The sequence below is a fragment of the Camellia sinensis genome, chromosome 10 (genome assembly GCF_055761805.1).
Source record: "Camellia sinensis isolate YWXY chromosome 10, ASM5576180v1, whole genome shotgun sequence".
Taxonomy (NCBI): domain Eukaryota; kingdom Viridiplantae; phylum Streptophyta; class Magnoliopsida; order Ericales; family Theaceae; genus Camellia; species Camellia sinensis.
Window position 1 is genome coordinate 105211464 of NC_138970.1, and position 72089 is coordinate 105283552.

The following is a 72089-nucleotide window of genomic DNA, read 5'->3' on the forward strand; positions in this document are numbered from 1 at the left end:
CTTATGGAGACGAGAACACTTAGATTTTGTTTCACCCCCAGGATTTGGATGATGGAATATTGATTGGGGATTAGTCCTAATTTAATATTTAGTTGTCCAAATTTTGAAGCGTGACACTACGCTTCGCGTTGAGAGGGGAGAAGCTCCATTCCAAACTACGTTTAGTGTAGAAAGGGTGGAGGGTTGTAACCAGCCCTCGGGGGACCTCGCTACAGCTCGGACTCGACTTGTGTCACGGTTCTAAATCTGAACCAAAGAGTCCAAATCCGGCAAATCGTTTTGAGAAAACAGATTTTTGAAAGAAGTACCAAACATGGACTGCTTTGCCAGATACAGAGTCGCCACCTAAATATTTTATTTTGGGAAATTTAGGAAACCCTGACTCGGTGCCAAAAGGCCACGTGTCCGTCATCACCAAAGTTGCCTCGGCTCGGGAACTTGGGTACGATTGGGGAAGGTCACTTCGTGAGCACCCCCGCTCGCCCGATCAAAGATCGGCCTCTACTAACAATGATATCTATTTTTGAAAACATTGTGAGTTCTTATTCCGGTTATTAGCCTAGGTTACTATGTGATGCGCACAGCATACAAGTATAGACTGGATCGCCTGAATTGGAACAAAACATTTCATGTTCGCTTTTTTGAAAATGGTTTGCTACCCGCAGGTAGGCTTGAAACATTTGATGATTTATTCCAATTTAAGTAACCCAACCTTCACCCACAGACATTTAGGCAGTTATATCACATAAGCATATAGCCTCATGGTAAGCATGCTATTCATGGCAGCACTCACACGCATGCAAGGATGCTAAAGCATAAAGCTTACCGAGTACTCCAAGCCAAAACAGAAACTCATTAAAAATCATGCATGAATCCTAAATATACAGAAATGCCTAATGCAACACATGCAAAGATGCAACTATAGCAGGCTAGGCTATTCTAAACATGGCGTATGGAATGCTACAACTAACATGTATTCAATTTGGAATTGAAAGTACAATGCAGTTAGTATGATGCGCCGAGCCCGGTGCATGCAATACAGATGAATGATGCAAACATGCTGTCATACTGTATGCTAATTTAAACATGCCCTAATCTAACCATCAAAAGCGGATAAATAAAAGGGAGAAAGACGTGGGGTTGGAAGACATACAACACACACACGCACACTTATTACAGTTGTGCCCTCGCGCAGAGGGTCCGAATAAATATACAGTCCCGAATGAAAGAATATTACAGTCCAAATATTACAGTCCGAATAATATACAAATTCCTAATTAATTAATGAATTAACTAAGAAAGTAAATAAAACTGGCATGCAAGCTAGGGACTGCCTTGCTTCTGATGGATGATGCATGTCCGGGTTGTCTTACGCGGAAATCCACCAGGATGCCCCAATTAGCCTCTGTTTAGCAGTTATTCTTGAAACCCGTGCCAAGTCCCGAAAAGTTGCTGATTCTTCATTTTGCTGCAACGGAGAGCAGGAAAGGGGCATAGCAATGTATTTTCACAAATATATGCATGCCTCGATCCTCGTGCCACCAATCACGCATACCGAGGCATGATGGCCGAGGAGTCGAATTGCACAACTCAATATAGAATGAATGCACATGAAAACACAACAAGACCTAACTCCATCATGGATGATCCGGTGTGTTGGTGACTGGGGAATTGAGACACATTCCGTCACTCGGAGTACGAAATGTACCTCGTTTCCCGTGCCCGGGCTAACTCCTATTCCGAACACGATGCAATATGCATGACATGCATGAAATGCAACTAAGATACAGCCTAGCATGCACAATGCTATGAAAATGAGATGTCTCGAAATGCGTGCACACGGGCACGCAAACCGAGAAAAATGACTGAATGCGATCTAAGATACAACCTAGTATGCACTATGCTGTAAAAATGAGATGCCTCGAAATACGTGCACACGGGCACGCAAACCGAGAAAATGACATACGCAATGCAAATGACATGGAAATATGATATGGGCTTAAACTAACATGAGAGAGCCTCAGCCACGCTCACATAAGAGGCCGATGGATGAAAACGAAGTGCCTCGAAACGCGTGCACACGGGCACGCAAATCGAGGAAATGGTATACGCAATGCAATATGGCTAAAATGGCATAGAGAATGCAACATGGACTTATACTAACATGAGAGAGCCTCAGCCACACTCTAATAAGAGGCCGATAGATGAAAATGAAGTGCCTCGAAACGCGTGCACACGAGCACGCAAATCGAGGCAATGACATATGCAATGCAATATGGCTAAAATGGCATAGAGAATGCAACATGGACTTATACTAACATGAGAGAGCCTCAGCCACACTCACATAAGAGGCCGATGGATGAAAATGAAGTGCCTCGAAACGCGTGCACACGGGCACGCAAATCGAGGCAATGACATATGCAATGCAATATGGCTAAAATGGCATAGAGAATGCAACATGGACTTATACTAACATGAGAGAGCCTCAGCCACACTCACATAAGAGGCCGATGGATGAAAATGAAGTGCCTCGAAACGCGTGCACACGGGCACGCAAATCGAGGCAATGGCATATGTAATGCAATGGCATAGAAATGGCATATGCAAACATGCTAATGGAATTTAAGCACTGAAATGTGGGGGAAAACAGCCCCGAAACGAGGCGAAAGTTCACCCGATGCATGGAATAGTCCCGAAATATGAATTTTGGCACCCGAAAATGCCTATAGCTATACCAAACATGTACAGAAGCAAGGCAATCCCAAGATAAGCTTTTTTCCAGTTCAAAACATGGCCAAACAGCAAACAAAGATAGGGCAACAATGGCATGCAAAAATGGCCCTAAACAAGAGATTATGAAGCAACTCACAGCTGCTAACTCCAAATAGGTTAGGGCCCTTCAACAACATTGAAGAGGGGCCAAAAATAAGCCACTTTACAGAACTGTAAAAACCCTAAAAACAAACATAGATATGGCTAAGCTCTTATGCGAGAAAAAGGGCCAAAAGGTGGCCAAAGAGGCAAGTGGTATATGCAAAGCCTAAACTGAAAAATTCCCTTCTACAACATTGAAGAGGGACCAAAAATATGACTATTTACAGAACTGTAAAAACCCCAAAACAGTATAAAAACATGCTAGAAATGCAATGTAAAATGAGGCTCAAAAGCGGCTATAACACAAAGTATACAAAATATTCATCAAACAGCCAAAGACCCTTAATGAAACATGTTAAGAATGTCAAAATAAGACTTTTTCTAGTACTGTAAAACGGCCAAAAACCGAAGCATAATAGGCTACCAAAACATGCAAGAAATGGGGACCAAAGAGGGATATAAAGGCAAGTATAGCATGGAGGTCCCAAAAAGTGTTGAGACCTTCTTCAATGTTGAAGAGGGGCTCAAAATAAGCCTATTTTTAGTTCTGTAAAACGCCCAAAAATGGAAGCGTAATGGGCTGCCAAAGCATGCAAGAAAATGGCATTCAAGGGAGATATTGAAGCAAGTGCAAGATGGGGGGGTCAAACAGGGTTGAGCCCTTAATGAGACATGAAAATGAGCTCAAAAAAATGACCTTTTCAGTTTTGGTCGGAGCTCAAAACAGTAAGCATGATGGCTAGAGGAATGGTGCAAAAATGAACTAGAAAAGAGGGAAAATGGACTCACCCTTGAAGATCAATACTTTTGTTGCTTCTTGGACCAAATTTGTTGCCTCTTAGCTGCTGGAATTCCTCCCCTTGCTGCTGGAATGGAGTGGTGGTGGTAGAGCTTGGTGGTGATGAAGAAAATGAGGTGTAGCTTAGGAATTTTCAAGGAAAATGAGAGAGATGGAGTGAGATAAGTGTATCAAGGCGTGAAGCAATTTTTTTCTAACCGCTTAATGTGATATCACCTGCTGGTTATAAGGACAAAAAAGAGGGAGTAAAGGAGGGGCAAAGGTGGGGGAAAATTAGGCAAGTTTTCCCCCACAAAATATCCCCCGGATTGGGATATTTTCTGGGGGAAACAACTATACAGCTGTAAAGTGGATGTTGTAAGGAACATGGCCGGCCCCTTTTTGGAGCTCCAGGTGGCCGGCCGGCCACCTCCCCTAGCCGGCTGGCTAGGGGTCAAAAGGGTCAAGTTGAAATAGTGGCCGGCCACCAATTTTTAGGGTCCTCCCATGTGTGTACAACACAACCCTATGGTTCAAAATTCAAGAAAAAGGGCTTAGGCTGTTCAACATTAGCCCGGAAGGAGGGGGTCAAAAGGGTCAAGTTGAAATACTGGCCGGCCACCACTGTTTAGGGTCCTCCCATGTGTGTACAACACAAATATGTGGTCCAAAGTTCAAGAAAGTGGCCCCACGGTGTTCAACATTAGCCCGGAAGTGTGAAAAACGGGCATCGGAGGGCGTCGGAGGATATATAGCTGGTTGCTGCAACAATTACTGGCCTCCCACCCTTCTACAACCTTCCCAGTGATAAAACAGAGGTACCTGCCAAAAATGAACAAAAACCGTTGCAAAACGAATGTTCGGGGGCCAAAACGCGCAGTTCGGGGTCCCGAAAATGGGCTGTTAAGCACCGAAAGTGGCATTCGGCCACGAAGTGGGTTTCTCAGACCCCAGTGTCCCTCAAAAGGGAGAAAATAAGATGTATGCAAAAAATCAGAGCAAATGGAGATGGTTAAGCGGTCCCAAACCGAGGCACACGGCCAACGGTCCCGAAAAACCGGAAACCGGACTCCGAAATGGGCAAAATGGCCTGCGGCCACAAAATGTAGCCCACGGCCACTGAGAGATGGTCTACTGGACCTCTCCCTTCCCTCAGGAAAAGAAACAGAGAAAACTGAGTCTGGTTCGCAAACCGAGGCAAGGCACAGTAGAGGGTTCGGAAGTCCGGAGGCAGGGCTCGCAGCCGCGACTCTGAGACTTCTGAACAAGCACAACATGCAATATCACCAAGTGCTCAACTGGCGACGTCTGAGTCTTAAGGTCGGTCAAAAATGGGGTGTCTACAGTTGCCCCTCATTGATAGAACTCGAAAGTCACAAGTGACGGGAGTGAATGTCAAAGCCCAGAGACGACCCATTTTTGACAAGGCCGAAGACTTAGACAAACATACAAAGTAAACAGAGACGTGCCCGCAGGCATGCCCGCAGGCAGGAGCAAAATGCAAATGATATGCAAGAAGATTTTGAAGATTGGACTTATACGCTACGCGAGGCCGGTTTTGAAAGTTGAGGATTCATGCAATGCATTGTAATGTAGTGGCTAAAATGCAATGTAATGGCTAAGAGGTAAAGGTACCTCACAGGGGTAATTGGCGTTGACTTACCTCATGCTGCTGGGAATCTTTCGCTTCTTCTTGGTTGAACCACAGGTACTACTTTTCTCCCAGACTACCCGTCGCAGCTTTCCCTATTCTCCAACAGGGTGACAGACTAGGTTGGATCAGTATCCAGAATTGAGGTGCATACAGATGCTATCTCAATCTATGGGGCTGCCATACAGATTTCAAGCCGAGGATATACCCCTGGGTATTTAAACCAGACTTTAATCTCGGAAATCCCGAACCTTTGCGTTCTAGGCATAAGCCATTCGAACTCTAGTTTCCACCGTCTCAGTTGGTCTCCTAGGAACTCACCGCAAACACAGGCAGGTGGCTATACCAGACCACCAGAAGTCGTTCGGGCACGACAAACACCAAAGGAATTGCACCTTTAGAGGATTTAAGGTCTCCTAGACCAGGGGTGAGTACACAGGACAGTGCGATTGAGGTGCGCGAAATAGCGCGAGGAGATGCATGCACAATACAAGGCTTAGCATACAGCTTACGACATAGCATTCCATTCAATTGGCACACAGCTCGCAACACAATACTCTGTTTAATCTGGGCACACAGCTCTTTCGGGCACACAGCTCATTTTCGGGCACACAGCTCGACTCTGAGCGCACAGCTCATTTCGGTTTGCATTTTTGAACACACAACTCAAGCACTTGAATTTCTGAACACGCAGCTCAAACATTGATTTTCTGAACACACAGCCCGAATTGAAGGTGAACACGCAGCCCACTCTGATTGAAAGTTGAACACGCAGCCCAAACTCTGACTTTCCGAGCGCGCAGCTCGAATTAATGGTGAACACGTAGCCCACACTGATTGAACGTTGAACACGCAGTTCAAACTTTTGATTTTCCGAACATGCGGCTCGAATTGAAGGTGAACACGCAGCCCACTCTGATTGAAAGTTGAACACGCAGCCCAAACTTTTGATTTTCCGAACACGCAGCTCGAATTGAAGGTGAACACGCAGCCCACTCTGATTGAAAGTTGAACACGCAGCCCAAACTTTTGATTTTCCGAACACACAGCTCGAATTGAAGGTGAACACGCAGCCCACTCTGATTGAAAGTTGAACACGCAGCCCAAACTTTTGATTTTCCGAACACGCATCTCGAATTGATGGTGAACACGCAGCCCACTCAGATTGAAAGTTGAACACGCAGCCCAAACTTTTGATTTTCCGAACATGCAGCTCGAATTGATGGTGAACACACAGCCTACTCTGATTGAAAGTTGAACACGCAGCCCAAACTTTTGATTTTCCGAACATGCAGCTCGAATTGAAGGTGAACACGCAGCCCACTCTGATTGAAAGTTGAACACGCAACCCAAACTTTTGATTTTCCGAACACGCAGCTCGAATTGATGGTGAACACGCAGCCCACTCTGATTGAAAGTTGAACACGCAGCCCAAACTTTTGAATTTTCTGAACACGCAGCCCAGATTGAAGGGGAACACGCAGCCCACTCTGATTGAAAGTTGAACACGCAGCCCAAACTTTTGATTTTCTGAACACGCAGCTCGAATTGAAGGTGAACACGCAACCCACTCTGATTGAAAGTTGAACACGCAGCCCAAACTTTTGATTTTCTTGAACACGCAGCCCAGATTGATAGGTGAACACGCAGCCCACAATTTGATAGTTGAAAGTTGAACACGCAGCCCAAACTTTAATTTCCTGAACACGCAGCCCAGATTGATAGGTGAACACGCAGCCCACAGTTTGATAGTTGATAGTTGAACATGCAGCCCAAACTTTAATTTCCTGAACACGCAGCCCAGATTGATAGGTGAACACGCAGCCCACATTGATTGAGAGTAGAACACGCAGCCCTAATCTCTGTTGGGGATTAAACTGCATACAGCCCATAACACAGCATTCGGTTCATTCTGCACACAGCAAACTTTAAACAAAATAGCCCAATCTGACAAGACAGAGCTCAAAGACGGAACCGGTTGAAGTTGAAGCATGCTCCAATGTAGAGAATGGCACAGCATTCTGGGTATAAACAATTCTGAAATTGAATGAGGGTTTTTCAAACCGGGGTATCGAGCCTACAACTGAACACAGCGGGAAGGACTCAAACAAAAAGGGTACACGTCCCAAACACAACGAGACACGCTCGGGAAAGACTAAAAAAAAAACAGAAGATGAGACTGTCGAATCAAAGAGACACGACACACAGACGCGTAAATGAAGACGGGGGATTTCTGATCACGAGGAGCCAGTTTCTCTGGGTATTGTTTCCCACCCTTTCTGATTTGTGATCCTCACATCACTCTGGCACTCGAACTCGGTTTTTCTCTCAAAACCCTTTTCCTCACTTTTCTCTCAACTTACACCTCTCTATTCTTCATTCTCTCATTTTTCATCCCTCCTCGAGGGTGATTGATGGAAAAATAGAAAGGTGTGGGTTCATGCTCAACACCGTTAGCTCACGGCTATTTCTTCTAGCGGGTAGAGCGCTCTTCTGGCAAGTACGTTGACAATGGGGAAAAGACAGAACATCTAACTCAATTGTGCCCCTAGTTCATCATTTTGATCATTTTTTTTTTGTTTTGGTTTTAAAACAATTTTGACCAACATGAAAGTTAGATTAACATGCTTTGTTCAATTTTTGATTTGAAATCATGCAAGTCAGGCTATGAGCACTGAAAATTTTCCTTTTTTGGGTCCAAAGAAATGGTCCAGTTTTTGGAAAAGATGGAACAAATTTCGAGAAAATTAGTCAACTTCTGTAAAAATTCTCAAAGACTATTTTCGCAAACGGTCGATGCTTAACAAGCGCGGAACTTACTCTTGAGACGTACAACCTCGGATTCGAAGGAAAATTGCCCCCTTGCTCGAAGAGAGTTGCATGACAACGGAAAGTTGCCCCTTGTTTGAATGGCGCCACGGCGCATTGAATGGCAACGGAAAGTTGCCCCTTGTTTGAATGACATCGCGGTGTATTGAATGGCAACGGAAAGTTGCCCCTTGTTTGGATGACACCGCAGCGCATTGAATGGCGACGGAAAGTTGCCCCTTGTTTGAATGACACCGCGGTGTATTGAATGGCAACGGAAAGTTTCCCCTTGTTTGAATGACACCGCGGTGTATTGAATGGCAACGGAAAGTTGCCCCTTGTTTGGATGACACCGCAGCGCATTGTAGGCAGTCCTCAGAGTGACGAACACAACCCGACTCTCGGATATAGAGAAAGCGAAGATGATCAAAACCGTTACATGGACACAATCGAATTGTTTTATGGCTGGACTTCAAAATGAAGTTGCTTACGTATCCCAAAGATGGGAATCAAGCCTCACGTAGTTCGGGGTTAAGGTACGCTCGGGTATTAACCTCTCCTTTTTAGGCTCTAACTTTTGCCAAGGCGCCCGTCGTGGGTTTTCGACCTTGCGAGCTTTGTTCTTCTTTCTTTTCAATTCTTTTCATTTCTTTTCCTTTTTTTTTTTGTTCTTTTCGTTGCATTTTTCTTCTTTTTTGTTCTTTTCTTTGTATTTTTCTCTTGCTCTAACTTTTGCCTGGGTCGCCCTTCCGGGTTTTCGGCCCAGCGAGCCTCTCAAGGGTAAAAGTTTAGCTTTGTCCATGTCAAATGGTTTTGAGATCTTGAAGTCATCTGAATCCAGGAGAATGGCTGCTGTTCTAGCTTCGTAAGCTTCTTCTGATGAGATCTGATCTTCTTGACCCGACTTCCTTGCCTCTTGTTTGAGGGCTGCTTCAAATCTAGCCACACAGGCCTCACATTGTAGTTGACCGTTGAACGTTCTGAATGGGCCCAAGGTTTGAAAGCAAGGACTCAAGTCTTGAGGCTGAGAGCGATCCTAAGCTGCACAATCTCAAGAGCGATTCCACACAGGTCTTCGCGGGACCGCGCAAAATATTTTGTTTTTGAAAATTTTTAAGAAAAACGACAAATCGCTCGCGCTGAAAATAGTGTGAAACCAGTCTGGATCAAGCCAGGGTTCTTCTCAGTACTCACACTAACACGCATGATTCCATCATTAAGGGCTTAGCATGCCTCTCTTTCTCTCAATTGATCAAAGTTTTGCAAATCCCGAGGAATTCCTTCCTCTTTGTTTTCACCGCGGTGTTTTTTTTTTTTTTTTTTATTAAAAAAAAAAGCTTTGAAAAACTTAGGTCAATGCAATGATTTCGGGGTGCAGAAGAGTAGGCGAAAAGTACTGCCGTTTCATTCAAACTTTCTGGCACAATTGGCACATGGCCGAGGCAAACACAAGAGTGTGAAAAACCACTGCTATTTTATTCAAATCTGTTGGTGTAACTGGCTCCACGGCAGAAACAGACTCAAAACGAAACGAAAAGACAAACATAAAACAAAATGGTGATGCCCGAGGTAACACCCCCCGGAATCACCCGACTCCTATACAACAGGACTGACTCGATACGATAAGACAGACCCGAAACAAAAGAGGCTGACTCAAAACAAAAAGACAGACTCAAAACAAAACAACAAAACTGACCCAATACCCAAGTCAGCATGTACAAAAACCAGCATTCACAAATGCTCAAAACAGTGCGTGCCATACGTCACATCCGAGGTAAACTGCGTGCCGCCCGCAGGTGGTTCAACCCCTGATCACATACTTGCATTACCCTCGAAATCCACCGACCTGGTGGTGACAGATTTTGCCGAGCTTGGGAGGAGGATAACTTCATTATCAATCAAATCCTGCACTTCGTGGCGAAGACGGAAACAATTGTCGGTGCTGTGACCAGTTTGCTGATGGTATGCACAGTACTGGGTACCATCATGCTTAGCTGGAAGAGGACTCGGGAGAGGTCGAGGCTCGAGGGGTTTGAGATGCCCGTTTTTGACGAGGATTTGAAGGGCCTTAGACAAAGGCATATAGAGGGCATGGAAGACTCTGCGACCTCGGGGCGGACAATTCGAGGCTTGCTGACTTTTGCTGGACGCACTCGAAAAAGGGTCAGCAGGTGCTGCCTTGGCTCTCTGATCTCTTCTAGGTACAGGGTTAGGATTGGAGGGAGCTGTCCTGGCACGACGGTCCCCATCTTGATTTTCCCTCTGGCTTAAACTGCTCTCGGCCTGAGTGGGGAAGATGTCATCTACAGTTTTTTCAGCAACAGCGAACACCTGCTGTTTATTCAATCCTCCGGCTTTCAAAGCCTCAACAGCCCACAGGAGTTGTTCGTAGGGATCGGTGTCCACCTTCATCTTGTTCTTACCACTCGCCTCGACTTGGTAGAAGGTTTGAGTTGCTATATCAGAGCGGAGCCCCGTTGTTGTCGACATGCCATTGCCGGAGCTTGGGATGGCTTCAGGTTGACTAAGTTCGATTACAATTCGTCCCAGTAGCGGGGGCTCCTGCGGTATGAAATTTCCAGTATACGATGCATTTGGCGGCGGAACCGACATTCCGCAGGCTAGATCTGCCACGGATCTTTGAAGGTCACCAATCATTCGCATCAACTCGAACGTGGTGGGTTCACGGGTTGGAAATAACTGGGGTTCCCAGATCGGATGTGCGGCAGGTGACCTGGGTGGGTGTGGCACTTTACCATCGGTATAACCTTGCAATGTGATTCCTTGGTCCAATGTGGCTGCCATAACCACAATTTTTTCCGAATTTTGTGCCATCACGAGTTTTGCTGAACTGAACAGAGGTGATGTGACTGGTGACTGACGGATCAGATGGACCGGGTTGGTGACTAATAAATCTGAAGAACTGGTGAGCCTTTTCCTGTCTTGCCTCAGCAAAGGGGAACACTGGTTGCTCTGAACCGAGTCTTTAAACTGAAAGAGAAAATATGCAGCATCTCAGCCCAATCCCACCAATACAAGCATGAATATAACTGAATAACTGTATTCGACCACTGATCACTGTTCCCAAAATTACTGTCCCCAAAACTGAACTTGATACCCGCAGATAACTAATTTCTGAAAATACTGAACTGGTGCCCGAAAGCCTAATACCCAAAATATTGAACTGGCGCCAGCAGGCCTGATGCCCAAACTAAAACACTGATACATGCATTCCTGTAGAGACGCGCTCTAAAGCACATAACAGATAAGTGAGAGCCAAAACACCCCTATGTTGGGGTAGGGTTTCCCTGTCCTATTTTGTCAGGAGCTAGGGTTTCACTACGCACACAGTGGTTTCAAACAACCTATAAACGGGTAAGCAACCTGTCCTAGTTTGGAATGGTCTCTATGGATCCGAATATGCACTAGGTCGAATGGTCAAAGAGGGTGCCCCGGTAAAACCGGGGTTTGTGTTCCCATACTGGCAGAGCCCACAACCGGTCAGCCTTATGGTCATGCCTTGACAAGACAAGCCTCCGGCAAACCGTTCAGGAATAGCAGATGGCAAACACGGTGTCCTAGGCGCACCAATGCAAATGCAATGCAAAGAAACACACAAGTGTAGTCAAAAACAGATATCATGAGTTCGAGTCAAGTTCTCTAAATCCCCAGCAGAGTCGCCAGAAACTGTAACCAGCCCGCGGGGGACCTCGCTACAGCTCGGACTCGACTTGTGTCACGGTTCTAAATCTGAACCAAAGAGTCCAAATCCGGCAAATCGTTTTGAGAAAACAGATTTTTGAAAGAAGTACCAAACATGGACTGCTTTGCCAGATACAGAGTCACCACCTAAATATTTTATTTTGGGAAATTTAGGAAACCCTGACTCGGTGCCAAAAGGCCACGTGTCCGTCATCACCAAAGTTGCCTCGGCTCGGGAACTTGGGTACGATTGGGGAAGGTCACTTCGTGAGCACCCCCGCTCGCCCGATCAAAGATTGACCTCTACTAACCATGATATCTATTTTTGAAAACATTGTGAGTTCTTATTCTGGTTATTAGCCTAGGTTACTATGTGATGCGCACAGCATACAAGTATAGACTGGATCACCTGAATTGGAACAAAACATTTCATGTTCGCTTTTTTGAAAATGGTTTGCTACCCGCATGTAGGCTTGAAACATTTGATGATTTATTCCAATTTAAGTAACCCAACCTTCACCCACAGGCATTTTGGCAGTTATATCACATAAGCATATAGCCTCATGGTAAGCATGCTATTCATGGCAGCACTCACACGCATGCAAGGATGCTAAAGCATAAAGCTTACCGAGTACTCCAAGCCAAAACAGAAACTCATTAAAAATCATGCATGAATCCTAAATATACAGAAATGCCTAATGCAACACATGCAAAGATGCAACTATAGCAGGCTCGGCTATTCTAAACATGGCGTATGGAATGCTACAACTAACATGTATTCAATTTGGAATTGAAAGTACAATGCAGTTAGTATGATGCACTGAGCCCGGTGCATGCAATACAGATGAATGATGCAAACATGCTGTCATACTGTATGCTAATTTAAACATGCCCTAATCTAACCATCAAAAGCGGATAAATAAAAGGGAGAAAGACGTGGGGTTGGAAGACATACAACACACACACGCACACTTATTACAGTTGTGCCCTCGCGCAGAGGGTCCGAATAAATATACAGTCCCGAATGAAAGAATATTACAGTCCAAATATTACAGTCCGAATAATATACAAATTCCTAATTAATTAATGAATTAACTAAGAAAGTAAATAAAACTGGCATGCAAGCCAGGGACTGCCTTGCTTCTGATGGATGACGCATGTTCGGGTTGTCTTGCGCGGAAATCCAGCAGGATGCCCCAATTAGCCTCTGTTTAGCAGTTATTCTTGAAACGCGTGCCAAGTCCCGAAAAGTTGCTGATTCTTCATTTTGCTGCAACGGAGAGCAGGAAAGGGGCATAGCAATGTATTTTCACAAATATATGCATGCCTCGATCCTCGTGCCACCAATCACGCATACCGAGGCATGATGGCAGAGGAGTCGAATTGCACAACTCAATATAGAATGAATGCACATGAAAACACAACAAGACCTAACTCCATCATGGATGATCCGGAGTGTCGGTGACTGGGGAATTGAGACACATTCCGTCACTCGGAGTACGAAATGCACCTCGTTTCCCGTGCCCGGGCTAACTCCTATTCCGAACACGATGCAATATGCATGACATGCATGAAATGCAACTAAGATACAGCCTAGCATGCACAATGCTATGAAAATGAGATGTCTCGAAATACGTGCACACGGGCACGCAAACCGAGAAAAATGACTGAATGCGATCTAAGATACAACCTAGTATGCACTATGCTGTAAAAATGAGATGCCTCAAAATACGTGCACACGGGCACGCAAACCGAGAAAATGACATACGCAATGCAAATGACATGGAAATATGATATGGGCTTAAACTAACATGAGAGAGCCTCAGCCACGCTCACATAAGAGGCCGATGGATGAAAACGAAGTGCCTCGAAACGCGTGCACACGGGCACGCAAATCGAGGCAATGACATACGCAATGCAATATGGCTAAAATGGCATAGAGAATGCAACATGGACTTATACTAACATGAGAGAGCCTCAGCCACACTCTAATAAGAGGCCGATAGATGAAAATGAAGTGCCTCGAAACGCGTGCACACGAGCACGCAAATCGAGGCAATGACATATGCAATGCAATATGGCTAAAATGGCATAGAGAATGCAACATGGACTTATACTAACATGAGAGAGCCTCAGCCACACTCACATAAGAGGCCGATGGATGAAAATGAAGTGCCTCGAAACGCGTGCACACGGGCACGCAAATCGAGGCAATGACATATGCAATGCAATATGGCTAAAATGGCATAGAGAATGCAACATGGACTTATACTAACATGAGAGAGCCTCAGCCACACTCACATAAGAGGCCGATGGATGAAAATGAAGTGCCTCAAAACGCGTGCACACAGGCACGCAAATCGAGACAATGGCATATGTAATGCAATGGCATGGAAATGGCATATGCAAACATGCTAATGGAATTTAAGCACTAAAATGTGGGGGAAAACAGCCCCGAAACGAGGCAAAAGTACACCCGATGCATGGAATAGTCCCGAAATATGAATTTTGGCACCCGAAATGGCCTATAGCTATACCAAACATGTACAGAAGCAAGGCAATCCCAAGATAAGCTTTTTTCCAGTTCAAAACATGGCCAAACATCAAACAAAGATAGGGCAACAATGGCATGCAAAAATGGCCCTGAACAAGAGATTATGAAGCAACTCACAGCTGCTAACTCGAAATAGGTTAGGGCCCTTCAACAACATTGAAGAGGGGCCAAAAATAAGCCACTTTACAGAACTGTAAAAATCCTAAAAACAAACATAGATATGGCTAAGCTCTTATGCAAGAAAAAGGGCCAAAAGGTGGCCAAAGAGGCAAGTGGTATATGCAAAGCCCAAACTGAAAAATTCCCTTCTACAACATTGAAGAGGGACCAAAAATATGACTATTTACAGAACTGTAAAAACCCGAAAACAGTATAAAAACATGCTAGAAATGCAATGCAAAATGAGGCTCAAAAGTGGCTATAACACAAAGTATACAAAATATTCATCAAACAGCCAAAGACCCTTAATGAAACATGTTAAGAAGGTCAAAATAAGACTTTTTATAGTACTGTAAAACGGCCAAAAACCGAAGCATAATAGGCTACCAAAACATGCAAGAAATGGGGACCAAAGAGGGATATAAAGGCAAGTATAGCATGGAGGTCCCAAACAGTGTTGAGCCCTTCTTCAATGTTGAAGAGGGGCTCAAAATAAGCCTATTTTTAGTTCTGTAAAACGCCCAAAAATGGAAGCGTAATGGGCTGCCAAAGCATGCAAGAAAATGGCATTCAAGGGAGATATTGAAGCAAGTGCAAGATGGGGGGGTCAAACAGGGTTGAGCCCTTAATGAGACATGAAAATGAGCTCAAAAAAATGACCTTTTCAGTTTTGGTCGGAGCTCAAAACAGTAAGTATGATGGCTAGAGGAATGGTGCAAAAATGAACTAGAAAAGAGGGAAAATGGACTCACCCTTGAAGATCAATACTTTTGTTGCTTCTTGGACCAAATTTGTTGCCTCTTAGCTGCTGGAATTCCTCCCCTTGCTGCTGGAATGGAGTGGTGGTGGTAGAGCTTGGTGGTGATGAAGAAAATGAGGTGTAGCTTAGGAATTTTCAAGGAAAATGAGAGAGATGGAGTGAGATAAGTGTATCAAGGCTTGAAGCAATTTTTTTCTAACCCCTTAATGTGATATCACCTGTTGGTTATAAGGACAAAAAAGAGGGAGTAAAGGAGGGGCAAAGGTGGGGGAAAATTAGGCAAGTTTTCCCCCACAAAATATCCCCCGGATTGGGATATTTTCTGGGGGAAACAGCTATACAGCTGTAAAGTGGATGTTGTAAGGAACATGGCCGGCCCCTTTTTGGAGCTCCAGGTGGCCGGCCGGCCACCTCCCCTAGCCGGCCGACTAGGGGTCAAAAGGGTCAAGTTGAAATAGTGGCCGGCCACCAATTTCTAGGGTCCTCCCATGTGTGTACAACACAACCCTATGGTTCAAAATTCAAGAAAAAGGGCTTAGGCTGTTCAACATTAGCCCGGAAGGAGGGGGTCAAAAGGGTCAAGTTGAAATACTGGCCGGCCACCACTGTTTAGGGTCCTCCCATGTGTGTACAACACAAATATGTGGTCCAAAGTTCAAGAAAGTGGCCCCAAGGTGTTCAACATTAGCCCGGAAGTGTGAAAAACGGGCATCGGAGGGCGTCGGAGGATATATAGCTGGTTGCTGTAACAATTACTGGCCTCCCACCCTTCTACGACCTTCCCAGTGATAAAACAGAGGTACCTGCCAAAAATGAACAAAAACCGTTGCAAAACGAATGTTCGGGGGCCAAAACGCGCAGTTCGGGGTCCCGAAAATGGGCTGTTAAGCACTGAAAGTGGCATTAGGCCACGAAGTGGGTTTCTCAGATCCCAGTGTCCCTCAAAAGGGAGAAAATAAGATGTATGCCAAAAATCAAAGCAAATGGAGATGGTTAAGCGGTCCCGAACCGAGGCACACGGCCAACGGTCCCGAAAAACCGGAAACCGGACTCCGAAATGGGCAAAATGGCCTGCGGCCACAAAATGTAGCCCACGGCCACTGAGAGATGGTCTACTGGACCTCTCCCTTCCCTCAGGAAAAGAAACCGAGAAAACCGAGTCTGGTTCGCAAACCGAGGCAAGGCACAGAAGAGGGTTCGGAAGTCCGGAGGCAGGGCTCGCAGCCGCGACTCTGAGACTTCTGAACAAGCACAACATGCAATATCACCAAGTGCTCAACTGGCAACATCTGAGTCTTAAGGTCGGTCAAAAATGGGGTGTCTACAAGGGTGCAAGCCAAATCGCACTCACGTGATAAGGGGAAGGGCTGCTAGCCAAACTACACTTCGTGTAGAGAGGGGAAAAGCTCCATTCCAAACTATGCTTTGTGAAGAGAGGGTGGAGGGTGCAAGCCAAATCGCACCCACGCGATAAGGGAAAAGGGTGCTAGCCAAACTACGCTTCGCGCAGAGAGAGAAAAAGCTCCATTCTGAACTACACTTTGCGTGGAGAGGGTAAAGGGTGCAAGCCAAATCGTACTCATGAGATAAGGGGAAGGGTTGCTAGCCAAACTACACTTCGCGTAGATAGGGGAAAAAGGAGATTAAATGATTATGAGAACAAAACGAGCTTAGACGCGTTTTACTGCGGAAAAGGGGAAAAGGCATGGTAGGGTTGATGTTCTTCGAACATTTAAAGGCGTTTGGCACTAGACGCAAAAGGGCCATCCCGTTCTGGGAAGTAACACTTGTTCCTGAAATCACCCTGGAGAATAGTGCCTACAAAGATAAACTCACTCCGGGTATGAAGATTTAAACTCGGGCTATACGTACCGTACGACCGGGAAACAACTCTCATGCGTGTACAAAGAACAACTTTGTCATGCTTTGAGGAAAATGAAACTAAAAGGCAAATAGAGACAATAATAATAATAATAATAATAATAATAATAATAATAATAATAATAATAATAATAATAACAATAACAACACTACTAATATTAATAACAATACTAAAACAAACCCCTAATAAAAAAAATAAAAAAGACAACAAACAAACAAAATAAACGGATTAGAACAAAATATATTTTCTCTCTTGTTTTTCTTTTCTCTTTTCCCCATTCTTTTCTATTTTTCCTTTCTTTCTCTCTTTTTCTTCTTTTCTTTTCTTCTCTCTTCTTCTTTTTCTTTTTTTTTTTCCAAATTTCTCTTCTCTTTCTTCTTTTCTTTTTCCTTCTCCTTCCTTTTTTTGTTTTTTGTTTTTGTTTTTTGACCTGGGGCTTACCCAGAGCTGAAACAAGACTACCCAGCACTCGAATACACAAGAACAATACACTGTGTTACATTTTGCGCTGGTTGGGACTTAATGAGACATAACTGGGCTCTAATAGACCCGGTCGAGCCTTGATGGCGATAGAGGGAAGATCGGGGATTTCACCACCTATGGCCCTTTAAAACAAAACCAAACCCTTATTCTGCCCCCACCCTTATTCGAAAACACTCCTCTCTTTCTCTCTCTCTAACTTTCTCATCTCTCTAGATTTCTATCTCATTCGAATTACCTAACAACCCTTGCGATATTTCCTTTAAAAACTCTTCCACTCCTTTACATTTTGAATCGATAAGAATTGGCTTTGGTTGAGTTTGGGGTTATCTTGGTTTTTCTCCATGTTTGGTCAAACTTCCTCTTATTCTCTCTTGATTTTTCATTATCTCTCTATTTCTCTCTTCCCCAGGGTTTGGATTTGGGGTTTTCCACTCAAGTTCACCCACCCACTTACTCTTCGCTCATATTTTCTCATTTTCTCCCACATTTTCCACTTTCTCTCCATGGCTAGCGATGAGGTGCCCATTTTGGATCCCATTGTGGATATTAGAGCCATCCTTGGAGAGGACTGGGTGGCTGAGGATGTCCCTCCTCCTGCTCTAGAGCCTGAGTTGCTCCCCTTTGCCGTTAGACCTTTCGATCTGGCCACTTACCTGCCGCGTACACATGCCTTAACCCTCGGCGGTATTCTGAGATTCGAGGGCCTTATTCCCGGGATTGATGAGGACATCTTGCTATGAGAGCTGTCGAAGCACCTATCCGCCAACTCCTCCATGGCAAGGAATCTTTCTCTTTTCAAAATGCTTAGTCAAATGTCTTGCTATCTTTTAATACAAATGTTAACAACATAACTTCTGCCCTAAGTGATAGCCAGGACAATGGGCGGCTATAGAACTGTTTTTGGCCCTCGACATTGGTACGAGAGGCTCTCTTCGGCGGTCCGCACCCAAGTCGATGACGCCGACTTTGGTTCTTTCTGCTCAGGGCTCATACAAATGAGGGTTGAGCCACTGCTATATGGGGCCCTAGTGGAGAGGTGGTAGGACACCACCAACTCCTTCCACTTTTCCTCGACCGAGGAGCTGACCCTGACCTTATATGATTTCTTGATGCTTACAGGCTTGCGGGTAGGGGTTGGCGATATGGTCCCATTCAACCACAACATGACACAGTGGAAAGCCGCCTAACTTCATCTTCTTAAGGCAATCCCAAACACTACAAGCCCTGGGATGGTGCACTACAGCTGGTTCTTAGACCATCTCTCTAGACTTTAGCTAGCTATCCCAGAGGAGATTGCTCAGTACACTCGTAGTTTTCTCACGTATCTCCTCGATACTACCCTGTTTCGAATAGGGAAAATACCATGGGGATATACGTCTTAGGCGCACTGGTGCATCCCCACGGGTGGTGGAGTACGATTGGGGTGGTGCCAGCCTAGCCACCCTATACTACTACAAGAGTTCAGCCTCCCACCGAAAGGCAGACTCACTTGGCGAATAGTGGAGAGTCTGGGAGGTACACTTTCTTCTCTTTCTCTTAATTCTGTTTACACATTATGCTTCATGCTTTTCATTTTCAGTTTACATATGCTTCCCTTGCCGATACTTGCTTCTTTTGTCCATTTATTCACAATTTCCTTTTGTAGTTATAGGTCTACTCCTACTTCACTTCCCTTGCTCCAGTCCCAGTGTGGCCGATCGAGTTGTCTGTACCCTGCTCTTGGTACTACAACTCCCGATTTGAGAGCCGCTGACGCGTAGATTGTGACTTTCCCTACTTGCGCTGCCTCTTTGACATAGTCACCATGGAGACGATAACAAGACCTGATACTAATCTCTATCCTTTACTGCTTTCACTATTACCATACTGTTCAACCTTTGATATTTGACACTTGACTTGCATCCACTACTTACAGATTGATTGGTACCCTTGGGCAGGTATTCCTCAAGCACCGAGGGTAACATATGCTGCCGCATGGGATGTTTTCACTACGCGAATTTTATTTGAGGGTTCATTTGAAAATGTCTACTATTTGGGAGAGAGATTTATTCGCCAGATGTAGGGCAGAGTTGATCCCGACGTTCCATACCCTTCCCTCCCCCCCTCCCCAGGTGTGAGGATTGTCGATGATATTCAGAACGGGCACATGATTGACTATCTCATGCTAGGAGAGGATGGTGACTGGTACCATAGAGTCGGTGACTTCATCGCACTCCTACAGACTAGTGAGATGGATCTTCTTACTAGGGGTGTGGTCCCTACACTTCTTGAGGCTGCTGCTGCTGCCACCGCTGCTCCTATTCCTGGGCTTCCTGCGATTCTTACTGAGTTTGTATACATGCGACCAGATGGGGTAATCGAGCAGATCCCTCTTGAGCATATTAAGGAGAGGGATCAAAGGTTAGTGGTTGCTCCCGGTGTCAAGCAAATAAACACTTCCCCTATATTTCTGCCCATTGTGCTTTACAACTTTGTTCTACGTTCTCAAGTTTTCTCTCTTTTGTAGGTGCTTATGGGGTATGTTGATGACCTCCTCCGGACAGTTGACTGACTACTTCTCATGGTTCGGAAAAGACATACTGTTTTCACTACTCATGGGATTGAGGTACACTTACTAACTTTGTCCATAGTCTACTGTTTTTACAATCTTGCCCACAATTCTACTGAATTTATTCTAATATCTATATTCTTTTCAGCTTGAGCCAGCACCGATTGCACCTGCAAGACCTCCTTTAGCTAGGAGAAAGAGAGGGAAACGAGCCCTGGCGAGAGGTAGAGAGCGGGCTGATCGTGGGACAGGAAAAATGAGACAACGCTCACCTTTTTCTAAGGATACTTTTGATGAGCATGCCGAGTACACTACCCCTGAGGATGAGGGGGATGATGTCGACATCCAGTCCAGCGGTGCCAGTGATGACAGTGATGCGCCTCCTCCACGACCGAGGATGAAGAGGGCCAGGATGGGTTGATTTTTTATTTTCTTTTTTGCTTTGTAGTTAGGAACTAAGTAGTTTCAAATAGACCTCTTGTTTTGTTTTTGAAGACTTTTTCTTTTGCTTTTGCTTTTGTGAAACAATGATCGGGGTTGGACCCAACAGTTTATGAAAACAAAGACTTGTCTTTATTTTTATTGCACCGTATGTGATGAATGGTTCGGTACTTGCACAATAAAGCATTGTTGTAAGATTTTGAAACCATAGATGTTTGCTTTCTTTAAATTCATTCTAAATCGGATAAAGAGCCTACAACCAGACAAAATGCAAAATACAACTCGATAAAAGAAAAAAAAAACAAGAACAACCTAATAACACCAAATAACACTTGATGGAACCAAGACAAAACTTAAAACATAGCCACAGTGAACCCAGGCAAGAACTAGTCCTCCTCTGCAACTAATTCTATCTGGGCAAGCATTTAGACTTGGTCGGGCCCAAATAGACACGGTCGAGCCTCAATAAAGCACGACTGGGTCCAAAAGGGAGGTCGGTTAGTGTGACACAACTGTCATGCACTACCTCCTCTCAAACTCTATAAAAGGTGCTCCAATGCTATTTTGTTCGCAGAATAACAATTTTTTTGGCAATTTGTCCTTAAGGTGGAGATTCTGCTTGGCAATGGGCTCAAAGATTGGATAGCCACTTTAGATGGCTCGGAAAAGGTGAATTTCTGCAGTTTTGGCATAAACTCTCTCTTCCCTTTGAGCTAGACTCCACTTTACTTTCCATTCTTTCATGCCTCTGTCCGATGCTAGGACCCATTCACTTATGTATTTCTCTTTGGAACGCAGGAGATGTGCCCCCACTCTCGAAGAGTTTCCTACCTTAATGGAGTCTGGTTGAGACGAGGAAATCAGACCTGAACCCCGTTTTAGCCATGCACGAGCACTAGAACGAATGTGTGGGTTTAGTTTATATAAGCGTCGGTCTTTGGCTCACGACAGAGAGTTGGATATACTGGGCTTGACTCATCGATTTTTTAGCATTAGAGGACCTCCTTTGGCAGGGTTATCGCCAACACCCCCTTGCTTATGTTTGCTTGCACACTTCATTCTCGCCCCTAGTTGCGGCAGAGCCAACATTAGGTTGATCGAGGTGGTCCAACTCCTCAAAGAGGGTCAGAGTTGTATAGGTTTAGTATTGGCTGAGACCTTGATGGGTTTGGATGTTTTTCACTCGGTTTGCGGGGAGTCCACTACTTCTCCAGGTATTGTTTCCCACCCTTTCTTATTTACGATTCTTACATCACTTTGGCACTCAATCTCTATTTTTCTCTCAAAGCCCTTTCCTTACTTTTCCCTCAACTCATATCTCTCTACTATTTAATTTCTCTCAACTCACTTCACTTTGGAAAACCTTGCTCCATTTCTAGTTCGTGCTTCGTACCTGACTGAATACCTCGTTGCTTGGAGGACGAGAGAGCTTTTGACCCCTGCTGCTAGCTTCCATTATGCCCTTTCTGATGAGTGCTTGGCTCAGCTCGAGGATGAGACACAGGTTGGGCCAACTTTAGTCGTAGAGACTTCCACGAGCACGAGCAGGAGACATAGGACCACCTGACTTATTTGTGCCCCTAGTTTTATTGTTTTGACTTTTCTTTTTCAAGTTTTTTATGATGTAAAAGAAACTTTGATTTAATTAGAGCATTGGAGGGTGTACTTGTATTGAAATCAATGGAATTAAAGTTGTAAGCACTGAAAATTTTCCTTTTTGGTCTGAAGAATGGTTTGTGTTGTAAAAGGTAAAATTTTGAGAAAAATCAATTCATTAAAACTTTTCCAAACAATTTTTGAAAATTGTCACTACTTGACACACATAGAATCAATCCTTAAGATGTACAACCCCGAATCCAAAAGATCGCAACTATCTATACCTGCATTCATTATTGCTGCTCTAACTTGCAATCGGCCCTTCTGCCAATTGGAGGTAACACAACCAAGCTCATAGGTAACGGAAAAAGATGCACCGATTAATCCAATGAATATGACAAGTTGAGTTGAAAATAGTTGTGGCCAAACTTTGAGATGAAGTCATCTACATATCCCAAAGACGGGAATCAGGCCTTATGTAGTTTGGCTCGGGTTCACTCGAGTATTAACACTTTCGCGCTCTAACTTTTGCCAAAGTCGCCCTTTCAGGTTTTTGATCTTGCGAGCTTTATTTTTCTTTATTTCTAATTTTTCATGCTCTAACTTTTACCTAGGTCGCCCTTCCGGGTTTTTGGCCTAGCGAGCCTCTCAGGGATAGTATTTCTTCAACTTGTCCATATTGATTGATTATGAGAACTCCAGGCCATCTAAATCCATAAGGATAATTGCTTCCCCCGACCAAATAGATTTGATATTGTAGGGGCCAGTCCAATTGGGTCGGAACTTGCCCCTAGGGTCATGGATGGGAGCTCGGTTGTCCTTGAGTTTAAGGTTCCTGGATTTAACCTTCTTGTTAAAGGCCCTAGCAATTCTGCGCTAATATCCTTGGATGTGATATAACGCCTTTAATCTTCTCTCGTCAAACAACATCAATTCTTCGAACCTGCTCTGTTGTCAATTTGCCTCCGCCATCTAACATTCAACCATAATTCTCAGCGATGGCACTTGAATCTCAATTGACAGAACAACTTCCATCTCATATACTAGGGAATAGGGGGTTGCCCTCGTTGATGTCCGAATTGACGTTCTATAGCCCTAGAGTGCAAAAGGCAATTTATCCGGCCAGTCTTTGTAGGTCTCTACCATCTTTTGCAGGATGTTCTTGACATTCTTATTCGTGGCTTCAACGGCTCTATTGGTCTGTGGTCTGTATGTTGATGACTTATGAAAAGCCACATTGTAATTCTCATGCAAATCCACCACCTCTTTCTGGAAGTGTGACCTGTTGTCCGATATGATCTCGTTCGGTACCCCATACCTACAGATAATGTTGTTTTTGATGAATTTGGCCACAAGTGACGCCCTCAACACAAAGTACAACTGAGCCTCCACCCACTTAGTAAAATAGTCGATCGCTACTAAAATGAACTCATGTCCATTTGAGCTCTTTGGTGAGACTACTCTAATAACGTTGATTCCCCAGACTGAGAAGTCATGTTATAGAGCTTTGATAGCGGGATATTCATGCGATTAGCATAAATTTGACATTTGTGGCATCGCTGAACAAAGTTGATACAATCCTCCTCCATAGTTGACCAATAATAGCCTTTTCTGAGGATCTTTCTGGCCAGTATCACACCATTTATGTGTGCTCCACACTCCTCTCCGTGGATGGCCTCCATGAGACGTTTCGACTCTTGTTCTTCAACACAGAGCTTTTGCATTCCTAGATGCCCCTTCTTATACAGCTTGTTCCTGCAGATGATGAACTGGATGGCTAGATACTGTATTTCTCGTTTATCTTTGGCATTTGCCCCTTGTGGGTACATGTCCTTTTCCAAGAAATTCCAAATGTCGTAATACCGGGGGTTGTTGTCATGAACTTCATCTATCACAGCTATAAATTGTCTCATAAGCAGGCGCATACTTTTATTCAATGATAATCAGATGCATCTTGACTTCAAATAGGATGTCTACTATGGAAGATAGAGTTGCCAATGCATCAGCGAACTGGTTGTTCTCTCTCAGTAGGTGTGTAAATGTCAATTTTTCAAACTTCAGAATAAGAACGTCTAGGGTTTGATGAACAACTTTCATCTTCTCTTCAATGACCTTCCAGTCTCCATTAGCTTGAGAAACAACCAGGTTTGAGTCTCCAGTGACGTCCAATCTTATTGCCCCTAGTTCTAGGGAAGCTTCCAATCTAACGATACATGCCTCGTATTCTGTTTCATTATTAGACACTTTGAACCGGAGTTTAAAAGCTAAGGGTATATAGGAATCATCAAGTGCTATGAGCAACAAGCCTATCCCGTAACCGTATTGGTTAGCGGCTCCGTCAAAGTACATCGTCCATGTTTCCTCTTCTATTTGCAGAATGTCTTTATCTGGGAATAGACACTCTACTGCCTCATCTCCTTCTAATTGGTGGTCTGCAAGAAATTCCGCTACCACTCTCTCTTTGACTTCTTTGAGCGTGACATATTTGAGGTCAAACTCGAAGAGGAGAAGCAATCAACGAGCTATCCTACTTGTAAGTGCTGGATTCTCAAAGCGATATTTGATGGGATCTAATCTCGAAACTAGAATTACAGAGTGAGCTAACAAGTAGTGCCTCAACTTCCAGGTGTCCCAGACCAAGGCTAAGCAAGCCTTCTCTAGGGGAGTGGTGTCTTGTAATCCAACATCTTCATGCTAAAATAATAGATGACCTTTTCCATCTTAGCTTTTGATTCTTGAGCTAGCATGCACCCCATGGTCGAGTCTGTTACCAACAAATACATGATCACCAGCTTCCCTGGCTCTAGTGGCGATAATACAGGTGGATTATGAAGGTATTACTTTACCTATTCAAAAGCAAACTAACATCGATCATTCCATCGGAATTTCTTCCCCCTATTCAACAGACCAAACATTGGTTCACAAGTCAATGTTAATTTTGAGATAAACTGTTTTATGAATTGCACTTTACCCAGAAAGCCGCGTACCTCATTTTCAGTCCTCGGTGGTGGCATTTCTAAGATGGCCTTGATTTTGGAAGGATCTACTTCAATTCTCCTCTGCGTAATCAGAAATCCTAGTATTTTTCCTGCAGTCACCCCGAAGGGCATTTCTGTGGGTTCAATCTTAGTCTATATTCCATGATCCATTGAAAGAATTTTTCCAGTATAATGTAGTAGCCTTTCCGCTCTTTGGACTTTACAATCATGTTGTCTACATACACCTCAACTTCCTTATGGATCATATCGTGCAAGATAGTGGTTGCAGCCCTCTGATATGTAGCCCTAATGTTTTTTTTTATCCTAAAAGGCATGACTCCATAGCAGTAGGTACCCATGGCGTAGTGAACACAATCTTCTTTTTGTCCTCTGGTGCCATCAGAATTTGATTGTACCCTGAAAATCCATCCATGAACGATAACAAGGCATGACCTGCAGTGAAGTCAACTGGTCGATGTGCAGCAATGGAAAGTAGTCTTTCACACTAGCTCTGTTCAGATCCTGGAAGTCAACACAAACTCTAGTTTTGTCGTCCTTCTTTGGAACCGAAACGATATTGGCCAACCAAGTAGGGTAGTCAGACACCATCAAGAATCTCGCATCAATTTGCTTGGTGACCTCTTCTTTAATTTTCAATGTCCAATCTGGACAGACTCTGCAAAGTTTCTGTTTGACTAGTCAGGTCTCAGGGTCAAGAGGGATCCGGTGCTATACAATCTCAGGATCGATTCCAGGCATGTCTTCGTAGGATCATGCAAAAACATCTTTGAAATCTTTTAATAAAGTGATTAAATACTTGCGTTCTTCCGAAGACAACGTGGACTCGATCTGGACCAAGCGGGGATCCTCCTCAATACCCATGTTAATTGTAATAATCTCATCTATGAAAGGCTTAACACACCTCTCCTTTTCTCGGTCAACCAAAATTTTCAAAACTCAAGGAATTTCTTCCTTTTCGTTTAAGTCAAAATTTTGAAAATCAATATCAATGCAACAAACCAAAGGCACAGAGAAGTAAGTGAAATCGACTTGAAAGAAAAACTGAAAGAAGACCTAGATAGGACTTTGCATCCGGCTTGCCACCTCCCGAAATGCCAAACTCATACTCCTCCAACTGAGTCGGTTTTGATCCTGATTCAACATACTCGGTGAAGTTGGATTCAGGCTCATTATTTGATTCAGAACTGCCAATGGTGCCTTTCTCAAATTGTCAGACTAGGCATAGAACCTCAGTTACGCCCACAATGAAATCGGTGAAATCTACCGTTGGTTTATCCCCAATCACAAAGATGGTAATACTATCCCCCAAGTTAGCAGGCTCAGCCCTGAAATTGGAGTTCACTAGTAGGTCAGCCAATGCCATCCTTAACAGTTCCACTTCATCGACGTCCAGGCTTACATTCCTGCCTTGCTCTGTTCCGACACTTGGGTCAATTTGCTCCTCATTTTCCTCATTGTTTGCTTACCGGTGGTTGAAAAGAATCTCAAATCCTAGCTTCCTCATACTGGTTTACCGTTCAATCTATGGCTCCAGAAATCCACAAAAAGGAAAATCTTCCCTTTGGCGGACAAAGCATCTGTTTAGGGTTTCCCTAATTGGCTTGTGGACCAGTTCAAATTGCCTCTCGGCCTTTTTTGCTTTAGGTCTCCCTTAATTCATCCTCCATTCTCTTCTAATCTTCTGTAGTTAGCTTGTACCCCAACCCAAAAGCACGAGGGTTATGACTCACTTCTCTGGCAATAGTATGTCCTTGCTTCCCGCTTCTACCCAGTCCTGATTCGGGAAGGTGCCCTTTTTTATTCATCATGTAGATTGATTGGGCACTCACATAGTTCCCATCATTTTCTGCCATGATAAACTGCACTAGTCGAGCCTTTGCCAAGGAGAAACCAGAGTGGAATACAACTTCTTCTCCATGTATTATTTCTAACAAGGGTGTGGTCATTCCTGGGGAAGAGTGGATCGAAGAATTGCCCTAAACAATACCAATTCCCCCATTGAATGGATATTTCACCAGTTGGTGCACCGTTAATAAAACTGCGTTTATTTGATGCAACCTAGGCCTTTCCAAAAGTAAATTGAAGGTTGCTGGCACGTCCATCACATGGAATTCAACCTCATGCTCAGACGGGCCAATCAGTATTTGGCTCTTGAAGGTCCCCATGACATCACAGCTGGTGTTGTCGTAGGCTTAAACAACTTAAGTTGCAGGCATGAAGTCAACTGGCTTCAAGCCTATGGCGTAAACCGTCTTTGCCGAACATACGTTAATTGTCAAACCGGTGTCCACTAGCACTATCGGGATCCACTTCTTCCGGCTCTCTAAAGTCATGTACAGGGGTTTGTTGTGGTTGGCCCTTTCAGGTGGAAGCTCTTTGTCCGTAAAAGACAACACTGGAGTAACATCCCCAGACGTGATCAAAGACACCCGTTGGTCAGTAGTGGTGTCTATAGGCAGCTTAGTCTTGTTCAATGCCTCTAGCAATGCCTGCCTGTGCTCCCGGGAAGCCATCAATAGCCCCCAAATCGATATATCTACCTGGATCTTTTTAAGTTTCTTTAAGACCAAGTCTTCTTCTATCTTCTTCTCCTTCAACTTCTCAGCCTCCTTTCTGGAGGGTTTTGCTTGATCCAGGGATGCGGGTTTAAAATAACGACCACTTCTGGTTATATGGTTAATCTCATCCACGTACCATGTGTTGTTAGGGGTACCGGCCCTCCATCTTTCATCGGTGTATGCGAGGGTCAAATCACTGTCCTCCCACCATTTCCCTACAGTCACTGCTAGGCCATTATTGGGTTCCACCCGGATCACATTAACATCGTGCCCTTCGTCGGCACACCACTCCTTTTCTGTAGTGGATTCAATCTTTGCCTCCCGATACTGCCTGAGTTTCTTTAGCATTCTTTCCTTATCACTGGATTCCCATTTGGGCTATTCTATGGCTTGGGCATCGTCCCCCTCGGATTCAACATCTTTCTTTCTCCTACTCCTGGGCTATTTTCCTCTATATTTCCTCTATTCTTTCTCACTGGAACTACTCCAACGCTTGCTTCTTCTCAATCATAGACATGGCCTTAGCCTTGTTCTTACTAGTTTCTTCCACTTTCGGGATTCCGCTTCATCTGTTCATCCACATCGGATTCCTTTTTGCTACTCGACCACCCATTATTGGACTTAGGCTGGCAAGGATCCTACCATCTGATCTAAACAATGCCCACATCTTCCTCCTCGAAGAAGTAGAGGTTCTCCAAGTTTTCTTCTAGTTCTGCTAGGTCATCAAGACCTTGTTCGTGCCAGTTATTCATATTTTGCCCAAGCTCATTTTCTTCAATGGCATTGATACTGAGTGAGTCTGGCCGTATGGTTACGGGCTTTGGCTGGTTAGCAGCCACAATGTATCAACTGGGGCCATACTCTTCCGCGAGTGAGGGACTCTTCTCCACAACTTAGGCATCAGATAACCCTTTCCCTGGTGAATTCCTCTTCTTTTCCACTTCCGCCACCATAGGTCTTGATTTGGTTTTGGGTGTTATATCTATCATGCACATATTCGTGCTTTCAGGAATAACCACCTCAGGCTTAGGTAGGTGGGATGGGGTGATATATATGCTGGGGTTAAAGGTGGGTGGCAGTGTATGAATAAGGTTGATATTTCTGGGTGGGGGGGACTTGGTTGTGGATAGGGAGTGGATTGGTGGTCACATTTGATTTTGAGGGCAGGGCAATGATCTTATTGTCGATGAGATCCTGGATTTCATGATGTAGGTGATAGCAACGAACAGTAGGGTGACTGTGCTGTTAGTGGAACATGCAGTGTTGGGTGGGATTACGTTTAGTTGGGAGTGGGTCGGGGAGAGGTCGAGGCTTGTGGGGCTTAAGGTTCCCTTTCTCTATCAGGAGTTTAAGAGCACGAGCTGGGCTTATGTAAAGGGGGGTAAAGGTTCTATATTGGTTTTGATTTGGATCGGTGGGTTGTGAGGTTGCACTGGCAAAGAAATCGGCCATCTTGGCCATTGTGGCGACGGTGCTGATATCTACAGACCAAGGAATAGTGCTATTGCTAGTATTGGTACTCCTATTAAATGGCCTCTTTGTAGGTTCGCTGAATGATGCCTTTCTTAAACGCGCTTTCAATTTACTCATGTAAGGCAGCAAATGTAAATAGTGGCATTACTATCATTCTTTGTAACATATCCGGCTCGAGATTCTGAACTACTAATCGGACCTGCTCCTTTTCTGAGGGCCTGTTCATCATTCTGGCTGTCGTTGCCCTTCATCTTGGAACAAAGTCAATGAAGGGTTCCTTGGGATTCTGAGTGGTCACTTCTAGCTCACTGATCGTCACTTCTATATGAGTATTATAGGAATATTGATTGACAAATCCCTTAGATAGTTCCTCCCAATTCTGTTTAGTTGAGTCCTATAGTTTGGCATATTAGATAGCTACCATGTCCGGTAAAGTTCTCCTGAACAATGATAGTTTCTGAGCTCGAGTCAAACCCATTGGTCTCAGAACATTGGAGAAAAGATGAACATAAACAATAGGATCTCTGCTACCATCGAATCTATTGATGTGAGGCATCTTGAACTTTTCCAGCAATTTGACAGAGGCCTCGGTGTAACCGTCTTTAATATCCGGGATGGAATTGAAGCCTGGGGATTTTTTCTCGCTAGCCTGGCGATCTTTATCATAGCCGGATCGATGTCATTGATGTCAAATGGAAGGAGTCCCCCATGGGGTTGTGCCAGAGGCCTGAAAGTTTGAGCTTGTGCTAACATCTCCTTGGGATCTGCAACCTTAGAGTTTTCAACCAGTGGAGAGGGATCAGGGTTTTGCTGGGCATCCAGGACTAGATGTACAGTAGATGCGATGCCCCAGATGGGTGTCGCATTTCAGCAATAGTTTCATCCTGAGCGGCGATCCTTTGATTTAGTGTATCCATGGTTCTTTGAAAAGCTGCCATCATAGCAGCAACCTCTTTTGCACTCTGCGCCATTACAAGTCTGGGTGAGTTAGCTATTGGTGAGTTGAGTGGGTGAGAATGGACAGGTGATTGATGAGTAACCTGTATTGGTCATGATAACTACATGTTCCTTCTCCTTCGAACAACTGGTGAGAGAAAGACTAACATTGGCTGACCGCCAACAAGATCTCAAGTTTTGTGAAGTCTACCAGAGTGAGTCCATAAAACCTGGGAGATATCAGGTCTCTCTGAAGCTATAATAGCAAGACTACCTAGCAAAAGAAATAAAGAAAAGAAAAACAATAATAAAAAATTGGACAACACTTCGGCCCAATTTGTAATAGTTTATGATCATAGAAAAAGAACTGTATTTCCCACTAAATTCTACTCCCACAAACTGATATCAACTATACCACTGATACGATGCATTTCTATACAGTTTCACTATAATGCACATACCAGGTAAAAAGAGCCAACACACCCCTATGAGGGGGTAGGGTTACCCTGTCTTAGATTTGACATAATCTAGGGTTTTACTACTTCAAGCAAGTAGTTTCACAAAATCATGTATACGGGTGAGCATCCTGTTCTAAGTTGTAACAGCCACTATGGTTTTATTATATGCAACTAGACCGAATGGTCGAGAGGGGTACCTTGGCAAAATTACCAAATATACCTCTCACACCTAACACCGAGAAGTGAAAGGAGGATCAAGCGGTGTGATGGTAATCCAGATCCAAGGGTTGTGTTTCCAACCTGGCAGAGCCCACGATTGGCCAGCCTTTTGGCGAGCTTTTTAGGCAAGCCTTCGACAAGCCATCCAGGAATAGCAGATGAAAGAGCACCAATGCAAATGCAATGCAAAGAACATATATGTGTAGATCAAATTTCACATCATGAAGTTCGAGTTAAGTTCTCTAAATCCCTAGTAAAATTGCCAGAAACTGTAGCTTGTTTTTCGTGCATCTCAAAGGGGTTTAGTTTTCTCGAATATGATAGTCCTATAGTTCAGACCCCTGTGGTCGTGAATCTAGTTTCACAAATGCAATGTGAAACAAAAAGAACACAAATGAGTCCAAATCCTGCAAGCACCCTAATCACCCGATTAAAGATCGGCCTCTACTAAGCATGATGTGATTTTTATTAACATTATATGCTCATGTTCTATTTTATTAATGCTATCATTACTATATGAAGTCAAACAAATATAGACCACTTTGCTTAATTTAGTACGTTTTGAATTCAATGCAATTGTTGAAAGAGTTTTTGAAATACGCGACTCAAAGGAAATGAGTCTGTATATGTGTCACGACCCGAACCCGCCCCCATGGGTTAAGGACGTAATCGGCCAGTAATCCTAAGATCACCTACGGCCTCAAACCAAAACAGACTTAACACATCAGAGTAAAGGGGGCCAAAGGGAAGCCAAATTTAAAACTTTATCCATAGAGCCGTGCTTATATGCACATCAAACAAACCATGCTCAGATATGTTAATAACCCACGTCAAAAATACAGTTTCACAAAATTCATTACAGACAGGATCATCTAAACTGAGTCAACCCATATCACAATTACATACTGATATACACAAGATCCTTGCCAACAAGACAAAATGGAAATACATAACAGAATGGCAAGGTTGGGTCTCGTGCGTGAGACACAAGGCTGACTCTCCGAACTCATGTTATTCCTGGCGGACTTCAGTGGGGCTGGGTTTGAACTTCTCTTGGCTCACCTACAAAGACATGAATGAGCGTGAGCGATAGCCCAGTGAATAATATCATCAAATATGACAGTTACATCACAATATGTAGAACAACATGCTCCAAACGGCCTTGGGCCCAATTCATACTTCTAATTAGCAAATATATAAGACTATACGAAATGCAAATCAAGTAACTGTAGTTCCAACATTCTGGCCTTTGGCCCATTTGGGTTTCCATTCATGGAAAAACGGCCTTCGGCCCATTCACTTATGTCGAAACGGCCTTTGGCCCATTCATTTTTATCAAAATGGCCTTCGGCCAATTCATTTATGTCAAAACGGCCTTTAGCCCACTCGTTCATGTCAAAACGGCCTTCGGCCTACTCATTGATGTCAAAACGGCCTTCGGCCCACTCACATGTGTCAAAACGACCTTTGGTCCATTCATTTACATCAGGACGACCTTTGGTCCATTCATTTATATCAGGACGACCTTTGGTCTATTCATTTACATCAAAACGACCTTTGGTCTATTCATTTACATCAAAACGACCTTTGGTCCATTCATTCACATCAAAACGACCTTTGGTCCATTCATTCATTTCAAAACGACCTTTGGTCCATTCATTCACATCAAAACGACCTTTGGTCCAATTACTTTCATGTCAGACTTTTGCCCACAATCCCAATCAGCAATTCCAGCAATTCATAAAGCTTATGACGGAATAGACAATTTGGACATTCACAATTATTCGAATATCGATATTACTCACAGTGATCGGCTTGTGGATTCGCCCTGGAGCTTGACCCTACACGTTTCATGAACACAAAAGGGTCATTAACAGTTCAATCCGTTCTTTAATTCACATATTCCTCTTTAGGCTTTATTATTATCTCATCAACTCATTTACAATGCTTAACATATGCCTAAGAGTGCTTGCAACTGAAAGAGAACGGAAAACAGAACACAAAATGCAAAAACAGAATTTCAGAAAATATGGTCCCCGCTAGAGCGTGGACTTCCCCGCTCGAGCGGACCCTTAGGTCTGCAAAAGTACTGGTTGCCTTCAATTCTAGCTCGAGCGTGAGCTCGGCCGCTCGAGCGTACTGCCTATCTACATAGCTCCCCGCTCGAGCGTCAACTTCCCCGCTCGAGCGGGAATCATGTCTGCAGAAAATGCTGGGAGCTCGATTTCTCCGCTCGAGCGTCACTTCACCCGCTCGAGCGGACGTCGAAAATCTGGGAACCCCAGGTTGAGTTCTTGAGCTCCATTCCGACTTTTAACCAACAAATCATGCATGTTGTAGCTCAAATATCACATATAAGTATACTAACAAGGTATAAACACCAAAACACCTTATTATGGAGCTCAATTTCAAGGATTAAACACTTGCATGTCTCAAATTGACACCAAACTCAATTCTATCATACATATTCATGCATTCAAAGCTCCCATCTTCAATTATTCAGACATGCATGCCCATTTGACTTCATATTCACTTCAAATAATGTAATTAGTGCTCATTCCCATAAAATTTAACAAAGATATGCTTGCATGTGGGATTACACTACCAACCTTTCACAATTTCACAAATTACATGCTAGATTTTGTGATTCCATAGGAGTTCTTTACATGCATGTACATATCAAGCCTCAATTTCAATAAAACCAACTCAAATCATGCTCTTGATCACAAACAACCCTTGAACACACAAAATTACACATTAAACTCATGAATTCAAGAATCAATGCTTACCTAGGGGCTCAATTCTTCCAATTTGGTCAAGTCTAGAGTTGTCTTCAAGACTTCCAAGATTCAAGAGCAAAACTTTGATTTCCTCCCCTCTGTCTCTCTAATTCGGGTCTCTCCTCCTCTAGAGAGTTAAATCAGCCAAGAATGAAATAAGATGAGGGAGTTGAATACATAAGGGTCCCATAAAACCCACTAAGCCTCATTAATTTAATATTACATATTTGAGCACCAATTCATTAATTAATCAATTTAATCTGGCCTGAATCATTTTTCAATTAAATTTCACCGTAGGCTCTAAAAATTATGCCAATCACAATGGCGTAATCAATTTCGGGTTCTGTCGCCGATAAGGCCCTCAATTAAATTTCCAAAGCTGATTATTCAAACAGATATTCCTACGGTGAACAGATAGAACTTCAAACCACATATATTCACATAGTGGAACACAAAATCATATCAAAATACATAATCACATCATGTTAAGGACCAATTAACATATTACGGAACAGGGGTATTACAGTCTTCCCCCGTTTAGGAAGTTTGGTCCTCCAAACTTATTTTACCTTCAGTCGAAACAATTCGGAACACTTTTCATTCAACGGTTCCAACCCTTCTTAATAGTCATTCACCTAGTATTGAAATCAAGCAACACTCTATTCTCAATCAGTTAGGGACTTACATTTTCTTCCATACAAGGCTTGTATGGTGTCACACCAATCTAGAGTGTAGGCTGTGGTTGCAAGCAAAGTCTGCCAACAATGGATAGATCTTTCAAATTCCCTGAAAAATCTACTGCATAAATTTGGAGTATTCCTCCCAAAAATCTAAAAAGTTCTTTCTGGGCATACATCAACTTGCGGATGGAAAACAGCGCCGAATCATAATTCAGTTTCGTAACAAATTCATAATTTGTCCAGATCATATACAGAAATCATAAGTCATGATTGAATTTACGTGATACATCCATTAGCACTAACAGATCAGAACGGAACATAATAGAACAGAACATATACACGTGAGGTTACGAATAACCAGTTCCATAAAGGAACCTCCGAATCCGGGTAACATAACAAAACAGAGCTGAGCCCCCATTGCCTCTTGAAGGCTTTTCGGAATTCAAACACATTTAGAATTTCTGTCTAAACAATAAATACTGGGACTCCATGTAAACGAGAGATCTTATCGATGTAAACAGTGGCTAGTCTACAAGCATCATACAAAATTTTATAGGGAGAAATGGGCAACTTCAATAATTTTACCTACAATAGCCCAAATGGGACTTATACCTTGGGTGCTCAAGGTAGCCCCACAACGAAATTCGTAGCCACATATTCCCATTTCCATTCCAAAATGGAGAGAGGTTGAAGTAGTCCCGCCACTATCTGAATTTCAACTTCGACCTGTTGGCACCGAAAAAAAAAATTTTAGACATATTCACCAACTGCCCTCTTCAGGGTAGGTCACCAACATATTTATTTCAATGTCAACTAACTTTATCACAGAAGTTCGGTCTATTCTGTGTCACAAAAGTTCAATTCATTCTTCAAAAATTCCCCAATTCACAATCTGATTCGGTATTTAGTCTAGTGACTCATCACAATTATCCAAGGTCAATTAAAAGTCTTCAGGAATATAAGGTGGATCCAGATACTATTTCTCGAATCAACAAAGGTAGTATCGAAGTAATTACCCGTACAACGCACATAGTCCGTATATCCCCATAATACTGATTGTAAGATATAATAACATCGAAGCAGTCAATTTCTAACACAATACACGTGTTCTCAATTTATTCAACAGGTTACGGTCTACAATTCAGTTCGATATTCAATTTCCTGCTCCATCGAGTCTTTCCACACTATTTCATAGTCGCCAAAGCAGAAGGTAATTCATATATTAATCCCCATGATGTTAAAGATAATATCAAAATAGTTAGTCACATGTTAGACCCAATTTACACATCCTCAGAGCCCCAATCACAGAATATAATGGCACTGAGCAGTTATTCACAAGACGTACTGAATTCGCACATGTTCGGATAATCAGGGTTTTTCAAAGCTTTTTTTTTTTTTTTTGGATGTTAATAACATCTACATAATACCAAGGGATGACATTTCAAACAAAACAAAGGAATAATCGTCTCGGAATCGAAGCACACCCGTTCGCGACCGTCGGTGGCCGATTCCAGATTGATTATTCAAACCCACCCGTACGAAACCGTCGGTGGCAAAAGGTATCTCAATCAAAGGTGCTACATAGGCTTAACGTCCCCTAGCACGAAAGGACACTCTAAGAATGTCATCAAAGCAACACAACACCATTCACTATAACCTGATTTTCCTAAAATCTGGTAACACTGAAGCAATCACTCTCCCTTACAAAACATGTTCTGATCAGTCAAAGACAAATGTTCAGTACTTCTCGAAATCAAATCAATCTACTGTCATCAGTCCCTATAGCATCAAACCAACCAGGATGGGACAATACACAAGCATCGTTCCTTAAGACACCCAATCACGGGATTTGTACAATTCAGTTCATCTATAACATATATGTTCTCAATAGTTGAAGGTGGGTTCTCAATGGTGTTCATAGGTAGATCAATCTATTGATAGCCCACAAAAGGTCTTTCAAATAAGTCAAGCACTCCAAACGGATTCAAGTTTTGGGTCCATCAGTTTTCCTGCCAATAATAATCTGGTCATTTATTTATAGACAATTCTTAACCCCTTTTTACAAAATCAACTTAGATAGAGGTTCTTATCAATCAATCCAAGCAAAGGTCTTATCAGATTAAATCAAACAAAGGTCCCGTCAAATTATATCCAATGAGGGTTCTAGCGGGTCAATTCAGACAAAGGTTTTATTGGATCAAGTCAGATAGAAGTTTTCTCAAATAGGGTACATTTGATTCTATAAAGCTCACTTTGTTTGTTTAGGCACATGGCTGATAGTTTCACAACTGTCCTAAATTTATCAGTTCTCAAGGTCGTATCAGAATCATTCATCATAACTGTTCATATCAAAGTGTTTCAAATCACGTACAATACGGTATTGTCCACATAAGTTCAGGTATGGTTACATAAGCATGCAAGTGTTCATATCAGGAGGTACGTATCATAATCAGTATAGCAGTTCCCAAAGAAGCCTTATATGCAAGAGCATGGTGCACAGTAATACATTATACAAAGTTCCTCGGGTACATATAGTATGGGATTGTTACGCAAAAGTTCCAAATTAGTCACATCACCCAGTCAACTTTCTACCAATCAAAATATATGGTCTCACAATTATAGAGTTCATCATTAGAGCGCTCAACTTGGTCACACGATTATAGAATCATAATTCCAGTGGTTTAGTCATTGAAGACGGTAACATAATAAATCATCCTGAGCATAGGTGTAGATATATATATGCATGTGCCGAGTCAATCAATATCCCAAAACGTATTTCACAAATTTCCCAAACGGGGCATATACCCCCAATGAATACAGTCTCGATCATGTGGGTCTAACCAATCTAGATAAACATGCAGCAGATATGAAATATATGCCGATCCGAATCAAATAATATCCCAAGCGAAGATGCACAAACGTACTAATTCAGAATCAATCAACACATAAGCATTCATTTGTAAACAGTATAGATACCTGGGATAATGGTTACAACATTCTGAGTGCTTTCTGGGATGAGTGTGATTACTCCATCTTGAGTAGCAATTCCTACCACTGGTACGAATTTAGCCAAGGTAGAGGATTCATTCACATTTCGTTCAATCCGGGGACAGTTCCTTGCCGTATGGTCCATTTTACCATATCTATAACGAGCCCCAGAAGTCCGATAACAACTCCTCGGTGTTTCTCACACTGGTGGTGGCAGAGGTTCTTGCCGTAGCGGCAACTGACACTGCTGTCTCAAGATCTCTGCCAATTCCTGTACTACTCTTTCCGGACTATCAAGTCGGGCTGTGGAAGAACCTTCCAACCCGTATGCCCTTAATTTACCCATACTCTACACAAATTCTTATCAAACTTCACCAAATACTGGGATGCCCAATACGAAATTAAACACAAAATCACATGAGTGCATTCGCACATAGGCACATTGTTATATTCTCCTTTCACATATCGTACGCAATTAATCACTTACGTAACAGATAATTGCATATTTATCAAATATCGCATGCTGAACATTTACTAAGTAATTATATACTCAAATCATGTTCATATTTCAAATAGACACCCGTAGGCAGAATTGAATGCACATAAACAACTTTTCATGTACGTGCATTATAACAAAACAAACTTGTTGTACACATTAGTGTAACAATTTATATCTCATATTCGAATCATGTGTGGTACTTCTTTTAGCGTGACATATCATGTTGGTCAAGCATATCAACATGTCTCATACATAGGCCACGGTATTATTTCCCCCGGGCGAGGGCCTGTGCCACGGTATTATTTCCCCCGGGCTAGGGCTTCACGACCATAAGCCACAGTATTATGTCCCCTGGGCGAGGGCCTCTGCTAAGGATACCACCATTACGTTCCAGGAAATTTTGACAATCATTAATTCGTTTCATATCGTCATAACATAATTAAGGCTAAACGTAACTTTATAGAGTTCTTACTCACCATCCGATTGAACTTGCATTATACCTTATACAAAAATTCACGAGTGTGCATACGCCAGAAAGCATACATATTCCAGTTGTTTACAATGCAAGCAATCCACAAATTTATAGCACATAATTGTTCACATTAAACATTTAAGCGTATTCTTGATACCTTCAAGGTTCATATCAAAATAGTTAAGCATATTATCAATGCTTCCAATTTCATGTTAATGCATCCTAGATCTCATCTAGACGCTTATTGCTCTTTTTGGACAAGTGTGTGAGTTATTAACTCGTGCTCTGATACCACTCTGTCACGACCCGAACCCGCCCCCATGGGTTAATGACGTAACCGGCCAGTAATCCTAAGATCACCTACGGCCTCAAACCAAAACAGACTTAACACATCAGAGTAAAGGGGGCCAAAGGGAAGCCAAATTTAAAACTTTGTCCATAGAGCCGTGCTTATATGCACATCAAACAAACCATGCTCAGATATGTTAATAACCCACGTCAAAAATACAGTTTCACAAAATTCATTACAGACAGGATCATCTAAACTGAGTCAACCCATATCACAATTACATACTGATATACACAAGATCCTTGCCAACAAGACAAAATGGAAATACATAACAGAATGGCAAGGTTGGGTCTCGTGCGTGAGACACAAGGCTGACTCTCCGAACTCATGTTATTCCTGGCAGACTTCACTGGGGCTGGGTTTGAACTTCTCTTCGCTCACCGACAAAGACATGAATTAGCGTGAGCGATAGCCCAGTGAATAATATCATCAAATATGACAGTTACATCACAATTTGTAGAACAACATGCTCCAAACGGCCTTGGGCCCAATTCATACTTCTAATTAGCAAATATATAAGACTATACGAAATACAAATCAAGTAACTGTAGTTCCAACATTCTGGCCTTTGGCCCATTTGGGTTTCCATTCATGGCAAAACGGCCTTCGGCCCATTCACTTATGTCGAAACGGCCTTTGGCCCATTCATTTTTATCAAAATGGCCTTCGGCCAATTCATTTATGTCAAAACGGCCTTTAGCCCACTCGTTCATGTCAAAACGGCCTTCGGCCTACTCATTCATGTCAAAACGGCCTTCGGCCCACTCACATGTGTCAAAACGACCTTTGGTCCATTCATTTACATCAGGACGACCTTTGGTCCATTCATTTATATCAGGACGACCTTTGGTCCATTCATTTACATCAAAACGACCTTTGGTCCATTCATTCACATCAAAACGACCTTTGGTCCATTCATTCACATCAAAACGACCTTTGGTCCATTCATTCATTTCAAAACGACCTTTGGTCCATTCATTCACATCAAAACGACCTTTGGTCCAATTACTTTCATGTCAGACTTTTGCCCACAATCCCAATCAGCAATTCCAGCAATTCATAAAGCTTATGAGGGAATAGACAATTTGGACATTCACAATTATTCAAATATCGATATTACTCACAGTGATTGGCTTGTGGATTCGCCCTGGAGCTTGACCCTACACGTTTCATGAACACAAAAGGGTCATTAATAGTTCAATCCGTTCTTTAATTCACATATTCCTCTTTAGGCTTTATTATTATCTCATCAACTCATTTACAATGCTTAACATATGCCTAAGAGTGCTTGCAACTGAAAGAGAACGGGAAACAGAACACAAAATGCAAAAACAGAATTTCAGAAAATATGGTCCCCGCTCGAGCATGGACTTCCCCGCTCGAGCGGACCCTTAGGTCTGCAAAAGTACTGGTTGCCTTCAATTCTAGCTCGAGCGTGAGCTCGGCCGCTCGAGCGTACTGCCTGTCTACATAGCTCCCCGCTCGAGCGTCAAATTCCGCGCTCGAGCGGGAACCATGTCTGCAGAAAATGCTGGGAGCTCGATTTCTCCGCTCGAGCGTCACTTCACCCGCTCGAGCGGACGTCGAAAATCTGGGAATCCCAGGTTGAGTTCTTGAGCTCCATTCCGACTTTTAACCAACAAATCATGCATGTTGTAGCTCAAATATCACATATAATTATACTAACAAGGTATAAACACCAAAACACCTTATTATGGAGCTCAATTTCAAGGATTAAACACTTGCATGTCTCAAATTGACACCAAACTCAATTCTATCATACATATTCATGCATTCAAAGCTCCCATCTTCAATTATTCAGACATGCATGCCCATTTGACTTCATATTCACTTCAAATAATGTAATTAGTGCTCATTCCCATAAAATTTAACAAAGACATGCTTGCATGTGGGATTACACTACCAACCTTTCACAATTTCACAAATTACATGCTAGATTTTGTGATTCCATAGGAGTTCTTTACATGCATGTACATATCAAGCCTCAATTTCAATAAAACCAACTCAAATCATGCTCTTGATCACAAACAACCCTTGAACACACAAAATTACACATTAAACTCATGAATTCAAGAATCAATGCTTACCTAGGGGCTCAATTCTTCCAATTTGGTCAAGTCTAGAGTTGTCTTCAAGACTTCCAAGATTCAAGAGCAAAACTTTGATTTCCTCCCCTCTGTCTCTCTAATTCGGGTCTCTCCTCCTCTAGAGAGTTAAATCAGCCAAGAATGAAATAAGATGAGGGAGTTGAATACATAAGGGTCCCATATAACCCCACTAAGCCTCATTAATTTAATATTACATATTTGAGCACCAATTCATTAATTAATCAATTTAATCTGGCCTGAATCATTTTTCAATTAAATTTCACCGTAGGCTCTAAAAATTATGCCAATCACAATGGCGTAATCGATTTCGGGTTCTGTCGCCGATAAGGCCCTCAATTAAATTTTCAAAGCTGATTATTCAAACAGATATTCCTACGGTGAACAGATAGAACTTCAAACCACATATTTTCACATAGTGGAACACAAAATCATATCAAAATACATAATCACATCATGTTAAGGACCAATTAACATATTACGGAACTGGGGTATTACAATATGCAATAATCAAAGCCATCCTAACTTAGGCAAAATAGCCTTCATAGGCATTCAAAGAGTTATATCAAATAAACACTTAGCCTCATGGTAAATTTGCTCGATGTGGCCATGCAAACATACATGCATTATGCTAAAGCAAAAAAGCTCACCCAGTACTCAACCGAGGCAAGCCAAGATAGAAGAAAATAGTTAGAAAAATGCATGCTCCAATATACAAGTGACTAATGCAACACATACAAAATGTAACAACTAGGTTCAGTTTATTAACATTGCACATGACTCAACTCAAAGCATGCGATAGCGCACATATTCAAGTAGGTAGGAAATAACAACAAGATTTGAATGATGAACCGAACCTAATGCATGCAAAAAATGGATACAATTCATGGCAATAGTATGAAACCAAAATATGATTCTATATATAACCATCATAAGTGAGTAAATAAAAGGAAGAAAGAAAGCGAGTTGGAAGACATACATAATATTACAATTTTTCCCTCTGTAGCTTGCTTTTCATGCTTCTTTCGGATACGACTAGCCCTACAGTTCGGACTCCCGTGGTTCTGAATATGATTTCACAAGTGCAATGTGAAACAATGAGGACACAAAAAGAGTCCAAATCTAGCAATTCTTTTTGCAAAATCGATGTTTGAATCAAATGCCAAAAATAGACTGCTTTGCCAGATTTTAGAGTTGCAACCTACATATATATATATATATATATATATTTGGAAAATTTAGGAAACCCGTGACTCGTGCCAAAGGCCATTAGTCCGTCATCACCAAAGTGTCTCGGCTCAGGAACTTGGGTATGAGAGGGGAAGGTCATGAATTGAGCACCCACTCACCCAATCAAAGATTATCCTCTACTAATCATGATGTGATTCTTATTTACATTATATGCTCTTGTTCCAATTTATTAGCTAACATTATTGCGTTATGCACATAAGTATAGACAAATTTGCAAAAGTTGGAACATTTGATTTCATGTTTGTTTAGAAAAAAAGTGTTTTGAATACGTGTCACTTAAAATAGTGAGTTTGTATGTAAATTAGTCACTTAATCCAAATTTTGGCAATTAGCCTTCATCTGTCGGCATTCAAACAAGTATATCACTTAAGCACCTAGCCTCATGGTATATGCTCGACGTGGCAACAATCACACGTATGTGGTATGCTAAAACAGTAAGTGCTTACTTAGTACTCCAAAGCAAGCCAAATAAAGAAAAATGATTAGAAAATATGCATGTTCCTAAATAACACAATGTGACTAATGCAACACACACATTTATGCAATTTTATAGGCTTGGCTATGAGCATGGTATATGATCCAATTCAAGAAATGTGATACATCATGTTTTCAAGCAATGAAATTGAAATTGACATTGGTTAGTATGATGAGCCAAAACCTTATTCATGCGAGATGAGTGTATGCAAACATGGGAAATGCTAAAGAAACATGATGCTCTATGCTACCATCATAAGCGGGTAATAGAAGGGAGAATGAAATGGGGATTGGAAGACATACATGCTTATTATATATTTGCCCTCATGCAAGAGGGTCCGAATAAGTGCCCAAATGTCCGAAATAAACTAACTATTACAAATTTGAATAAATGAATTAAACTAGCTAACTACTAACTAGATATCTAAGTTATTACAACAAGGGTATTTCTAACAAACAACTATAATTGCACGAGGATATTATAATAATTATCAATAATAAGAATCATTACAATAATGATAATTACAACAATGCTAATAAGAAATTTAATCCAAGTACCCATGAGACACAATGATCGCATGGATAGTGCCTAGAAGTTGCTCTGTCTGCCCAGATTGCTCTGCCTTGCCCTCAGCCACTGCCCTCTGTTTTTGTCAAAAGCTCAATGCTTACCAAACTTTGGGAGACGGTCAGTCCTAAATGAGCTCCGAACCAGACCAAAAAAGTGCCGGCCAGCGCTAAATTTTATGCCAAAAATGTTTTGTGCTATGAGGTGAGAACAATGCAGACAGAGCCTTTCTAGGCCCTGTTTGTCCCTTCTGCCCCTCTCTGTCATGTGAAACCCAAGAGAAGAGCAGATTCGCATTCAAAACCATCAATTAGCACAAGTTGATGGCTTGATAATCTCAAGCATGTTTGGAGAAAAATGATAAATGAGATGAAAAACCACCCTTCCCTCCTATCACGAAGACTCGAAGAGGAAAGTAAACACGGTCTAAGTTTTATCAACGTATCATGGATTGAAATGTGAAAATTCTTGGAACGATGGACTCGGCATAACGTTCGACCGAATCCAACCAACTCTAAACATTTTCTTTATGTCAGTTTAGTTCATTTTAAGCTGATTTTATTAGTCCTTTCCATTCTTTAAACAATTTGTCCAAAGTGATGTTTAAGTCCACTAAATGAGAAGACATATCAAACGAGAAGTGATTCTTGGCATGAAAGAGAGCCTATGCCTTGACGATGAACCTCCGTAGAGATTAAGCCATTGAGCATAGGTCTCTTTCCCATGCCTTGAATTACCATCAATTGGCTGAAGTAACTCTCAAACAAAAGAAAAGAAAAGAAGAAAAGAGGGAGATGGCATACATGAATTGATTATTTAAGATGGGACTCTTGACATGAAAATTAACGAAAGAAAACAACTATCAAAGCATGGGTGACACAACACAACTAGCTAGATATGAAGAGTTATAACATAACATGCTAGACATTCAAAGCATACACTAATCAAATAAATTAGGACAGCCTTAAAATAGCCCCTAATATGCTAAAACTATGGCAAAAAATCATGTTAAGAGCATAAAAATTATATGAAAAAACAAAGAAATGCAAGGCTAATTAACAACAGCAAGGAGAGGTGGCTAACCCCTCCACTTTTGAGACCTTAAACCATGTTTTTTAGCCTTTTTCAAACTCTAAAAATCAGTTTAAGAGTCAAAGAAAAGAGTGTAAAACAAGGGTGTGAGCTATGAAGTAGAGTGCAACAAAGGGTGTTAACCCTCTCTACACTTTGGTAGCTATGCAAACCCAAGTTCTAACACTTAAAATAGAATCAAAACAATACAAAAACACTAGAAAGAGATAGAGAAAGACAGAAATGAAAGCAATAGAAAGGTAGTAAGCTTATACCTCTTGAAGAAGGTAAGCTCTTGTTTGTGAACCAAACTTGGTCCAAGAACACTTTCAAGCTTGAATTGTGACTTACAAAGCTCAACCAAGGTCCTAAGGTATGGCTCCAAGGTTGTCTATGGTGTATAGATATGGTGTAAGGGTGATCAAATATCTGAAAGGTAGCCTGTATAAGAAGAAGGGGCTCTCAATTATGTTTTTGCTTTTTTGAAATTTTTCCAACCTCTAACACTGAGATGTATGCTCGTATTTATAGAATTTGAGCAAAATAGGTCATAAATATCCTAAAAAATGGACAGTTGGCCCATTCCCACCCAGAATAGTGTTTCTCGCTATGGAGAGCTGGCCGGCTCCCAATAGCTACGGCTGGCTCCCAATGTGGTACGGCTCGCAATGCTTTCCCCTGTTCCATTATTTTAAACTCAGTGTAGGGTGGCACAATGGTCAAAAATGAATTTCTGGGGTAAGCACAATATGAATATGAAGGATTTGGATTGTTTCAGAACGCGAGTTTACATTCCTTCGTTGAGACTTCCAATCACACTCAATGCAACTTCATCATCGAGTGCCCAGGACAGAGTATCCAAGTCTTGTGGGCAGTCAAAAATGGGGTGTCTACAGTTTCCCCTCTTTGAGAGAACTCGAAGTCATGGAATGATGTGAGTGAATGTCAAAGCCCAAAGAAGGCCCATTTGACGAGGCCATAAGACTTGGGCAAGAAAATAAAGCAAAATACAATTGCCAAAGGTTGAACCCGAAGGTTGCCTACGTATCCCTTTGCAAGGAATCAAACTAGCATAGTTCAAGGGCAAGATATGCAAGAAACATAACTTATGATAATGCAATGAAACAATGCAATGAAACAAGAACGTAAATAACAAGCAACGAAACAATGCTATATAAAAAAAAAAGGTCTGTAATAACTGAACAAAAGCAGAATAACTCAAGCTATGTCTCACACGGAGAGAGGTGAGTAAACAAACATGGGGCAAAGAGAGTGCGAACCAAACCATGTCCCGTGTAGGAAAGACGCCAACCTACCTACGTCCCATACAAGGAAGGTGGATGGTGATGTAAACACTAGGCACACCAAAGGTTAACAGTGGTCGCACCGAAGGTTTTAATTGGGGAGCTCGACATCCAAACGTGTCTCACACGAAAGGAGGAAAGACAGTGTGAACAAACAAGCTCACCGGCTATTTTTAACCAAGGAAAACAACAATTCCCACGCATCTCACGCGAAAGGAGGGAAGGTGGTGTGAACAAATAGGCGCACCTTTTGTTTTTAACCAAGTTAAACAATCCTAACGCGTCTCATGCGAAAGGAGGGAAGGTGTGGCATGAACAAATAGGCATATCTGTTATTTTTAACCGAGTTGAACAATTGTAACGTGTCTCATGTGAGAGGAGGGAAGGTGGTGTGAACAAACAAGCACACCTGCCGTTTTTAACCGAGTTAAACAATCCTAATGCGTAAGGAGGAGGGTTGGTGTGAACAAATAGGCGCACCTGCTATTTTTAACCGAGTTGAACAATCCTAACACGTCTCACACGAAAGGAGGAGGGATGGTGTGAAGAAATAGATGCACTTGTTATTTTTAACAAAGTTGAACAATCCTAATGTGCTCACGAGAGAGGAGGAGGGGTGGTGTGAACAAACAGGTGCACCTGCTATTTTTAACTGAGTTGAACAATTCTAACGCGTCTCACGAGAAAGGAGGAGGGGTAGTGTAAACAAACAGGCGCATCTGCTGTTTTTAATCAAGTTGAACAATCCTAACGGATCTTACGAGAAAGGAGGAGGGGTGGTGTGAACAAACAGGCGCACCTACTATTTTTAACCGAATTGAACAATCTTAATGCGTATGATTTTGCGATGCTCACCGACCTGTAGGTCAGAGTTGGCAGCCCAATCCCCTTCAATCTTGATAAGGCACAATGGAGGGCCACATAGCTTCACCTCCTTGGAGCGATCCCAGGCACTACCGGTCCTGGGATGGTGAGGTACAGTTGGTTCTTGGAACATTGTTCTAACCTTCAGCCAATTACTCCGAAGGAGGTCGCCTAGTATGCTCGCAAATTTCTTCTGTACCTCCTTGGTACTACCCTATTTGCGAACAGGGAAAATACCATGGGACTTTATCTCTTGGGAGCATTGGTGCATCTACAGCGGGTTAGGCAATATATCTGGGGTGACGCCGGCCTAGCCACCCTATACTGCTACATGAGCTTTGCATCTCACCGCAAGGCAGACTTACTTGGCAACTATTAGCAAGTTTGGGAGGTACACTTCATGCTTCCCTTTCCTGCTTTGCTTTACATTTCCTATTTATATCTGCTTATCTGCTTTGTTCATAACTGCTTATCTACTTTCTTGTAGCTATGGGTTTACACATATTTCACCTCCTTTACTCTAGTCCTAGTACGACCACTTGAGTTGTCAGTACCTCGTTCTTGGTACTAGAACTCTCAATTTGGGCGTCGCTGGCGCGTAGATCTAGATTTCTCTTATTTTCGCTGCTTCTTCGACATTGTCACCGCAGATTGGGTAATAATACTAACCTTTAACTTTTACATACTGTGTGCATACTACCCTATTTCCATACTATTGTCCCATAGTGCACTGCCATTCTCATACTATCGTCCAATACTGCACTGTTTCCATACTGTTTAGACTTCTGACATCGGCCACTTGCTTTGCATATTCTGTCCACAGGTTGACTGCCATCCCTGGACGGGCATCCCCCAGGCTTCGAGGGTGATTTATGCTGCTGCATGGGAGGCCTCCACCATACGAATCCTTTTCGAGGGTGCTTTCGGCAAGGCATACTACTTGAGGGAGCGGTTCCTTTGCCAGACCCAAGCCTAGGCTGATCCTGATGTTCCACATCCTTCTCCTCCCAGTATGAGGATTGCCGTTGATCTTCACAACGGACCTTTGATCGATCACCTGATGCAGGGAGAGGATGGTGACAGATACTACGAGGCTGGCAATTTCTTTACATTCTTACAGACCTGGGTGATGGCACCTCTTATCAGGGGTGTGGCCTGCGTAGTTCTCGAGGCTACCACCGCTGCTGTTAGAGGTGCCCTTGCTGTCGTAGCCCGCGTACTTCCCGAGGCTTCTACTCCCATTCCTGGGCTTCCTGCTATTCTTTCCGAGATCATACACATGCGTCCGGATGGAGTGTTCAAGTAAATCCCTCTTGAGCATATCGAGGAGAGAGATCGCAGGCTAGTGATCGCTCCTGGCATCAAGCAGGTACACACTCCTTTATACGTCTGCCCACTGCAATTCATTTTTTCATGCCTCTGTGCTTTATTACCCTATTCTGTTGTACTCAACTTTCCACTATTTTGTAGGTGCCCACAGTGTATGCTGATGATCTCCTCTAAACGATTGACCGACTACTCCTTATAGTGCGGAGGAGACATACTACTTTGGCCACTCACAGGATTCAGGTATTCCTTATCATTAGTTCACTATTGTTGCCATACTGTCTATACTCCTATTAGTCCATACCGATACCTATACTCTTTTTAGCTTGAGCCAATGCGAGCAGGACCTGCAGGACCTCCTCCAGTTAGAAGGAGAGGGAGATGGGGCCCAGTGAGAGGTCGAGGATGGGCTGATAGGGGTAGAGGTCAAGCGAGGTAGCGCTCACTTTCCGAGAAGTCTTTTGACGGGTCTACGACCCTTGAGGACAAGGGAGAGGAGGTCGACTTGCAGTCTAGCAGCCCCAGTGATGATAGTGATGCACCTCCTCCGCAGTGGAGGAGGAAGACGACCAAGATAGGTTGATGATTCACTTTTCTTTTGCTTTGTAGTTAGGAACTAGCTTTAGATAGACCTATGTATTTTGTTTTTGAAGAGTTCTCTTTTGTTTTTAATCTTTGTAAAATAATGATCGGGGGTGAACCCTCTAGTTATGAAAAGAATATTTTGCATGAGTCCTCTTGCATGATGTGACATGTGATGAATGAATGGCACTGGCATGATAATCTTGTACATGATTGTTAACAACTATGGATGCTTTACTCTTGAACTAATTCTTGAATCGAATAACAACTTACAACCGATCAAAATACAAAAAACAACTCGATGATAGAAAAACAAAATGAAAATAACCTAAAAACACTAAACAATGCTTGATATAAACAAGACAAGACTCAAAACACAGCTCCAGTATGCCAAGGTAAGAACTTGCCCTCTCTATAACTATTCTAATTTGGGCAGTCATTGAGAACCAGCCTGCTCCAAATAGGTACGGCTGAACTCTAATGAGAGCTGGCCGGCTCTAAAAGTGATGTCGGTCAGTGCAGTCCAACTATCACACACTACTCCTTCTCAAAGTCTATAAAAAGGGATCCCAAGCTGTTTTCCTAGCAGAATAGCAAGAATTTGGTATTTTGCTCTCAAAAATGGAAATCCTTCTCAAAATAGGCTCTGAGACTGGATAGCCACTTTAGACGGCTCAGAAAAGGTGAACTTTCCCGATTTCGGCCTAAATGCTCTTTTTCCTTTAAGCCGCACCCTGCTTTGCTTTTCGTTCCTCCACGCCGCGGTTTGGTGCTGGAACCCCATTACATATGTATTCCGCTTTGGATCACAAGAAATGTGTCCAACACTCGAAGAATTCCAAGCGTTGATGGAATCTCGGTGTGATGAAGAAATTATACCACACCCCTATTTTGGTCATGCGCAGGCTTTGGGATGGATCTGTGGGCTTTCATTATGCAAGGCTCGGTCCTTGGCACAAGACGGGAAATTGGACATTCCCGGTTTAGTTGATCGGTTTACTGCTATTGGAGACAGGAGTAACTTTCTCTGTCGAGACTACCGGCAACATGCTCTCTGCTTATGCCTGCTTGCGTAATTCTTTCTTGCCCCTAGTGTCGGCGTGGCCAACATCCGGTTGATCGAAGTGGTCCAGTGTCTAAAAGAGGGAAAAAGCTGCATGGGCTTGGCACTGGCCAAAACTTTGATAGGTTTTGATGCTTTTTATTGGCGAGAAATTACTCGGTTTGCAGGGAGTCCACTGCTTCTCCAGGTATTGTTTTTCACCCCTCTTATTTATGATCCTCATGTAACTCAACGCTCATTCTCAGTTTTCCTCTCTAGTTCTTTCCTTACTTTTCTCTCAACGTACATCTCTCTATTCTTTAATCTCTCTTCTTTTTCATCCCTTCCCAGGTAAGGTTGATGGATAAGCTGAAAGTCGTGGACCCTTGCCTCAAGTACTCAGCCCGAGCTTACTTCTTTTGCCAATGGCTAGTGGATTTCCCTTCAGAGGGGTTATGGTGTGACTGGATGTGCTACAAATTTGCAGCTGACATAACTAGGCATTGCCCCTGGCTTAATTTGACTAAGATGAGCTACAACACGTCCCGTCAGCTGGGCATACAGTTGATTGGCCTCACGCATTACGTGTTCTATTTCTCCTTCTGGTTCAAACGCTAGTTTGGACATGATTAGACTTGTCCGGAAGAAGGGGTAGAATACCGGGCTTCATTTCCCATTCATGGTTCACACTTGCCTCGGTACCTCACTGCTTGGAGGACAAGAGTGCTTTTGGCTCCTACCCCGAGCTTCAGTTACGCTCTTTCTAGCGAGTGCTTAGCTTGGCTTGAGGGCGAAGAACAAGTTGGGCCATCTTTAGCTACAAAGACTTCTGCAAGCACAAACAGAAAACATTGAGCTACCTGACTTGGCTGTGCCCCTAGTTTTACTGCTTTGATCTTTCTTTTCAAGTTTTATGATGTAAAAGCAACTTTAATTTAAATAAGAGAGTTGGAAAATGTACTTGTGTTGAAATCAGTGGAATTAAAGTTGCAAGTACTGAAAATTTTCCTTTTGGTTCCAAAATGGAAAGTTGTAAAAAGGTAAAATTTTGAACAAAATCAATTTTTATTAAAACTTTTCAAAACAATTTTCAGAAACGGTCATTACGTAACATTCATGGGACCAACCGCCAAGATGTACAGCCCCGAATCAACAGATCACGCCTACCCATAACTGCATTCGCCATACTGGCCCTTTTACCAACATAAAGATCACACAACCGTGCTAACTGATAATAGAGAAAGGTGACCGGATCAAATATGAATGAATAGGACAGTTGAGTTGGTGATGGTTACGGCCAAACTTCAGGATGAAGTTGCCTATGAATCCCAAAGATGGGAATCAGGCTTTACGTAGTTTGGTTAGGGTTCACTCGAGTGTTAACTCTCTCCTTTTGTCCTCTAACTTTTGCCAAAGTCGCTCTTTAGGATGTTCAACCTTGCGAGCTTAGTTTTTCTTTATTTCTAATTTTTTATGCTCTAACTTTTGCCTAGGTCACCTTTTCGGGTTTTCGGCCTAGCAAGCCTCTCAGTGATAGTATTTCTTTAACTTGTCCATATTGATCGGTTGTGAAAACTCCAAGCCATGAGAATAATTGCCCTTTCTGACCCGATTGACTTGATGATATAGGGACCAGTCCAATTGGGTCTGAACTTGCCCCTAAGATCATGGATGGGAGCCCAGTTGTCTTTCAGTACCATGTCCCCTTCTTTGAGATTTCTGGACTTAACTTTCTTGTTAAACGCCCTAGTAATTCGGCGTTGGTAGCCGTGGATATGATATAATGCCCTCAACCTCCTTTTGTCAAATAGCATCAGTTCCTCAAACCTGCTTCGTTGCTAGTCTACTTCCGCTATCTGACACTTGGCTATTACTCATAGCAATGGTACCTCAATCTCAATTGGCAGAACAACTTCCATTTCGTGCACTAGGGCATAGGGGGTTGCCCCTGTAGAAGTTTGAATTGTTGTTCTGTAGCCCCAAAATGAAAATGGCAGTTCATCTGGCCAGTCCCTAAATGTTTTAACCATCTTCTGCAGGATGTTCTTCACATTCTTGTTTGCGGCTTCAACAACTCCGTTGGTCTGTGGTCTATACATCGATGACTTATGACAAGCCATGTTATGTTTCTTAAGTAGATCCACCACGTCTTTCTTGAAGTGCGAGCGCTATCGGAGATGATCTCGTTCGGCACCCCATACCAGCAGATGATATTGCTCTTGATGAACTTAGCCACATGTGATGCCTTCAATACAGAATAAGACTACGCCTCCACCTATTTCGTGAAGTAGTCAATTGCACCAGGATAAACTCATGCCCATTCAAGCCCTTTGGCGTGACTGCCCCAATTACTTCGATAATCTGACTGAAGCCACATGTCGATATGGGGCATCGTAAATTTCTTCGATAATCTAACTGAAGCCTCAATGTACTCGTCTTTAATATCCAGAATGGAGTTGAAGCCTTGGAACTTTTTCAGCGCTTTCTCTAGCCTAGCAATCTTGATCAGGGCCATATCAATTTCATTGATATCAAAGGGAAGGATTCCCGTAAGGGATTGAGCGAAAGGCCTATAAGCCGGGGCAGGGGGAAACATCTCCTGAGGATCTGGGATTTGGGGATTTTCCACTAGTGGGGATGGATCTGGGTTCGGCTGAGCAGTCGGGATTGGATGTACAGTTGACGCAGATGGCTCAAACCTGAATCATAGATCAGCGATGATTTTATCGTGTGCAACCATCCTTTGGTTTACGGTATCCATGGTTCTCTGGAAAGTTGCCATCATGGTAGCAAATTCCTCTGCATTCTGTGCCATGACTGGGCTAGGTGGGTTAGATATTGATGAACTGTTTGAGTGAGAACGAATAGGTGTTTGCTGAATGCTTTGTATTGGTGCTGCTGGCTGTCTGTTCCGTTTTCGTCAAACAACTGGCGGAAGTAAGACTAATGCTGGTTGACCACCAACAAGGTCTTGAGCTTTGCAAAGCCTGCCAGAGCGAATCCACACAACTTGGGGAATATCGGGTCCTTCTGAAGCTATGATGGTAAACTACTTACCAAAAGACAGAAAAGGAAAAAAAAAACCATCGATCAAAATCGGACAGCACTTTAGCCTAATTTCACAGTAGAAAAAAACATAACTGAAGAACCGCAATCCCCACTGAACTCTCTTCTTAATCTAACACTGATATGAACCATTCTATATGGTCTCACTATAAAAGGACATACCAAGTAAAAGAACCAAAACACCCCTATGAGGGGGGTAGGGTTACCCTGTCCTAGATTTTTGACATGATCTAGGTTGCACTACTTCAATCAATGGGTCTCACAACATCCTCAATATGAGTGGCATCTTGTCCTAATTTTGGTATAGTTGCTATGGCTTACTACATGAAGCTAGGCCAAATGATCGAAAGGGTACCTCATCAAGATCACCTAATATACCTCTCACACCTAACACCGAGAACTGAAAGGACGATCAAGCGGTACAGCGATAATCTAGATCCAAGGTTTGTGTTTCCAACATAGTAGAGCCCATGACCAGCCAAACTTTGGGCAAGCCTTTTAGGCGAGCCTCTGGTAAGCTGTCCACGAATAACAAATGGAAAACACAGTGACTTAATGTGACAATGCAAATGCTATGCAAAGAACATATATATGTAGATAAAATTTTACATCATGAAGTTGAAGTCGAGTTCCCTAATTCCCCAGCAGAGTCGCCAGAAACTATAGCTTGCTTTTCATGCTCCTTTCGGATATGACTAGCCTTATAGTTCGAACTCCCGTAGTTTTGAATATGATTTCGCAAGTGCAATGTGAAACAATGAAGGCACAAAAAGAGTCCAAATCCAGCAATTCTTTTTGGAAAATCGATGTTCGAATCAAATGCCAAAATTGAATTGCTTTACCAGATTTCAGAATCGCCACCTAAATATATATTTTTTTAGGAAATTTGAGAAACCTGTGACTTGTGCCAAAGGCCATTAGTCCGTCATCACCAAAGTATCTCAACTCGGAAACTTATGCACGAGCGAGGAAGGTCATGAATTGAGCACCCACTCGCCCGATCAAAGATCGGACTCTACTAATCATGATGTGATTCTTATTTACATTATATGCTCTTGTTCCAATTTATTAGCTAACATTATTGCGTGATGCACATAAGTATAGACAAATTTGCAAAAGTTGGAACATTTGATTTCATGTTTGTTTGGAAAAAAAGTGTTTTGAATACGTGTCACTTAAAATAGTGAGTTTGTATGTAAATTAGTCACTTAATCCAAATTTTGGCAATTAGCCTTCATCTACCGGCGTTCAAACCAGTATATCACTTAAGCACCTAGCCTCATGGTATATGCTCGACGTGGCAACAATCACACTTATGTGGTATGCTAAAACAATAAGTGCTTACTTAGTACTCCAAAGCAAGCCAAATAAAGAAAAATGATTAGAAAATATGCATGTTCCTAAATAACACAATGTGACTAATGCAACACACACATTTATGAAATTTTATAGGCTCGGCTATGAGCATGGTATATGATCCAATTCAAGACATGTGATACATCATGTTTTCAAGCAATGAAATTGAAATTGACATTGGTTAGTATGATGAGCCAAACCCTTATTCATGCGAGATGAGTGTATGCAAACATGGGAAATGCTAAAGAAACATGATGCTCTATGCTACCATCATAAGCGGGTAATAGAAGGGAGAATGAAATGGGGGTTGGAAGACATACATGCTTATTATATATTTGCCCTCATGCAAGAGGGTCCGAATAAGTGCCCAAATGTCCGAAATAAACTAACTATTACAAATTTGAATAAATGAATTAAACTAGCTAACTACTAACTAGATATCTAAGTTATTACAACAAGGGTATTTCTAACAAACAACTATAATTGCACGAGGATATTATAATAATTACCAACAATAAGAATCATTACAATAATGATAATTACAACAATGCTAATAAGAAATTTAATCCAAGTACCCATGAGACACAATGATCGCATGGATAGTGCCTAGAAGTTGCTCTGTCTGCCCAGATTGCTCTGCCTTGCCCTCAGCCACTGCCCTCTGTTTTTGTCAAAAGATCAATGCTTACCAAACATTGGGAGCCGGTCAGTCCTAAATGAGCTACGAACCGGACCAAAAAAGTGCCGGCCAGCGCTAAATTTTATGCCAAAAATGTTTTGTGCTCTAAGGTGAGAACAGTGTAGACAGAGCCTTTCTAGGCCATGTTTGTCTTTTCTGCCCTTCTCTGTCATATAAAACCCAAGAGAAGAACAGATTCACATTCGAAACCATCAATTAGCACAAGTTGATGGCTTGATGATCTCGAGCATGTTTGGAAAAAATTGATAAATGTGATGAAAAACCACCCTTCCCTCCTATCCTGAAGACTCAAAGAGGGAGTAGACATGCTCTAAGCCTTATCAATGTATCATTGGTTGATACGTGACAATTCTCAGAATGATGGACGCAGCATAAGGTTCAGCCAAATCCAACCAACTCTAAACATTTTCTTTATGTCAGTTTAGTTCATTTTAAGCAGATTTTATTAGTCTTTTCCATTCTTTAATCAATTTATCCAAAGTGATGTTTAAGTCGAATAAATGAGAAGACATATCAAATGAAAAGTGATTCTTGGCATGAAAGAGAGCCTATGCCTTAATGATGAACCTCCGTAGAGATTAAGCCATTAATCATAGGTCTCTTTCCCATGACCTGAATAATCATTAATTGGTTGAAGTAACTCTCAGACGAAAGAAAAGAAAAGAAGAAAAGAGGGAGGTGGCATACATGAATTGATTATTTAAGATGGGACTCTTGACATGAAAATTAACCAAAGAAAACAACTATCAAAGCATGGGTGACACAACACAACTAGCTAAATATGAGGACTTGTAACACAACAAGCTAGATATTCAAAGCATACACTAATTAAATAAATTAGGACAGCCCTAAAACAGCCCCTAATATGCTGAAACAATGGCCAAAAATCATGTTAAGAGCATAAAAAATGTAGGAAAGAAGAAAGAAAATGAAAGGCTAATGAACAAGAGCAAGGAGAGGTGGCTAACCCCTCTACTTTTGAGACCTCAAACCATGGTTTTTAGCTTTTTTCAAACTCTAAAAATTAGTTTAAGAGTCAAAGAAATGAGTGTAAAACAAGGGTGTGAGCTATGAAGTAGAGTGCAAGAAAGGGTGTTAACCCTCTCTACCTTTTGGGAGCTATGCAAACACAAGTTCTAACACTTAAAATGGGATCAAAACAATACAAAAACACTAGAAAGAGATAGAGAAAGATAGAAATGAAAGCAATAGATAGGTGGTAAGCTTATACCTCTTGAAGAAGGTAAGCTCTTGTTTGTGAACCAAACTTGGTTCAAGTACACTCTCAAGCTTGAATTGTGACTTACAAAGCTCAACCAAGGTCCTAAGGTATGGCTCCAAGGTTGTGTATGGTGTATGGATATGGTGTAAGGGTGATCAAATATCTCGAAGGTAGCTTGTACAAGAAGAAGGGACTCTCAACTATGTTTTTGCTTCTTTGAAATTTTTCCAACCTCTAACACTGAGATATATGCTCGTATTACAGAATTTGAGCAAAATAGGTCATAAATATCTTCAAAAATGGACAGCTAGCCCATTCTTGCTGAGAATAGTGCTTCTCACTATCGCGAACCGACCGGCTCTCGATAACTACGGTTGGCTCCCAATGTGGTACGGTCGGCTCCCAATATTCTCCCCTGTTCCACTATTTTAAACTCAGTGTAGGGTGGCACAATGGTCAAAAATGAATTTTTGGGGTAAGCACAGTATGAATATGAAGAATTTGGGATTGTTTCAGAATGCGTGCTTACATTCCGTCATTGAGACTTCGAATCACACTCAACGCAACTTCATCATCGAGTGCCCAGGACAAAGCATCCAAGTCTTGCAGGCAATCAAAAATGGGGTATCTACACCCTCATGCAAGAGGGTTCAAATATCCAAGTGTCCAAATTAACTACTTATTACAATTCAAATGAATACTATCTAATTTATTACAATAATAATATTACAATAATAATATGTAAAGAATGAACAAGGATCCCACACGCGCCAACGAAGACAGCCCTCAGAAATTGCTCTGTCTGCCTCCTTGGAAACTATTTTGTTTCACCCGTAGCCACTGCTCTCTGTTTCAACAAAAGTGCTTTGTTTACCAAACTTTGGAGCCCGGCTGACCCACAATGAGGCCCGGCCGGGCCCAATCAAATCTAGCTATGCCCTATTTTTTTGTTTTGTTTGTAGAAGACTGTTTTTGTGCTCTAACGTGAAAACAGTGCAGACAAAGTGGTCCTAAGCCATGTTTGTCCTTTCTTCTCTTCTTTATCATAGAGATGTTCAAGGGAGGAGCAGATTCGGGTCTCAAACCATCAAGTATCGTAAGTTGATTGCATGATGATTGGAGAAGCAACCAGACAAGAATTTACTAAAAACTAAAAGATTAACAGTAGCTCCCTCCTATCATGAAGTCGATTTCAAGAAAGGGGGTAAACACGCCTTAAGAACCATCAAACATCACAAAATTAGTATGCGATGACTCTAGAAGTGACGGATTCGGTATAACGTCTGACCGAATCCAACCAATTTTATTAGCTCTTTGTGCCGATTTCATTCCAATTTTTAAGCCAATTTTATCTTACCTCCCAATTTCTTATCGTTTGTTCCATTTTGTCCAAATGTGATAGTTACATCCACTAAGTCCAAAAGCAATAAAGATGAACAAGCATAGCTTAACCCGAAAAATCAACTTTTCAAGCCCTTTTCTACGAGGGAAATCACAAAGAAGGAATCAAACTTATTCTTGAGCGATAATGGACTCAGAGTCAAACCCGAGAAGGGCGATAATGACCTCAAATCCAAACTCAATGACAAGCTATAATGAAACCTTTCCTTGAGATTTCCAAGGGTCTAAGTTAAAAACTAGTCCCTTAGAAACTATGCACCGGTGATTAACAGGGTATCAAACAAGGGATCGTTCTCAACATAAGAGAGATGTAATGCCCTAGTAATGAATCTCCGAAGAGATTAAACCATTTAGCACATGAGGGGTCTCTTTCTAATACTTTGAATGGTAATCCCGTGTCAGATATAACTCTTAGTCAAAAGAAGCAAAGAAATGAGGAAGGTTGCAGAGATGATTATACAAAGTTGATTATTGCAAAAAACTAAGTAAACAAAACTATCAAGTAAAATGGATTGGTGTCTAAGGCCTAAACAACCAAATTCATGAGGACTTACAAAACTACAAACATGATATTCAAAGCATAAACTAGTTGAGCGAATTAAACAGCCCTTAAAACCAAAAAAAAAAAAAAAAAAAAAAAAAAAAAAAAAAATTTAAACACTTCAAAAATGGTGAAAGAAATTAATGAAAATAAGGGAGGAAAAGCTAGGCAAGCAAGCCTAAGGAGGGGTGGCTAACCCCTTCACTTTTTGGGAATTAAATCACATATTTCAGCCCTTGAAAGTAGCTTCCAACAGTGCACAAACTCAAAGAAAATGAAGAAAATGATTAGCATAAACAAAAGAAAGAGATAGTAATAGTTATACCTCTTTAAAGAGAATGCATTGTTGCAAATCAAACTTGAGCCAAAGCACTCTCAAGCCTTCGAATTATGGTGTCAAAGTCTTAACAAAAGCTCCAAGTCCAAGCTCTATTGGTGTATCTAATGTGTAAGTATAACTCAAAGGTGATATAAGAGCAAATGATGTCTTGCAATGGAATGAGGAGCTCTCAAATGCCTTTTAGGGTGTTTGAAAATTCTCTAACCCTCAAAACAGAGGTGAGGCCTCATATTTATAGAATTTGAGGCAAATAGGTCATAAATATATTCAAAAAAGGACAGCTGGTGGATTCCCACCCCAGACTCTATCTGTTGCCCAAAAGATCTGGCCAGGTCAAAATAGCCACTGTCGGGCCCCAATGAGACATGGCTAGGTCCCAATGTGGCTCCGTTGCCTCCCTATTATGGGTTCAATGTAGGTTTGCACGATGCTCCAAAAAATAGTTCCTGAGGTCTAAAACATTTTTTGGCATAAAGGGTTAGGGTTTTAGAGCCCCGAATTTAGATTCATTCATTGTGAATTCAAGCCATCGACACAGTGTAACTTTCATCATCGAGTGCTCGGGATAAAGCGCCCAAGTCTTACGGGTGATCAAAAATGGGGTGTCTATATGATCCAAGTATCAACGCTAGCCAGAGTAAAGATGACGATTCATACAGTAGTGAGATTGGAGTAAGGACAATATTTTCTGATCTCTTGACAGATCCTGAGACCAGTACAGAGAACTAGAGGGATACCTTTACTATTTCTATGATCGGAGAGGAATCGGTTGTGGACTCCGCCAGTTGCATTCTAGATGCGTCGAGGGCGCCACGCCTCACTTGGCAGTTAGAGAAGGGTTTTATCACTAGTTCTAAATTAGATGATGAGCTAGAGTCTGATTCTACCAAGTCTGTTGAGTCAGAATCAGATTCAAGTCAGTCCGAGGAGTTTGAGTCTGGCACTCCTAAGGGTGGTAACCCGGGTACTAACATCCTGTCTAGGTCCTCTTTTGCATTTTCTTTTGAGTCTATTGTAACTGAAGAGCCAAAACTTCTAAATGAGAATGCAATAGATTCTGTTTACTTCTCTGTGCCATTAATTTATTATATTGACCAAGATTTTCAAAATTTTAATGAAAACGAAGAGGAAGAAATTCCTCGGGCTTTAAAAAACTTGATTGACCGAAAGGAAGAGGGGCACGCTAAGCCTTGCATAGATGAGATCATTGCAATTAACGTGGGTACTAAGAAGGATCCCTGCTTAGTCCAGATCGGATCCATGTTGTCATCGGAGAAACGCGAGCTTTTAATCACTTTATTAAAATATTTCAAAGATGTTTTCGCGTGGTCCTACGAAGACATGCCTGGAATCGATCATGAGATTATACTACACTGGATCCCTCTCGAACCTGAGGCCTGACCTGTCAAATAGAAACTCCGCAGAATTCGTCCAGATTGGGCGCTGAAAATTAAAGAGAAAGTCACCAAGAAGATCGATGCCGGATTTTTGATGGTATTTGAATATCTAACTTGGTTGGCCAACATTGTTCTGGTTCCAAAGAAGGAAGGCAAAATCAGGGTTCACATCGACTTCTAGGATCTAAATAAGGCTAGTTTGAATGATGAATTTCCATTACCGTACATCGATGAGTTGGTAGACTTCACCGCTGGCCATGCCTTATTATCATTCATGGATGGGTTTTCAGGGTATAATCAGATCTTGATGGTGCCTGAGGACAAAGAGAAGACTGTGTTCACCACACCTTGGGGTACCTACTGCTACAAGGTTATGCCATTCAGATTGAAAAACGTCGGGGCTACATATCAGAGAGCTACAACCATAATCTTGCACAATATGGTCCATAAAGAAGTCGAGGTGTATGTGGATGATATGATTGTAAAATCAAAAGAGCGAGAAGGCCACTATATCGTGCTGGAAAAGTTCTTCGAACAGATCAAGGAGTATAGACGAAGGTTGAATCCACAAAAATGCACTTTTGGGGTGACTGAAGAGAAGATGCTGGGTTTTCTGATTATGTAGAGGGGAATTGACGTAGATCCATCCAAGATTAAGGCCATCTTAGAAATGCCAACACTAAGGATTGAAAAAGAGGTGCATGGTTTTCTGGGCAAAGTGCCATTCATAAGACGATTTATCTAAAAATTAACCTTGACTTGTGAACCACTATTTGGTCTCTTGAAAAAGGAGAAGAAGTTCCGATGGGATGATCGATGTTAGTTCGCTTTCGAACAGGTCAAACGGTACTTTCAGAATCTACATGTATTCTCGTCACAAGAGCTGGGGAAGCCATTGATCATATGTATCTATCTGTGATAGAGTCAACCATGGGGTGCATGTGTCACGACCACTGACTTAATTAAGCAAAACTACCAATAGGTCCTAATAGTTAGACTTAATTCCCATCAAGTCCTATTGAAAATAAGTCTTGGTAAAATTGTTGCTAAAAGTAATTTTTTTGTGACAATTTTTTACACACATTGCTAAAAATTGACAATTAGTGACTTTTTTGTCATGATTTTTATAAATTGTCACTAAAACTTACAATTAGTGACTTTTTTTTATGACAAATGTTTCTCATAGGACCTATTAGACAATAAGTCCACTTATTAGGACCTATACGTAAGTACCCCTTCATTATATTGATTATATACTTATTGTTAATCATGTGATTATGTATTATGAAGTGTTATTAATTTACCATGTGATTATTTGAATTGTGTTATTGTGGACATATAGGGTAGAGTGAAAATTAAACATGTTTGATTCGTTAATTTTATCAAGTTAGAATTAAGAAATGAGATAGGAATTAGAGCCTAATTCACCGTAGTATATTTTAATTTAGTGTAATTAAGATTATGAGATGATGAGGTTAATTTAATTTGACTTAATTGAATACAATTTAACCTAGGAAATTAACTATTATTAAATTAGAGTTATTATATTCATCTATTTACTAGGAAACAAAAGAAAGTAATGGACTTTGGTGAATTCTAAAGTGATACATATAGAGGGAGAGAGAGGGAGAGAGAGGGAGAGAGAGAGAGAGAGGAGAAGAGAGAGTTCTTGGGAGTTGAGTTCAAGAAGGAAGAAGAAAAGTAGGAGCTTAAGCTATATTTCAACAAATCACCAAATTAAGGTAAATATCATCTCAAAATTCATGAAATTGAAATGATACACTCCTAATCCCGTAGCATCTAAGTTCAAATAGGAAAGATTTATGAGTAATTAGGAGTTGTTGGAGAAGAAATAAAGTTGAGAATCCATATATGATCATAAAAGTGGAAAATTGAAGGAGATGGTGTAATATATTCACACGCATGACATAATTCTCGAACAATCGTGATCATACATTTAATTTCTTACATATATTTTCAAATTGAAGAGAAACTCCATGGGAGTTGAGAGTTTGGGCTCAAATTTGCAAGTTTCATGATTATACATTTCAATATTTGAAGTGAAATTAGAGTTGAGATTATATGATCATATAAATGAGAGTTGATTCTTAAAACTTAACATGCATGGCATGGTTTTCATGAAAATTATTTCACGCACTTAAATTCATGTATAGTTCTTCAAATGAAGAGGAATTTCATGGGATTGGAAGATTTAAAACCCAACCTTGTATGTTTATGTGTATACATTTCATTTTAAAGGTTTGAGTTGTTTTACATGGAAAACTTGAGTTGATTTAAAGACATGAATTGTATTTGATGTTAGAATATCTTGGTCAAGGTTATTTTCATGGATCTTGAGTTGAATTGCATGAAAATGAAGTTAGAATTTGAAAGGAGGAAGGTCCAAAAACAAGAGCAATTTTCAGACACATTTTGGACCCAGACCGCACTTGCAGCCTGGGGCACTACACGTGTGGAAGAGCCTCCCCTGTTTCCACTCAGCTACTGAAATAATTGCACGTGTAGGGTGCACGTGAGGTGATGGTTCCACACGTGCGGCCAGAGCCCTCGCATGTGCGACTCTTAGAGCAATCCTGGTTTTGTTTTTCACTCCACTTTTTCACCTTTTGGGCCCCAATTTGCATGGTTTAATGTGTTTTTCATGTGCATTTGCATCTCATGAACAGAGAACAAAAAGTTAGAAACCGATCAAGTAAACAACGAACTGAATAGAGCTAACTTAATGAATGAATTGTGTATTGAGTTGTTGTGCTTGAATTTGTTTGTTTAGGTCAAATGCTACACCTTTAGTGCAGTTTTAGCACGTGTCTCAAGGAGCCCAATGTGAGTAATAATGTTGTAAAGCTACGTTTAATTATAATTATTTTCTAATCGATTAAATGTACTATTTTTTGAAATGATACTGTTTATTGAATGAAAGATTGCTCTATTTTGTAAACTGTGCACGTGGCATCCATAGCAACTATTACTGCTACTGATATTATTATTACTACTGTTATAGAGATCTCTATCAGTTCCAATCTTTGGAACTACTGTTATTATATTGATGGCCATCAACTGATTGCTCGGTCTTTTAAGACCTACAGTATTGCTCTGCTATTGGATGTACCACGTATGACTGCTATGATTACTATACGACAGATATGATATGAAATATGAGATGTTGATCGAATAAATGATCTACTGGTGCAATTGACTATTTTAAATACTAAAAGGGCATTCATTCTTAACCCTTTACATAATTGTTATTCATTAGGCTTTAGCTCACTATTTATATATATATATATATATATGTAGGTGATCAGGCACTGGATCAGACTTAGCGGCATCAACCTGAATCCATTTTTTGTCAATCCAACTACTGTGCCTCTCCGCGAGGTTTCAAGCCGGCACATGCCAATGCTTTTGAGTGTTTTCACCTTGCCACTTGTGGTTATGATCATATGTCGTGAAGTTTTGTTCCAAACATTTGTTTTGATTGTTATGTTATTGGGATGTAATTCCCTAAGTTATGACATGAATAGATATATGTTTGGACATGGACTTATGTGATTATCGATTTATATATGAGTTATTTGTTCATGTAAGTCCTCATAGCTCTTTGGACGATATATTCTATTATTGATTGGCTTCTGCCAGCCCCTTTTATATTATTATTGTCTTTATTGTTAAGCTGACCTTCGGTAATCGTGGATAATTGGCTGGTTATGATGCTAAACCTATAAGGCGGGTTTGGGTCGTTATAGCATGTTAGCACAAGAATCAAAAGCTAAGGTGGAAAAGGCCATTTTACTATATGAGCAAGAAGATGTTGGATTACGAGACCCACTACACTACTCTAGAGAAGGCTTGCATAGCTTTGGTCTGGGCCACTAGAAAGTTGAGACACTACCTGTTAGCTCATTTCGTAATTCTGGTTTCGAGATTAGATCCCATCAAATATGTCTTTGAGAATTAGCACTTACGAGTAGGCGAGCTCGTTGGTTGCTTCTTCTCTCCGAGTTTGACCTTAAGTATGTCACTCGCCAGTCAGTCAAAGGAAGAGCAGTAGCGAAATTTTTGGCAAACCACCTAGTAGAAGGAGAAGAAGTAGTAGAGCATCTATTCCCAAATGAGGTGATTCTACAGGTAGAGGAAGAGACATGGACAATGTACTTTGACGAAGCGGCTAATCAATACGGTTATGGGATAGGTGTGTTGCTTACAGCACCCGATAATTCCCATATACCCCTAGCTTTCAGACTCCGGTTCAAAGTATCCAAGAATGAAGCAGAGTACGAGGAGTGTATCATTGGATTGGAAGCTGTCCTAGAACTAAGGGCAATAAGATTGAACATTATTGGAGACTCAAACCTAGTTGTTTCTCAAGCTAATGAGGACTAGAAAGTCAAAGAAGAGAAAATGAAAGTTTATCATCAGACCCTAGACATTTTGATTCTAAGGTTTGAAAAACTAACATTTACACATCTACTAAGGGAGAACAATCGGTTTACTGATGCGCTGGCAACTCTATCCTTTATAGTAGACATACCGTTCGGGGTTAAGTTACATCCGATTATCATTGAATAGAAGTATGCATCTACTTACGAGACAATAGCTGCAATAGATGAAGTTCAAGACAAGAACCCCTGGTATTATGGCATTTGGGACTTTCTGGAGAAAGATATGTATCTACCAGGGGAAAATGCCAAGGATAAATGGGGAATACGGTGTCTAGCCGTCTAGTTCATCATATAAGGAAGTAAGTTGTACAAGAGGGGCATCTGGGAATGCGTAAGCTTTGCGTCAAAGAGGAAGAGTCAAAACGTCTCATGGAGGCCATCGACGGAGGGAAGTGTAGAGCACACATGAATAGTGTACTGCTTGCTAGGAAGATCATCAGGCAAGGCTATTATTGGTCAACCATGGAGGAGGATTGTATCAACTTTGTTCAGCTATGCCGCAAATATCAAATCCATGCAAATCGCATGAATATCCCGCCATCAAAGTTGTACAACATAACTTCACCATGGCCTTCTCAATCTTGGGAATTGATATCATCGGAGTAGTCTCGCCAAAGGTTCAAATGGATATGAGTTCATTTTAGTGGCGATCGACTATTTTACCAAGTGGGTGAAGGCGCAATTGTACTTTGTGCTAAAAGCATCGCATGTAGCCAAGTTCGTCAGGAATAACATCATTTGCAGGTATGGGGTACCAATTGAGATCATATGAAACAATGGTGTAGACACCCCATTTTTGACCGTCCTCAAGACTTGGACGTCACCATTGGAACACTTGGTGATTACCCTTGTTTGTGTTCGTCTTGAGTTCTCGGAGGTCTCGGTCATGCGCCTTGCCTCAAGATCTCTTGACTCGACCATGTTGTGTCTGGTTTTGCACCAAACACTTGTGTTTTGCCTTGGAGGGGTAGGGAATGCCTTGTGAGGCATCCCCACACATCACCGGCCATGGCTTGAGGCCACCGGCCAGTGATTTTATGCCATCGGCAATGTATATTGCCGGTCGACACTATTTGTTGCCGGTCGGCCATTTATTTTGCCAAAATGGCAATTTTGAATGGCCGATCACTGTTCATCTACTTTTAGTAGATATTTTGTGCCAGCTGTGATAGCTGGCACCCACTCTGTTCTCCACCATACATGTGTATGGAGGGATTTCCCTCTTGGATGGCTTGTTTTGGAAGCCTTACAAGAGGGAGTTGCCTATAAGAAGAGGGCTCCTCTCTTGGCATTAGGGTTACAAAAAATTTCAGAGGGAGCTCTGGATTAGGGTTAGGGTTGATACATATTTCCTATCTCTATATCTCTCTCTTGTGTGTGTCTAGTGTGTGTTTGTCCATACTATTGCACACAAACACATAGTGTTACACCGTCTTTTGGTTGTTGAGGGACCAGAGGGTTGTTCTTGGTGTTTTTGACTGGATTTGAGCTCAAGGAGGCAACAAGATCATCATTTGTGAAGGAGGACTTCAAGGGTAAGAAACTAGTCCTTTTTACCCCATTTTTGCACACTACTTTTACCTATCTTGCAACTGTTTTTTGGCTTTGTATATAATAAATAAAAGTTTTGTTTTTAAGGCCTCTAAATAGTTTGTTAAGAGTGTTTTAAGCTTTGGGGTTGTTTGACCCCTCTTAAGCCTTGTTGGCCCCTTGTTTTGTGCTATTTTGTGTGAGCTCCGGGACTTTGGTGTTTGGACTTCCTCACCACTGAAATCTTGAGGGATTTCAGTGGTAAAGATAGTGCCTTGAGGTCCCAAGAAGGAGAGGGCCACCCCCTCTCCTTGTTGTCCTTGAAAAGGACCATTTTTGCCTCTTGAGGGAGCACCTAGCTTAGGCTCTTGTTGACCATGCCTTAGCTGTTATTTATGCTTATTTTGCCATGAAATAGCATTGTTTTAAGTTGGTTTTGGTACACCATGCTTGCTTAGCATACATGCCTTGTAATGCCATTTTGTTGCCTTAACATGCATCTAGGTTTTAACCCTTGTTCAAGCGTGCTTTAGGCCTAGCTTTGTGAAGCTTTCATGTTTATTTTGCCATGATTAAGGTCTATCCTTAGTTATTTGGGTCGACTTTGGCATGCATTGTATAGCCCCTTTGCATTTTGGCTTGTTGGCCTTAAGGGTGTGAGTGTATAGCATGCATTACTTGCTTTGGTTTAGTGGGTTGGGACCATTTTCCATGTCATTTCAGTCCACTTGGTATGCTTGTATGCTTGCATTTCATGGTCCCTTTGATGTGTCAAAGGCTTGTGTTGCATGCGCCATGTTTTGGTCATTGTGCATGCTTTTGAATTCAAGTCATTTAGATGCCATCTAAGTAATCTTTTGGGCTTTGTTTTATGTGCTAAAACTCTATTTTGGGTCATTAAATTCATGCCATGTTTGGTCTTGTTAAGTGTGATTCAATACCCCTTTAGCTCGCTTTGAATCTTGGACTTTGCTTGCATACCTTGATTGCATTGTTTGGGTTGGCTTGGCACCATGTTCTTGCATGATTTTCAAAGCTTAATTTACATCCTAATATTCCATGTTTGCATCCTCTTGAGTGTGCTTGAGAGTTGCCCTTTTGTGCTTAAGTATTGGCCCTTTAACATGTGCATGTGTGTGCGTGTGTTGACCTCCATGTTCGAGCACTTTGGCCACTGATTTTGGCTTGTTTGAGAATTGCCTAATCATGTTTAAGTCCATCTCTTTGCTTGTTTGCATGCTCACCTCGCATGGTTGCTTGCATACTTGCATGTGCACGTTGCATTGCCATGTTGGATCCTTAGCTCGCATGCCTAGGTTGCATTGCATTGTGCATGCATTGCCTCACCTCTTGAAGTGAGTCATGATAGAGGTAGAAGCCCCTTGGTTTGACTATGTGCATTGCATTACATTTGAAATGAAAAGTGTACAACTTGGTCTCTTGGGCTATCACGCATTGAAATGCACGCTTGATGGTCTGAGAACCAAGGACCATGTCCCTTTGGGTCATAAACATGATAAGGGATATGGTTGGTGCATACATTGCTTGAAATGAATTGCCATGCTGTGCCTTGCCCTCTGCTGCTGTCAATTGCAGGTTCTGTAGACATTATTGGCCGACCGACAGTGTTCAATGCCGACCGACCATAAATCCGTGGCCGATAGCTTTATCAACAACCGATGATCACATCTTACTGCCGGTGGCCATTCTCCTCAGCCAGTGGTGTCTCCTAATGTCCAGTGAAGCAATCCTGAGACTTTAGCAGTTTTAAGAGGGGCAGAGCAAGGAAAGCAGAGGCAGCCTACGCATGGCAGTGGACTTCCGAGCAAGACCCGAGCACGCGTGCATTGAGCCCTCTTCCCAAGGCCCTTTTTCTTGCTTTCTTAAGTTAATTAATTTGTTTAATTAATTTAGTTGGTCTGTAATAATTAATTAGCTAGGATAGTTAATTCATTATTCGAATTGTATTATTCTTTTGGTCCCTCCGAGCGAGGGCGAATTTGTAATAAGTGTGGGTGAGTGTGTGCATGTCTTCCAACCCCCACTTCTTTCTCCCTTTTACTTACCTGCTTTGATGGTTAGTAATAGGTCATGTTTAATTTAGCATACCTTATGCTATGCATGCGTGCATCATTCATCAGTATTGCATGCACCGGGCTCGGCTCATCATGCTAACTGCATTAGTATTTCAAATCTAACTTGAAAACATGCTACTTGTGCATTTTCACATGTCATTCATAGAATAGCCGAGCCTGCTCTAGTGACATTCCGTATGCGTTGCATTAGACATTTAAACATGGACTTGGATCATGCATTGATTGCTAACGAGTTCTTTGTTTTGGCACGGAGTACGATGTAAGTATTTATGCTTTAGCATCCTTCCATGCGTGTGAGTGTTGCCATGATAGCATGATTACCATGAGGCTAGCTGCTTATGTGATATAACTGCTTGAATGCCTGTGGGTGAAGGTTGGATTGTCTGAGTTGGAATAGCTCATTGAAATCTGTGTTTTAGCCTACTTACGAGTACCAAATTCCAAAATATTTTTCCAAAACAAACGGATATGCAATGCTTATTCCCAAATTAGGCAATCTAGTCTATACTTTTGTGCTATGCGCATAACATAGTAATTCTAGGCTAATAACCGGATAAGAGCACATAACGTTTTCAAAAATGGATATCACGGTTAGTAGAGGCTGATCTTCGGATCGGGCGAGAGGGCGTGCTCATAGCTGACCTTCCCCAATCGTACCCAAGCTCCCGAGCCGAGGCAACTTTGGTGATGACGGACACGTGGCCTTTGGCGCCGAGTCAGGGTTTCCTAAATTCCCCTTAAAAAATATTTAGGTGGCGACTCTGTATCTGGCAAAACAGTCCATGTTAGGCACTTCTTTTCAAAAATCTGTTTCTCAAAACGATTTGCTGGATTTGGACTCTTTGGTTCAGATTAAGAACCGTGACAATTTAAGAGTCCTGAACTCCAGCGAGCCCAATAACGAATAGAACGGGACCTCATTCTCCCGGGGCGTTCGGGGACGTCTACAGTTTCTGGCGACTCTGCTGGGGATTTTAAAGAGCTTAACTCGAACTCATGATATCCTGTTTTGATTTCATTTATATGTCTCTTTGCATTGCATGTGCATTGGTGCGCCTAAGACACCGTGTTGGCCATCTGTCATTCCTAAACGGTTTACCGGAGGCTTGACTTTGTCAAAGCAGGCCATAAGGCTGACCGGTTGTGGGCTCTGACAGTATGGGAACACAAACCCTGGTTTTACCGGGGCACCCTTTTCGACCATTCGACCTAGTGCATATCGAAATCCATAGTGACCATTCCAAATTAGGACAGGTTGCTTACCCAATGTTAGGTTGTTTGAAAACTGCTGCGTGCATAGTGAAACCCTAGCTCCTGACAAAATAGGACAGGGAAACCCTACCCCAACATAGGGGTGTGTAGACACCCCATTTTTGACCGTCCTCAAGACTTGGACGTCACCGTTTGAACACTCGATGATCATCCATGTTTGTGTTTGTTTGGAGTTCTCGGAGGTCTCGGCTACGCGCCTTGCCTCAGGATCTCCGTTTTCGACCGTTAAGTGTCTGGTTTTGCACCAAACACTTGCATCTTGCCTTGGAGGGGCAGAGAATGCCTTGTGAGGCATCCCCACACACCACCGGCAGCAGCTAGAGGTCACCGGCTGGTTTTTGATGCCATCGGCACTTTTTATTGCCGGTCGGCACCATTTGTTGCCGGTCGGCACTAAATTTTGTCAAAATGACATTTTTGGGCAGCCGACCACTGTTCATCTACTTTATGGAGATATTTTGTGCCAGCTGTGATAGCTGGCACCAACTCTGCCTCCCTCCATACACGTGTATGGAGGGATGTCCCTCTAAGCAAGCTTGTTGAATAAGCTTTGCAAGAGGGACTCCTATAAGAGGAAGGCTCTCCTCTTTGATCTAGGTTAGAGACTTTGAAATAAAAACCAGAGCTTCCATAGATAGATACACCCTATCTCTATATCTCCCTCTCTTTCCTACTTTGTGTGTGTTTCTTAGCCTAAAAGTGTGATTTTACCTTACTTTTGCACCATTACACACACCATTACACCTTGCTCCGAGATTGAGGGACTTGGAGGGTTGATTCTTGAGTTTTTGGACTGATTTTGATCAAAAGAAGAGGGCTGGACCATTTGTTCTTCAAAGGATCTTCAAGGGTGAGCACTTTACTTTAGATTCCCCAAACTTGCAATAGTTTTTTACCTATCTTGCTTGCTGATTTAGCTTTTGTGCATAACATAAAAAAAGCCTACATTTTCATGCTTTAGAACTTTCATTAAGGTTGTTTTGTGGTTTGAGTGCAAACTCACCTTATTAGGCTTTATTTGGCCCCTTTTGTGCTTCCCTTGTGAGGCCTTGTTTGCTTGAGTGTGTTGGTCTTTTCACCACAAAAAACTAGTTGATTTTCAGTGGTAAGGAAGGTGGTTTGAAGTCTTGCATAGGGGAGGGACACCCCTCTCCCTTCATTGCTTGTTTCCTTGCGTTTTGGCCTAAAAGGATAACATGTATGCTTGCTTGGTTTTTGCCTTATTTCAGAACTTTTTGGATGTTTTTGGGTCATATGGGATCTCTATTTTTGGCCAGATCTATGGCCCTTTGCATGCTTAGTATACTTGCTTCATACTCCCCCATTTGGCCTAAAATCGTATCTTGTGTTTAGGCCTTAATTCTTGCATGTGTTGGCTTGGTTCCATGAAGATGTTGGCTTTATTTTATCATGTTTAAAGTCTGTTGGCCCTTCATTTCAGTCATGCTTGCATGGTTTGATGTCATCCCTTTGTGTTTTGGCTTGTAAGCTTTGAGCATTTTGACCTCTAAACATGTATAGCTTGAACCATCTTCATGATTTTGGCATCATTTAGGACCTTATTTCAGCCCAAGAATTATGCTTGTATGTGTGCATGTATGGTCTCTTTCATGCCTTGAGGGTGCGCCCTTTTATGCCTACACATGAGCCTTGGTGCATATGCCTTCTTGGAGCCACTTTAGTTGCCATATTAGGAGGGTTTGGAGTCCCTTTTTGCATAAAAAAATTCTGTTTTTACTTGTCTTAGTCATGCCATGAGTGGTCATGTTGGTGGGAGTGAAATGCCTCCTTTTTGTGCCTTAACCTTAGGACCATTAGTTTGCTTGTTAGCATGAGTATTGGTCCACCTTTTAGACACCTTTTGGCCACTGTTTTGGGGTGGATCAAGGTCTGTCCCTTTATGGTTCAAGGCCCCATTGCATGCTTGTTCCATGTTTGTTGCATGGTTGCTTCATTAAGCCTTGTAGTATGTTAATCCCATTGCCAAATTGGTCCATGTTTGCATCACATTTGCACCTTGCATGCTTAGCATTGCATATTTGTCATGGTAGTTGCATGACATTTGCCGTGTCTTGCATAATTGGTATCATGTTGCATTTGAGCCTTGTTTGCATAACATGCACTGCATTACTCGGTTTGGGGTGTCAAACCAAGTGTGAGTGTTAAGGGGTGTTCATACTACAAGTGATGAAACACGCCTTAACTCTCGGTCGCCGGGGCCTTTGACTTCGACATGATAAGGCCTTGGCCCTCATTTGTGTGTCGCATGCATCTTTATATCAAGTGGCAAACTTGATCCCTTGGGCTATCATGCACCATTGATGGCTCGAGAATCGAGGGTCATGCTTCCCTGAGTTCAAAACATGATGGGAAGCATGACCATGCTCACATATGCCTGAAAACCCCACGCCATATACTATCTACTCTCTGTTGCTGTCAAAACTGTCTTCTGCAGGAAGCTTCTGCCGACCGGCAGAATTAAGTGCCGACCGGCAATCTTTGAATGGCCGGTGAACCCATGGACAGCCGGTGGAAATTCTGGACTGCCGGTAGGGATTCCCCCTAGCCGGTGGCACTCTGTGACATGCAAGGAACTTGTTCTGAAGCTTTGGCAATTTTCAGAGAGACAGGGCAGTATAAACAGAGGTGGCAGACGTACGGTGCGGGTTTTCCAGGCGGGCCGGTTTCGGAGCACGCATCATTCGCGCATCCCGAGGCAGAGGCTGCGGCCACCCTCTTCTTTCTTTTGCATTCTTTCTTTTAATTAATTAAAAAAATTCTGTAATAATTTTATTTGCTTATTATTCGGACTGTAATATTTATTTGGTTCCTCCGAGTGAGGGCAATTATGTAATAAGTGTGCGTGAGTGTGTGTATGTCTTCCAACCTCACGTCTTTCTTCCCTTTTATTTACCTGCTTATGATGGTAGATCAGGGCACGTTTAATTTAGCATACCTTATGCTATGCATGTGTGCATTCATGCATTTGTACTGCATGCATTAGGCTCGGTACATCACGCTAACTGCATTTGTACTTCAATTCACAAATTGAATATGTGATAATTGATCGCATTTCACATGCCAAGTTTAGGTTAGCCGAGTCTATCTAGATTGCATTTTTGCATGCGATGCATTAGCCATTCTTAACATGAACTAGGACATGCATGTTTGCTAACTAGTTTACTGTTTTGGCACGGAGTACGATGTAAGTATTTATGTTTTAGCATCCCGCATGCGTGTGAGTGTTGCCATGACAGTATGCTTGCCATGCGGCTAAATGCTTATATGATAAACTGTTTGAATGCCTATGGGTGAAGGTTGGATTGTTTGAGTTGGAAAAACTCATTGAAATCCGTGTTTTAGCCTACTTACGAGTAGCAAATTCCAAAGCATTTTTCAAAACAAACGGATATGCAATGTTTATTTCCAAATTAGGCAATCTGGTCTATA

General features: G+C 42.0%; 1 protein-coding gene across 1 annotated transcript; it reads right to left on the bottom strand.

Annotated features, from left to right (window-relative positions):
* Window positions 1–24165: 24165 nt before the first annotated feature.
* Window positions 24166–26598, bottom strand: LOC145800611 (uncharacterized). The gene is made up of 2 exons (XM_082890322.1): window positions 26464–26598; window positions 24166–24732 (listed from the first exon to the last, which is right to left on the bottom strand). Exons 1-2 carry the CDS (start codon window positions 26596–26598, stop codon window positions 24166–24168), a joined length of 702 nt encoding a protein of 233 aa, XP_082746448.1.
* Between the last annotated feature and the right edge of the window lie 45491 nt (window positions 26599–72089).

Coding starts and splice junctions, on each gene's coding strand:
- LOC145800611 (XM_082890322.1), bottom strand. CDS start 26,598: ATGGCATTGGCTGACCTACTAGTGAACTCCAATTTCAGGGCTGAGCCT. Junction 24,733..26,463: donor TCATTGTGGGCGTAACTGAG/GTTCTATGCCTA, acceptor CTCCTCTTCGAG/TTTGACCTCAAATATGTCAC.